Here is a 60948-nt window from a genome sequence, read left to right as displayed (position 1 = left end):
TGGTGGAAGCAAATGTGATAGTGGCTTCTAGGAGGCTTTTAGACAGACATGTGGAAGTTCAGGAAATGGAGGGATATGGATCACGTGCCAGCAGGCCAGATTAGTTTAACTCGACATGTTCAACATGGATATTGTGGGCCGAAGGGCCTGTTTCTCTGTGTGTGACTAACCCGAGATGCAATGCAAGCAGGTGTGCCATGGATAGAAGACGAGTTTCAGTTTTTGAAGACTGCTCAAAGGGCAGAATTGGCAGCGGTGGCGAACAGGCAACAGGGCAAGAGCCTGGAGATGGGTGTCGACACCTGTCCATTCCCTCCACAGATGCTGCCTGACCCGCTGAGTCCCTCCAGCACTGTGTTTTGCTCAAGAGATCAGACTCATCCAATGCAAACCTTTCAGTCTGATAAACTCTTTTACTTCTTGCCTTTAAAATGGTATAAACGGGCCCAACGGGGTTTGGCAGGTCAACAGTGGTGCCCTGCAGATGACGGGAGGTCCTGTGTGATCTGTACCATCTGGCCGTCAGTCTTCTTTTCCGGACGATTCCTCTTCCGCCTCCTTTAACCACTTGATGAACCTCTGGACCTGAAGTACAGAAGGAGACGGTCAGAGACGTGATCACACAAATCCCGGGATCCGTCAATCCCCAGGACAGGTTGGGATCAACTCCATCCACGACCACAAGAAATTGCAGAGTTGTGCCCACAAACTAACATCCCTTCCATCGACTCCAACTACACTTCACCTCCCTCGGCAAGGCCACCAGGATAATCAACGACCAGTCTCACCCTGGACACTCCCTCTTCTCCCCTCTCCCATCAGGCCCCAGGTGCAGAAGTGTGAAAACGCACACCTCCAGATTCAGGGACAGTTTATTTCCAGCTGTTATCAGGCAACTGACAATCCTATCATCAACTAGAGAGCGGTCCTGAGCTACCATCTACCTCATTGGAGACATTTGGCCTCTCTTTGATCGGACTTTACTGGACTTTATTTTGCACTAAATGCTATTTCCTTTATCCTGTAACTGTACATTGTGGATAGCTTGACTGTAATCATGTCTAGTCTTTCCACTAACTGGGTAACACGCAACAAAAAGTTTTCACTGTACCTTGGCACATGTGACAATAAATTAAACTAAAGCATCTCTGGAGAATATTAATGTTCTTCTGAGATGCTGCCTGAGCCATTGATTACCCCAGCACTTTGTCTCTTTTTATCATTTCATTATTTCTAAAAAAAAATAGGTAGTGCCTGAAGAAAGGCCCCGACCCAAAATCTTGCCTATCCACGTACACACCACTGAGGATAAATGGGGATGCTGTGGATAGGGTGAGCTGTTTTAAATATCTGGGAGTCCACATCTCTGAGGATATGACATGGACATCACACGCCGCAGCACTTGTGAGTAAGGCAAGGCAGCGCCTTTACCACCTCAGGCAATTGAGGAAATTCAGAGTGTCTCCTAGGATCCTCCAGTGCTTCTACTCAGCGGCTGTGGAAAGCATCTTGTCCGGAAATATTACCATCTGGTTTGGGAATTGCTCTGCCCAGGACAAGAAGGCTCTGCAGAGAGTAGTGCGTTCGGCCGAACGCACTATGGGAACTTCACTCGCCCCCCTGCAGGAACTATACATCAGGAGGTGCAACTCCAGAGCCAATAAAATCATGGGAGACCCCTTCCACCCCTGCAACGGACTGTTCCAGCTGCTACGGTCAGGCAAACGCCTCCGTTGCCATGCTGTGAGAACGGAGAGGTTGAGAAGGAGTTTCTTCCCAGAGGCCATTCGGACTGTAAACTCCTATCTCACCAGGGACTGACTTTACTGAATGTTTTTCCTTCCGCCCACAATATTTAATATGTAAAAGAATATTGTGTGTTTATGATTGTGTTTATAGTTTGTTTGGTTGTTTGTTTGTCTTTTTGCACAAAGTCCGCGAGCATTGCCACTTTTCATTTCATTGCACATCTCGTATGTGTATGTGACGAATAAACTTGACTTGACTTCTCCTGACATGCTGCATGGCCTACAGAGTACCTTGGTACATGTGACAACAAACTAAACTAAATGTTTGCTGAGCATTACAGAAACAGCCTCCCTTGTTCCAGAGCAACTAAACCAACCCTCATGGTCACAGAATAAACATTAACTTTGCATATTATCAGTTTGGGGCTATTATCTGAGGTCACACTGTTAATCCTGGCTAAATTAGAGCTGCCAGAACATTAAAATTGAGGAAAGGCATCGGTGCTGCTAGGCCATTAGGTCAATTTAAATGTGCCTTTTGCAGAACTGGGACAAGCTGCTGAATGGAGTCAGTTTCTCTGTGGCCCAAATAAGAGTTGCAGGGAAAGAATGGGACATCTGCAGATTCTTACATTTGGGTGTAAATTGCATGAAACGGATTGGGTGAATGCAAGCCAGACATAGACATTGTAAATAATGTTGCAAAGCTTTACTTTACTAGATGTTGATTGGGTTAAGTGTTGAGCCTTGTCCGGGTTTCTTGAATATCCAGGCACATGTTGCATAATTAATCTCTGTTAACTTGCATCTAGAAACTTTGTCAGCTACATTGTTTTAGTCACGATGTTATTGGGTTAGGGAAATGTTTATCATGTTCTGTGTTAATCGATATCTGCTATTGGACTGTAAAGAGACCGTCCCCATATGGTTCGGCCCCTCAAAGTTCGGGGACCTATAAAAGGTAGCTCCCACGAGGTCCTGTGTCGATCTTCTGTAAGAACGCTTGGGACTGTGTGACCTTTTGGAGTGTCTCTGCGTGCATGAGACCAAGCAGATTCAAGGATCAAACCTGCGGTGGTTAGGTCAGTAGTGGAGAACTGTTATTGTGTTTTCCAAAATAGAGTTTAGATGCACAAGTGCTTGACTCAGTATCTTATTGACTGAAACTAGATTGGGGGGGGGAAGCTTAGAATGAGCTATTTACAACACTGAGCACATTTTCAGTCCAAGACCACAAAATTAGTTTAGTTTACTCTCAAGATACAGTGCAGAAACAGGCCCTTCGGCCCACCGAGTCTGCACCAACCAGCGATCCTCACACACTAACGTAGTCCTACTCACTAGGGACAATTTTCTTACATGTATACCAAGCCAATTAACCTACAAACCTGTACGACTTTGGAGTGTGGGAGGAAACTGGAGATCCCGGAGAAAACCCACGTGGTCACATGGAGAATGTACAAACTCCGTAAAGACAGCCCTCGTAGTCAGGATCGACCGTGGGTCTCTGGTGCTGTAAGGCAGCAAATCTACCGCCGTGCCACCAATCCGTCTATTTAAGATGGATGGGAAAGGTTTAGAGGGATCTGGACCAAATGCGGGTAGGTTGGACAAGCGTAGATGGGGCACCTAGGTCGGCATGAATGAGTTGGTCTGACGGGCCTGCTACCATGCTGTATGACTCTATGACACGAATCACAGAGGCATTGAGGGCTGGAGGCGTGGGTGCTGGAAGGTGGAATTAATATGGACAATTGCCAATGGTCAGTGCAGAAGTGGAGGATCGAATGACTGTACAACTCTGTGAGCGTACGGGTCGCCAAGATGGAGACCACGGAGTGGTGAGATATGACAAGAGTGTACTTACCCCTTGGTGCTTGCGAAGCCGCTTCGCCTTGTCTGTCGATGTGGTCTGAGAGAACCAGTGGAGGAAAGCCTCTTCTGCCAGCACTTCCAGCTGATACAGGGTCATTAGTACCTGAGCCACAAACACAATGACCTTAGACTATGTCTTCCAGCTCTCCTACAGCCTTTTCTCTGTTCTCACTCTAACTGCTCTCATTCACTCAATGACCACCTAACTTTGCTTGCAATTTATCCCCATGGTCACCCCTGGGTTTTATTGATCAGAGACAACATCATTCCCCCCACTGTCCCTGCAGCTTAATAATTCATCATCATCATCATTGTTGAAAACATTAGCGACACAGTGGTGCTGGTTTCAAACGGGAATGGTGACGGACGCACCACACCTCTGTCCTCCAGTTCCTGCGGACTTCCGCCGCTGGAAGTATAGGACTGGTGTGTGTACTTTATCATCATTCCTTACAATGCTATGTACGACAGTGATCGCAACTGCTACTGAAGTGTGGATGGCCGTTAGCTCCCTAGAAGCTCATCCGCCCTTTGACAGGTCTTGTTTTTGGTCCTGCTGGGGGTCCACAGCCCCCTCCTCATCTGGAAAACCTGGTGGGAGGGACAGTTCAGTCGCCAACTATCTGACCATGGAGCAGGTAACACGGGATTATAAGGTACCCGTGGCGAGGGTCACTCCCCCCGACCTGACCTGAGCTTAATAAGTGAAAGGGCAAACCTGGTCCATATCTAAGGCGGCAAGGTGGTGCAACTGTAGCGTTGCTGCCTTACAGTGCCAGAGACCTGGGTTTGAGCCTGACCACATGTGCTGTCTGTACAGAGATTTTACATTCTCCATGACTGTGTGGGGTTTCCCCCGGTGCTCTGGTTCCCTCCCACACTTCAAAAACATATTGGTTTGTAGGTTAATTGTCTTTGGTATGTGTAGGATAGTGCCAGTGTATAGGGATCGCTGGTTGGCGTGCTGTTTAGAGTAGACAATCAGATTGTTTGATAAGATACGATAATGCCAATTAAGAGGCTTTTAGACAGGCATAGAACATAAAGTGCTGCAGTAACTCAGCGGGTCAGGTAGCATTTCCGGAGGATATGGATAGATGATATTATGGGTCAGGGCCCATCTTCAGACTTTTAGATAGGCACATGGATATGCAGGGAATGGAGGGATATGGATCATGTGGAGGCTGAGGAGATTAGTTTATCTTGGCATCATGTTCAGCATGAGCATTCTGGGGTCAAAGGGCCTGTTCCTGTGCGTTAGATTTTAGAGATAGTGTGTGGAAACAGGCCCCTCGGCCCACGGAGTCCATGCCAACCAGCGATCATCCCATACACTAGTTCTATCATATTCTAGGGCCAATTTCACAATTTTGAGAAGTCAATTAACCTACAAACTTGTACATTTTTGGAGTGTGGGAGGAAACAGGTCACAGGGAGAACATCCAGACAGCACTCGTAGTCAGGTTCAAACCTGGGTCTCTGACACTGTAAGGCATCAATTCTACCGCTGCGCCCCTCTGCTGTTCGGTTCCATGCTTCCCACCCTGTTGCAAATTAGTTTAAACACTCCAGTATCAATATACCTTGGAGAAATAACACTAATGCGGTGTGAAAGTTGCTACCACCAGCCATGAGGGATACTAGACCCAGTATTTACGACCGGTACAACCCATGTATGAAAGGGTGGGGTCTGGAACGGTGCAGCTGAGAATGTCGGTGTTGGTGGACACAACATTGGCCTTTCAAGCACTCCCAGTTAATTTGTTTTCATGTTTACTTTTCCTGCTTTAACGACTTCCTCTCCTCCCTCCCGAGGCTGCACAGATGGCTTTACTGGGCAGCGGCTCGACACACGCCTACACATCCCGGACTCCACACCCACGCTCAATGATGCGAGGCGGCTGGGAAAGACCAGATTCCAGGCCAGGCCTTAGGAAGAGGTCACAGGAGAGGGCTGGGTGTGATGTTTTGATGTCACGTCTAGAGTCCAGTCCACCAGTGCGCTCGGTCTACTGGAGTGTTCCTGATCCAGGTAAGCCCCAGGCTCCTGTAGGACCTTCTTCTGTCGCCTTCGACCGAATCGGCCCACGAACCCGACATACCACTCCTCACCCGACCATCTTTATGTCCCGGGGGCACCACCTGCAGCCATCCTTGAAGGCGCTGGAGGCATTATCCCAGTTCACCCACCTATCGGCCAACTCCTCGCATCTGACGTCTCCAGCAGTTCCCTCCGGTACTGCCGTCCGACGAGCCTTTGGGCGTAGCACCTCGGGAAGGCCTCCACTGAGAGATATGAGCCAAAAAGGTTCACCAGAGAGCTGCCTGGATTAGACGGTATTAGCTACAAGGAAACGTTGGATACGTTTGGATTGTTTTCTCTGGAATGCCAGAGTTTGAGGGGAGACCTGACAGAAGTATATAACATTATAATAGGTATAGATAGGGTCGAGAGTTACAACTTTTTTCCCCATAGTGGATATGTCAAAGACTAGAGGGCACAGCTTTTAGGTGCGAGGGCCAAATTTTAAAGGAGAAGTGTGGGGCCGAGAGGGTGGTGGGGGCCTGGAATGCACTGCTGGGGTGGTGGCGGAGGCAGATACAATAGTGGTGTTTAAGAGGTTTTTAGATATGTACATGGATATGCAGGGGATGGAGGGATATGGATCACGTGTAGGTAGACGAGGTTAGTTTATCTTGGCATTATGTTTGGCACAGAGATTGTGGACTGAAGGACCTTTTTCTGTGCTGTACTTATCAATGTTTATTGAAACGTTAATTGTACCTCCCTCCAAAGATGCTTCTTGACAGGATGAAGTAGAGCCTGATTATGTGCAGGGGTAACTCAGTGTCAGGCAGCGTCTCTGAAGAACATGGATAGGTGATATTTCAGATCAGGACATTTCTTCAGATTTAGTGGATAAAGGCTTGAGGTAAAATGGCGTCTCCTCTAATCTATTGATATAGGACTTGCAGGTTGCTCCAATGGAGAGACAAATGAAAGCGGATCAGTTATTAGACAAAGAACAATTCTAAAGTGAGCCATACCTTGACCAGGGAAGGCCACAAGGCCTCGTGTTCGGTGAAAAACTCCTCAACAACAGCCAGGCAATTCTGATGATCGATGGCCCGCTTGATGTAATTCTTAAACACTTGTGACCACTTCTTCAAAAGCTGAAATGAGGGAAATAAACCAAAGTGACACCTGCCCTGTTTGCCTTGTGCATGCAGTCTGTAGCCTGTAGTTTAACTCTGATGATACCCAGTACACCCTCCTGAGACCTTCTGTCTGGATGGCTGGGTTTGAAAGGTAGTCTCCCGTGAATGCAAACGTTTTAAAGACATTCCGATTCAGATAAACATAATTTAACATTTCGTCACTTGATCCCAAACTAGCTGAAGTCAGTTCATAATTGATCAATTTAAAGATACTGCATGGAAACAGGCCTTTTAGCCCCCACTGAGTCCGCACTGACCATCGATCACCCATTCACACTAGTTCCATGTTATCTCATTTTTGCATCCACTCCCTACACATTTGGTGCAATTTGCGGAGGGCCAATCAACCTACAAATGTGCACTTCTTCGGGATGTGGGAGTAAACCGGAGCACCATGTGGAAGCCCACATGGTCACAGGGAGAACGTGCAAACTCCAGATAGACTGCACTGGAGGTCAAGACAAAATCTGGATTTCTGGCACTGTGAGAGTTGGTCATCAGCTGCGACACTGTGCGGCCTACAATCAGACATCTTTGTAACGATGGTCTGACATTTTGCTGGGCACCAACAAAGTTTCCCTTTCGAAAAGTCAGCAGAACGACCCGAGGAATGAAACCATCCTTAATATCTACTGGCACGCTTCAGAAACAGCCTCAAAGACATCATCTCCTACTCTACAGATAGAAAATTAAAAATCCCCCATCATATATATTGAAATCACCAAATGGGATACTGTAGATCAAACACGCCCTTTGTTGAAACAATGCAGATAGACTATAAGCCCATACCAGGAAAACAAACCTGGATATTTGACTTGAACTTTAGTATTCATGTAGTTCTACTATCATCAAACAAAGGAAATTGCAGCTAATTGAGTTTTCAGCCAGTAGGTGCTTGTCTGTATGGAGTTTAAATGTTCTCCCTGTGACCTCCATTGGTTTTCTCCGTGATCTCCAGCATCCTCCCCACTCTCCAAAAACGTCTAGGTTTGTAGGTTAATTGACTTGGTATCATTGTAAATTGTCCTTATTGTACGTAGGAAAGTGTTAGTGTGCGGGGATCGCTGGTCGGCGCGGACTTCATGGGCCGAAGGGCCTGTTTTTTGCGCAGTATCTCTAAACCAAACGAAAAATTAGCACCCTGTTATCTTATTAAAACCCTGTGCAATGAGAAGAGCTTAAGTATTTATATGGCCATTCACATGTTCTAGTTGTCAGTGCGTCTAAATCCTAGAACCGCTCGATACAACAAGGGCAAGAGAGGAGTCCCTAAGGTTAGCTTCTAGTTCAGGCAATCACATGCCTATCTTTTGGTATCGTTTTGGTATCTGCAAACCACATTTTGGTATCTGCAAATCTTATCTTTTCATCTGTTGTTCTCCAACAGACGGTACAAAACAGCAACTTTACACATTTTACAGAGTTTGGTAGTTTAGCCAGGCTGCTGCCAGTCAAGTTAAACTCAGGCACCTGGTGGTGTGATAACTGGAACCTCCCTTTGTTTCCCCCAAAGAATTATTCAGGCAGCACAGTCGTGCAACGGTAGAGTTGCTGCCGTTCAGCGCCGGAGACCTGGGTTCGATCCTGGGTTCTGTCTGTACGGACTTTGTACGTTCTCCCTGTGACCGCCTGGGATTTCTCCGGGTGCTCCAGTTTCCTCCCACATTCCAAAGATGTAGAAATTTGTAGGTTAATTGGATTCTGTAAGATTGTGAATTGTCCATAATGTGTAGGGTAGTGTTAGTGCATGGGGTGATCGCCAGTCGGCACAGTCTTGGTGGGCTGAAGGACCTATTTCCGTCCTGTATCTCCAAAGTCTAAAGTTGATATTCTTGCACCTTCCAAGAGATTTTCTATTTATAATTCAAATTTCCAAAAGCTGTGCAGATGTAAACAGCAACTTCCAATGTGTGATTATTGCTTAGGGTTTGAGAAAATTGTCTTAACTTTGAGAGCCAAGGCGTACAAGGTATTTAGATGTATATGAATAAAGAAAAAAAGACACATTAAAAAGTGGAATCAAAAAGGCAGATAGGGCGCTGGAATACAAAGCTTAATAGAATAATTTCTTCCCGAGGTCAGATCACATGTCAAGTCCAGCATTCTATTCTGGGCACTGCATGTCAGGAATCTATGTAATGCAAACAATGCACACTTAGCTAGACCCACGTAACAAAAAACGTTATGTTATCTTGCTTTTTGCATTCCCTTATGCTTCGAAGCACATTTTGATCAAGGTTCAGTGTGGTAGAGACAGAAACAAATTCTCCTCATGAGAAATTAAAGAGAAATCTTAAAACAAGAACTAGCTTCATGCGGCCTCAGAAAATCAGCAAAATTAACCAAAGACTTGTCCCACCCTAGTCATTCCTTCTTCTCCCTCCTCCTGTCCGGCAGCTTGGAAGTGCGCATCACCAGAAACAGCTTCTTCCCTACTGTTATCAGGCTTCTGAATGGTCTTTCCATAAGCTAGGGTAATGTCCGATTCACTTCTACCCCATTGTGGACATTGGATTTTGTCTCTGGAAATGATGCGCAACAATGCCGAGAACTATATTCTTCACTCTGTATCTTCCTCTTTGCTCTACCTATTGTACTAGACTTTGACGGTACATATTTACCTATATGGTTATCTGAGTTTGATTTGATTGTATTAATGTGTTGTGGTATCTGATCAGATCGCATGCAAAACCATCTGGTGGGCCAAGCAGCTGGCCTGAGTACTCACCGAGACTAGGCTGTTGCCGTAATGTGTGGAAGAGATGTCAGGTCCGTGCTGTTGCAGGGGCATTTCCAGGACCACCTTAAAGGTGAGCTGTGTCACGTCTTTCATGGTGATGTTATAGGCGTACCTGAGGAGGGAAGCGTCCATTTATGCATGGAGAGAAGCAAAAAGAAAAAGAATGGATATGAAAATAAAAGTGCTGGAAATACTTGGAATAATAAAAGTCAGAGTGCTGGAGTAATTTAGTGGGCCAGGCAACATCTCTGGAGAACGTGGGTAGATGGCGTTTCGGGTTGGAACCCTTCGTCAGACTGATTGTAGTAAAGAGAAAGCTGGAAAAGAGAGGTGGGGGTGAGTCAAAGCTGGCAAGTAATAGGGTAGATATAGGTGGGGGGGGCAAAGGCTAGCGATGAAAAGGAGACAAAAGGGCATCAGATAGAGAAGGAGGAGTGAAATGTAAAGCCAGAAGCATGGAACATCTGTGGCAGGGGAAAGGGGGGCAGGGGGTGGAAGAAGGGGGAAAGGGAGGTGGGATAGTGAGACATGGGTGCGCACTAGGGTGGGGCACAGGGAAGAGAGAAGAGGGGGTATTACCTAAAAATGGAGAAATCAATGATCATACCAAAATACTTTATTATAGTCGTGGAGTGATACAGTGTGGTAACAGGCTCTTCGGCCCAACTTGCCAACAATGTCCCAGCTACACTAGTCCCACTGGCCTGAGCTTGCTCCATATCCCTCCAAACCCGTCCTATCCATGTACCTGTCTGTTTCTTAAACGATGGGATAGTCCCAGCCTTAACTACCTCCTCTGGTAGCTTGTTCCATACACCCACCACCCTTTGTGTGAAAAAGTTACCCCTCGGATTCCTATTAAATTTTTCCCCCCTTCACCTTGAACCTACAGTATGTCCTCTGGTCCTCTATTCCCCTGCTCTGGGCAAGAGACTCTCTGCATCTACCCGATCTATTCCTCTCATGATTTTGTACACCTCTATAAGATCCCTCCTCATCCTCCTGCTCTCCATGGAATAGAGCTCACACCCTCTAGTCCTGGCACCATCCTCGTAAATCTTTTCTGAACCCTTTCAAGCTTGATAATATCTTTTCTATAACATGGTGCCCGGAACTGAACACAATATTCTAAATGCGGTCTAACCGAAGTCTTATACAACTGCAACATGACCTCCCAACTTCTATACTCAATACTGTGACTGATGAAATCCAATGTGCCAAAAGCTTTTTTGACCACCTTATCTACCTGCGACTCGACCTTCAAGGATCCATGCACCTGTACTCCTCGATCCCTCTGCTCTACAACACTACCCAGCAGCAGACCATTCAATGTGTAGGTCCTGCCCTTGTACGACGTCCAAAAATGCAACACCTCACACTTCTCTGTATTAAATTCCATCAACCATTCTTCCGCCCACCTGGCCAATCGATCCAGATCCTGCTGCAATCTTTCACAAATATCTTCATTATCTGCAAAACCACTCACATTTGTATCATCAGCATCCGTGGAGACAGGCAGTTAACCTTTCAGATTAATCATGTTTTTTTGTAATTTGAGCACAGGATGTGACATTACCGGCATGATTTGAATTCTCGTTCATCTCTGTCTCCTCCAAGCAGCTAACCAAGTGTAAACACAGTTAATTATAAAACTAACATTGAAGAGACTATTCAGCCTTTCGAGTCCAAGCTAGCTCCATGCAAGGACAAGGTTGTTTAGTCAAGTTGATCACGTTCATAGGCTTGGGAGTCAGAAACAGCCAGGCCAGATGAGGTTGACAGATTTCCCCTCCTGAACGATGTTCGCGAACCAGATGGATTTTAAGACAATTGGCAGTTTTGTGGTCACCATTAATGGCACCATGTTTTTGTTTTGCAGAATTGGTTACTTATTTGTAAGGTTCTACCGCAGATTACGAATGCCTGACTCATGGATACCATATGCTGCAAATGGTATGCTTCTGTTTGGGATAGTGATGGGATGGATGGGTGGGAGCAGGGCATGCCGCGTGCCTGCTCTCACCACCACCCCCGAGTCAGTGTGGCCGGCTGACAGTCGCTCTCCTCGCACTGCTTGTTCTCGCCTCACAGATGGTTTTGCGATAATCTCCCACACTGGTTTTGTTCATTTCTGACTTACGAACCGTTCGGGTTATGGACAGTTTTAGTGAAGTGCATCCTGTTGTAAGCGCAGTACTGCCTGTCTTTAAACTTTAGACACACAACACAGAAACGGGCCCTTCGGCCCACCGAGTTCGTGCCAACCAGCGATCATCCCATACAATATCCCATGCAGTGCGCTCCGCTTGTAGGTGATGCCGCCATGACAGAAGCCGGGTTACGGGAATGTCGCTGAAGTTTACCCATCAGTTACTACGGCTTTTTCGCGGAGTGAACCATCTTGCTCCACTCTAAGATCTTTGGTGCAGGCTTAAGGTGAGAGGGGAAAGATTTAAGAGCACCTCAGAGTAATCTGCGCCTGGTACATCCTGCCAGAGGAAGCTATAGAAGCGGATGCTTTTATGAGTTTTAACTAGGTTTTACACCGTACAACCATTAATATAAGAGTTATTTTGGGATGCTTTCAAACAAAGAAACGATCTTTAAATATACAAGGGTTCATGCCGGGAGGTCGACGGTTACTCACTTGAGAGAGTTGATCTCCAGCACAAGGTGATCACAGGAAATGTTTTCCTCCAATCCTCGCTGCAGCGTGCCGAGAACTTCATTCTGGAATACTGTAGCAGGGTAAAAATGTGGACAGATGCGACAAGTGCCGAATAATGCCTGGATAGAGTGGATGTGGAGAGGATGTTTTCACTCGTGGGAGAGTCTAGGACCAGAAGGCGCAGCCTCAGAATAAAAGGACGCACTTTTAGAAAGGAGATGAGGAGGAATTTCTTTAACCAGATGGCGGTGAATCTGTGGAATTCATTGACAGAGATAGCTGTGGAGGTCAAGTCATTGAGTATTTTTAAAGTGGAGATTGATGGGTTCTTGTGCAGGAAAGAACTGCAGATGCCGTTTTAAATCGAAGGTGGACACAAAATGCTGGAGTAACTCAGCGGGACAGGCAGCATCTCTGGAGAGAAGGAATGGGTGACGTTTCAGGTTGAGACCCTTCTTCAGACCGATGTCAGGGGAGTGGGCGATACAGAGACCGGTGGGAGCACGAGGAAGGGGGAAGGGATGAAGAGAGGGAAAGCAAGGGCTACTTGAAGTTAGAGAAGTCAATGTTCATACCGTTGGGGTGTACGCTACCCAAGCGAAATACGAGGTGCTGTTCCTCCAATTTGCAACGGGCCTCACTCTGACAATGGAGGAGGCCCAGGACAGAAAGGTCAGATTGGGAATGGAAGGGGGAGTTAAAGTGCTGAGCAACCGGGAGATCAGATAGGATGGGTTCTTGATTAGCAAGGGCATTAAAGGTTACGGAGAGACGTCAGGAGAATGGGAAAATAGATCAGTCATGATTGAATGGCAGAGTACACTCAATGGGCCAAATGGTCTAATTCTGCTCTCATGTCTCACAGGTCTTCTGTTATCATTATAGATAGTCAATAAAAACAAAACAAGCTACTGAATCAGACTGATTTAGCTTTTCTCTCCTCCTTCTGCAGCAGTCTAGACCATAGGACATAGGAATAGAACTAGGCCATTCTGGTCTATTTTTCCCTCTCAACCCCATTCAAACATCCACCCGGATAAAGTTCTGCAGATGCTGGGCGGATGGTGCTAACACTCTCCTGCCAGTGTTCCCCTGTCCTTCACTCAGGCTAACGATGGAATCCGGACAACAGTGTCACAGCGTGGAAACACGCCCTTCAGCCCAACTTGCCCACGCCGACCAACATGCCCCATCTACACTGGTCCTACCTTCCTGCTTTAGGCCCACATACAGTGCATTCAGAAAGTATTCAGACCCCTTCACTTATTCCATATTTTGTTACATTACAGCCTTATTCTAAAATGGATTAAATTCTTCTTTTTTTTTGATCATCAATCGAAACAATACCTCATAATAAAAAAGCGAAAACATGTGTTTAGAATTTTTTGCAAAGTAATTAGCAAGATTAAAAAGATATAACTGAAATATCACATTTACATAAAAATTCAGACTCTTTACTCTTTACTTGTTGAGGCACCTTTGGCAATTATTACAGCCTCAAGTATTCTTGGGTGTATCGCTACTAGCTTGGCACACCTATATTTGGGTAATTTCTTCCATTCTTCTCTGCAGATCCTGTCAGATTGGATGGGGAGCGTCGATGCACAGCTATTTTCAGGTCCCTCCAGAGATGTTCAATTGGGTTCAAGTCCGGGCTCTGGCTGGGCCACTCAAGGATATTCAGACTTGTCACAAAGCCACTCCTGCGTTGTCTTGGCTGTGTGCTTAGGGTCGTTGTCCTATTGGAAGGTGAACCTCTGCCCCAGTCTGAGGTCCAGAACGCTCTGGAGCGGGTTTTCATCAAGGATCTCTCTGTACTTTGCTCCACTCATCTTTCCCTCAATCCTGATTAGTCCCCACAGCATGATGCTGCCACCACCATACTTCACCGTAGGTATGATATTGGCCAGGTGATGAGCGGTGCCTGGTTTCCTCCAGACATGACTCTCGGCATTCAGGCCAAAGAGTTCAATCTTGGTTTCATCAGACCAGAGAATCTTGTTTCTCATGGTCTGAGCGTCTTTTAGATGCCTTTTGGCAAACTCCAAGCGGGCTGTCATGTGTCTTTTACTGAGGAGTGGCTTCCGTCTGGCCACTCTATCATAAAGGCCTGATTGGTGGAGTGCTGCAGATATAGTTGTCCTTCTGGAAAGTTCTACCATCTCTACAGAGGAACTCTGGAGCTTCTTGGTCACCTCCGTGACCAAGGCCCATCTCCCCCGATTGCTCAGTTTGGCCGGGCGGCCAACTCTATGAAGAGTCCTGGTAGTTCCAAAGTTCTTCCATTTAAGAATGACTGAGGCCACTGTGCTCTTCGGGACCTGCAATGCTGCAGAAATTGATTTATACCCTTCCCCAGATCTGTGTCTCAACAATCCTGTCTTGGAGGTCTATGGACAATTCCTTCGTCTTCATGGCTTGGTTTTTGCTCTGACATGCACTGTCAACTGTGGGACCTTCTAAAGACAGGTGTGTGCTTTTCCAAATCATGTCCCATCAATTACATTTACCACTGGTGGACTCCAATCAAGTTGTCGAAACATCTTAAGGATAATCAATGGAAACAGGATGAACCAAAGCTCAATTTTGAGAGTCACAGCAAAGGGTCTGAATGTAAAGGTGATATTTAGGTTATTTACTTTTAATTACTTTGCAAAATTTTTCGCTTCTTCATCCTGGGGTATTGTGTGTAGATTGATGATCTACATGCCTGCAAGGAATTAAGTCCTATAGCCTGCTCAACTTCTCCCAAAAGCTCAGGCCCTCTTGTGATTAGTCAGATAGGATCTAACCTGTCTGTGGTATGATGAAAACCAAAGCCAAATCCCATGTTGACACCAGTGTGGGGTTAGCTTAGTGACCTCACCTTTTGCATCATCCAGTTGGGGAGAGATGCTTCTGTTCTCTTCCTCTTGTGAGCAAAGACTCATTTCGCTTTCACTCTCGCTCCTTGACTGAGGCTTCAGAGACAGACCTGCACGGGGATTGAAAAGATGTAATGAGGTGGCAGGAAATTGGGTGCGCAAAACTCGCACAAAGCTAAAACAGTGCACAGTAATCTGCCTGAAAGAAAGGGGCACCAAGCAGCAAGCAAGGGACAGTCAGGACCAACAAAGCCCCAGCATGGTTCAGGAGAGGCCAGAGTTTATGGGGGGGGGGAAAGGAGAATAGGGTCCAACTTGCCCATGCCGACCAACATGTCCCATCTGCATGAGTCCAACATGGTTCCATCTGCCTGCATTTGGCCCCTCTAAACCTATCCTATCCATGTACCTGTTCAAATGTTTTTCTTAAATACTATGATTGTGGAGTTCCAGTTATGTTGAAAACACATCTAACTGGAGGATGTGGAGGTTAGCTAATCAATGCAGATGTCTGACAAAATTCTCAACAGCCTCACAAATACTATCTCAAGTACAGAGGATGTCATTTCCAGACGCTGTCGGAGCAACAGCAAATCTATCCTTCTGCTGTATCTCTAGCACTTAAATATCATCCCTCTACTGTTTAAATGATGTAATTCACTCAGCTTCAATAATAAAATCTACTGTGCTGTTGTTGCAAGTACGAATTTCATTGCTCCAATCTGAGACAGTTACACAGTGTGGAAACAGGCCCTTGAGCCCATCACCCACACCGACCAACATGTCCCATCTGCACGAGTCCCAACTGCCTGCATTTGGCCCATTTTCTTCTAATCTCTTCCTATTCATGACATATGACAATAAAACATTCTTAAAACGACTCTTAAGATAGCCAAGAGTCATATAGTTTAGAAACAGGCCCATCAGTTCGTCGAATTTGATCCAACCGTCAATGCCTATTTACTCTAATCCTACATAAATCCCATCTTTTAATCTTCCCTTATTCCCCATCAATGCCGCAAATATTTTTGTTGTGTGCTTGCAAATGTTATACTATACTAACTTCCTGAAATAAAATCTCTTCCTGAAGCTTATGTTCTATTCATAAATTCATATCTTCCCTTGCTGCTGATTTCATTGACTAGTGAAAATAATCTCTCATTATTTACTCTCGTAAATCCTTTGATAATTTTAAATCGTTTAATAGTCTCTGCTCGAGTGAACACAGTACAAGCTTTTCCAGTTTCTCGTTATAACTCCATAATCCTCTTAACCCTAAAGACATCACAGTGAAGTGAGGACATTGGACACAGCCATGGGTTAGAGTAAGTTTTTTTTCTTTCATTTTGTTTCAAGATCATAAACTCATGAGACACAAGAGCAGAATTAGGCCATTCAGCCCATCAAGTCTGCTCTGCCATTCGATCAAGGCGGATCTATTTTTTCCATCTGTAGCACCTCTGGTGGATAGAGATAGGTGACGTTTCGAGTTGGGACCCTTCTTCAGTCTCTACAATTTTATGTAACACCATCCCTTATCATCCCTTCTTTTCCCTACGCACATCCATTTCTCCCATTATCTCCCCCGTCTCCTTCCACTGATATCGCTCCCTGTCTTCACATTGTAATCTTCATCTAACACACTTGTCTCCTTTTTATCTCTGGCTGTTATCCACCCATCTGCCCATCATCACCCCCCCCTTGCCATTATCCACCAGTCACTTGCAAGGCTTGAGCCTTCTCCACCTCTCTTTTCCAGCTTTCTCCCTCCTATTACAATCAGTCTGAAGAAGGGTCCAAACCCGAAATGTCGCCTATCCATGTCCTCCATAGATGCTGCCTGACCGTCAGACCCATAAGCTGGAGTACTGTCCGATTCACCTCTACCCTATTGAAGCCTATGATTTTGGAACTGGTGCACTAAAATACTGAGAACTATGTATCTCCCCCTTTTGCCCCACCTTTTGTACTTGAGTTTGAGTTGAATGAATTTAGGCAGAGTGTTATCAGATTGGATAGCATGCAAAACAAAGTTGTTCACTGTACCTCAGTTCACGTGACAATAATAAACCTCAACCAGAGTTACTCCAGCACTTTGTGATCTCCGGATTTATTGACCTGCAAACTCTGACGCTGTGCACGAGACTCCTTACCCCACATGTCATGTGTTATATCGTCCTCTTCATCCTCTTGCATAGCTCGGCCTTTCCATATATATCCCACGCCTTCCGAACCCACCTCTGTCGGATTGTAGCCTGTGTAACAAAGGCAGTTAGTCCCATCCGATTTATTGTGACACCCTTACAGCAGGCATTTAACGCAACTTAGGGTGGCGCAGTAGCTCAGCGGTAAAGTTGCTGCCTTACAATGTCAGACACCCGGGTTCAATCCAACCTATGGGTGCCGCCTGTACGGAGTTTGCACTTTCTCCCTATGACCTCGTGGGTTTCTCCGGGTGCTCTGGTTTCCTCCCACATCCCAAAGACATTCAGGTTTGTTGGTTAATTGACTTCAGTAAAATTGTAAATTGTCCCTCGTGTGTTGGGTAGTATTGGTGTAAGGGGTGATCTGGTCAGCGTGGACTTAAGAGTTGAGGGGGAAAAAAAAGATGAGCAATAATTGAATAACAGAGTAGACTCAATGAGCTGAATGGTCTAATTATGCTCCTATATCTTATATTGTTCCTTCAGGAATAAAATGGAGACACGTGAGATTTCCATCAGCAGTTTACTTTTTGCTCCAGATTCCAGACCCTGAAATCTTAGTTTAGAGTTTTTGTTCAGAGACGCAGCATGGATACAGACCCTTCAGCCCACCGAGTCCAGCCGACCATCGGTCACCCGTTCACACTAGTTATTCACTATCCCACTTTCTCATCCACTCCCTACACACTCGGGGCACTTGTGTACTGCCAAGGTGAAGCCTGATGCACCCACGTACATGTAACAATAACGTTTCACTGAATCATTGAAACAGGAGCACTTGGAGGAGACCTACGCAGTCCCGCAAAAACATGCAAACTCCAGCACAATAGGTCGGGATTTAATCCAGGTCCCTGGAGCTGTGAAGCAGCAAACTGCACCATTGTACCGTCCTTGTGCATCTCCAGCTCAGTATTTCTGGCTGGGGCTTTCTAATACGGGATAAAGTAAGTCCTGTACATCCATAACCTGAACACAGGGCTGGGAGTATTATCAGGAAAAACAGGACTTGGGAAAATACCATCTGAAGAAATAAACTTCAAAAACAAAGCTTGTCAACTTTGGTTTTCATTTTACATCCAGTATCTGTTTTCCTCCAATTGGACATATTTACTTATAGGTGTCAAAAATCTCACCGTTTCCCAGCTATTCATTAATCTTCTGACCAGTCATTAGCACTTCCATATCCTCCCACTCACACGCTTATTTTCCACAACATTCCCGCTCCGTTTCACTTAGCTTGTTCCCCACCTGAAAACAAACTCAACTAATACACTAATGCCAGCAGTTGTCTGTCTTTTCACCGTTTTATTTTTATTTTTAGTTAGTTAAAGTGTTTTGTTTGGAGGTCTTGACTTTTTGTGTGTGTGGGGGGGGGGGGCGGGAGGGGGAGGGGAAAACGGCCTTTCAGGGTCCCTACCTGGTCGGAGAGGCAGCTTTTCTCCGGGCTGCAGCTTCGACCCGTCCTCGCGGCCTAGCAGCGGGCTTGGAGCGACGTTTCCTGTCGGGGACCGCCCAGAACTCGGCTTCGGCGGCGGCACAGCGCTGGAGCGCTATCGCGGAGCGGGCGATGCCTTGCCCGGGTCTCCGTGCTGGAGCTCCGGTGAGCTGAGACCGGCGAAAAAACATCGCGGAGCTGCGGGTCTGTGGAGCGACCAGCTGCGGCGCTGAACTGTACATCGGGAGCCTGGGATCTCTAGATGAGATTGCCAGTTGTGGAGCTCGAACCGGCGCGGCCTTGTCGGCTTCGGAAGCCGCGGCCTCCAGTGCGGAAGCGGCCGTTCCAGGGATCCCAAGCCGCTGAGAGGACTCTCCCGACGCCAGACTAACATCACCCGGTGAGAACGGCCTGGAACATCGGGCCTCCGTAGAGGCAACTGTGGAGGCCTCAATGGGCCCGACTATGGGTGAACTGGGGTTGGGACTGGAATCTGTGCCTTCCCTCATAATGGGAACCATTGTGGGGGGATGTTTTTATGTTTAAATGTCTTTATTACTGTTATGTCTGTATTCTTTCTTTATGTGCTGCATGGCAAGAAGCATTTCACTACACCTAGGTGTATGTGACAATAAAATAACCATTGAACCATTGAACACGACACGGCCACAAAATGCTGGAGTAACTCAACGGGTCTGGTGGCATCTCTAGAGAAAATGGGCAACGTTTCGGGTCGGGACCCTTTTTCATACTTGAAGAATCAGACTCTGAAGAAGGGTCCCGACCCAAAACGTCCTACCCATCCATTTTTTCCAGGTATGCTGCCTGACCTGTTACTCCAGCACTTTGTGTCTATCTTCGGTATAAACCAGCGTCTGCAGTTCATTTTTATTCTACCTAATACAAATCTGCTTGGAGCCATTAGCACTCACCTTTCACCTTGGCTTTCAACGGTTCATGGTTCACATCTGCATCGTCACTGAACTCGTCGTCATCTTCCTCTTCATCTGGCAAGTGCATCGAGACCACACTGCCTTCAGGAAGGGATAAATTAGGCCCTACGGTCACCTTAAAGGAAGAGATTGCATCGGCTATTGATCAATCACCGAAGTTTCCTTGATGCATGGTGGAGATTGGCGGCAAGATGTTTAGTTTATTATTGTACAAAAGTGAAAAGCTTTTTGTTGCTGCAATGCAGTCAGCGGAAAGACTATACATTATTATCATCAATCCATTCACTGTGACCAGATACAGGATAAAGAAAAATAACATTTTAGTGCAAGATAAAGTCCGAGGGTCTCCAATGAGTTAGATGGGAGGTCAGGACCTCTCTCAAGCTGGTGAGAGGACAGCTCAGTTGCCTGATAACAGCTGGGCAGAAACTTTCCCTGAATCTGGAGGTGTGCGTTTCCAAACATCTGTACCCCTTTCTTGTCTGATGGGAAAGGGAGAAGAAGCAGTGACCGGGGCGAGACTGGTCCTTAGTTACGCTGGGGACGTTGCCGTGAGGCAGCGTGAAGTGTAAACAGAGTCAATGGAAGGAAGGTGGGATGGTCTGGGTTATGTCCACAACTCCCTGTAATTTCTTGCGGTCCAGGATAGAGCTGTTCCTAAACCATGCTGTGGTGCATTCCGATAAAATGCTTTCTATGGCGCATCTCCAGAGGTCGGTGGGGACATGCTGAACCTCCTAAGCCTTCTAAGGAAATAGAAGCGATGGTGTTATTTCTTGGCCAGTGCTTGGGAACTGTTTGGTGAAAACACAAGGATAACCTCATCCCTTTTCCTCAAGCAATCACTTCAGCAGGGAACTTGATGGAAGTTTTTTTGACTGTCCCTTCATAAAAGGTGTGAATGGAGAAAACTTTAGACATGTTTTTCCATACACAGAAGGTGCTGGCAATGTGGAATGAGCTGTCAGAAGGAGTGGCAGTGGTCAGTGCTATTACTTTCCTCTACCATAGGAAGGCACCTTAGTTGACATAGGCAAGTTGGGCCAAAGGTCCCATTTCCATGCTGTACAACTCTAAATGAAGCTCCTTTAACAGTCAGTTGTACTCACATTAAATGCTAAAACACAGTGTGGATTGAGTTTGACTCCGGGCTTAACTTCCACGTTGCTGCACACAACGGATCGGCAGATCTCCACTCCAACCCCGACAGTGACGTCATTCCAGATATGGGCTTGGTCAAGTTTCACTTTATCTCCTATGAAGTGCAAAAGCAAATGCTGTTCATTTGCACCCAAGTCCATGCATTTTCTTTGTCCCCATTTCCCTCCTACTCCCAACCTCTGAAATAGTCCGGTAGCTCAACTCGGCAGACCTGACCCAAAACATTAACAGGTATTATGTCCACAGATGACTCAAAGGTCTGAGCTATAGGGAGATGTTGAGTGGGGTGGCACTCTATTCCCTGGAGCGCAGTAGGTTGAGGGGTGATCTTATAGAAGTGTATAAAATCATGAGAGGAATAGATTGGGGAGACGAACAGAGTCTTTTGCCCAGGGTAGGGCAATCGAGAATCGGAGGGCACAGGTTTAAGGTGAAGGGAGGAAAGATTTATAGGAACTTGGACAGTGACTTTTTCACACAAAGGGTGGTGGATGCATGGAACGAGCTGCCGGAGGAGGTAGTTGAGGCAGAGACTGTTGCAACGTTTAAGAAGCAATTAGACAGGTACATGGATAGGATAGGTTTGGGATATGGTCCAAATGCGGGTAAGTGGGATTAGTGTAGATGAGACATATTATGTCAGTGTGGGCAAGTTGGGCTAAAGGCCGTGTGACTCTGTGCCCTGTTTCCAGCATTTCTCTGTTTTTATTTAAAATTGCCCTATATTTGGCTCCCTGCCAGTAGTTTGGACAAGAGTCTGCTCCTGACGAGTGCCAGACCAGCGGGAGTGAGTGCAATGAGGGCAAGGGTTCATGCCCGCGACGGATCCAGAACTGCAACCTGTCACTGCAGAAGGTGCGACTGGCTATATAGAGTACAGCAGACGCTTTGCTCTTTGGCCAGGGCCCTCAGGAGGTCTCAAAGCATTTCACAGCCAATTAACAATTAAGTCACCATTGCTACTCAAGGAAAGATTATTCCATACATGCGCATTCTCATTCTTGAAAGTTCTCATTCATTGCAACGTGACATTCTGGTTTTAATAAAAATAGAGGTTAGAACATACAACAGGAACAGGCCCTTTGGCCCACGGTGTCTGTACCAAATATGATGACAAGACCAACTCTCATCTGCCTGCACATAATCCATATCCATTCTCTGAATACCCATGGGTCTATCCAAAGGCCTCTTAAAAGCCACTATTGCATCTGCCTGCACCACCATCATCAGCAGTACATTCCAGGCACTCACCACCCTCTGCGTTAAAAAAAAACCTGTCCCACACATCTTTAAACGTTGTCGCTCTCACCTTAAAGCTATGCCTTCTAGGATTTGATTATTACATTCTGGGAAAAAGGTTTGGACTGTTTACCCTATCTATACCTCTCAGAATTGTATATACTTCTATCAGGTCTCCCCTCAATGGCTGGTGTTCTAGAAAGAACAATGCAAGTCTACCCAACCTCTCCCTGTAGTTAATACCCTCCCCTACTCCAAAGAAGTCCAGGTTTGTAGATTAATTGGCTTCAGTAAAATTATAAATTGTCCTCAGTATGTAGGAGAGTGCTAGTGTACACGGTTGGTGTGGACTCAGTGGGCCGAAGGGCCTGTTTCTGCACTGTATTTCTGAAGTCATGGTCATGGTGGCGCAGCGGTAGTCGCTGCTTTACAGCGAATGCTGCGCCGGAGACCCGGGTTCGATCCCGACTACGGGTGCTGTCTGTACGGAGTTTGTACGTTCTCCCCGTGACCTGCGTGGGTTTTCTATGAGATCTTCAGTTTCCCCCTAACACTCCAAAGATGTAAAGGTATGTAGGTTAATTGGCTTGGTAAATGTAAAAATTGTTCCTAGTGGGTATAGGATAGTGTTCATGTGCGGGGATCGCTGGTCGGCATGCACCCGGTGGGCCGAAGGGCCTGTTTCCGTGGTGTATCTCTAAACTAAGTCTGAAAGTAAATCTCAAATTGTGAAATGCAGAGTGACCTACCTATGAAACAGTTGTGGCCAATGGTGGTGTTTGAGATGAAGCAGTTCTTTCCTATGATGGTGCCTCTGCCAATGACAACGTTTTCTTCCAGTACGCTGCCCTGACCCAGGCTGACCTCAGATCCCCGGTACACGTTGTGCCGCAGGTGGACGCAGAAACCCTTGTCGTCATCCGGGAAGTTCATCTCCGGCGTCAGGGGGTACACCCAGCGGCGGACCACATCTGAGCACACCGCCTCGTACGTGAGGAGATTGGTGACCCTTGCGCCATATTCGTCCGTTGCCACGTGCATGTGAATCTGATTGCCCAGTATCTAAAATACAGAGACACGTGAAACTGCAGATGCTGGGATCTGGAGCAAAACTCTGTGTTGAAGTAACTCAGCAGGTTAGGCAACATCTGTGGAGGGAATGGTTAGGCAACATTTCGACCCAAAATGTCTGAAGGGTTTCGACCTGAAATGTTCCCTGTCCATTCCTTCCTCGAATGCTGCCTGACTTGTGGGTTACTTCAGCACTTTCTACTTTGATGTAAAATACAGGGCTTGTCAATGTCTTCCAGCTTACAGAAAATGACACAAAGTGCAGGAGTCAGGCTGCTCATCGGGAGAATTTGAGAATATAGGTGACGTTTCTGGTCAGGACCTTTCTTCAGACTGATTGTAGGGGGGGTGGCGGGGGGGGGGGAAGAAAGCTGGAAGAGAGGGGATTGCAGGACAAAGCCTGGCAGGTAATTAGGTGAGGAGGGTATTTTGATAGGCAGATGGTAGGACAAAGGAAAGAGGTGAACGGACAGAAGATGTGAGACAAAAAGGATTGAAATGTTACGAATGATTAAGCCAGAGGAAGGAATATAGGTGGAACGGGAGAAATAGGGGCAAAACCAGTGGGGCATAGGGGAGGGGGTGGAGGCGTGTGTTGATGGAGAGGGGAAGGGTTATATAGTTACCTATAGTTACCTAAAATTGGAGAATTCACTATTCATGTTGTTGGGTTGTATGCGACCCAAAAATCAGATCAGACAAAAGCAATGATTAACAGATAGATAACTTATTCATTCATTCATAGACGCAGAGCCTACTTTCATCTACATGTGTGGCAATAGGTGAAGCAGCCATTGAGTGTCATGATCACATCCTGGCCAGGCGTGGAATTAAATTCAATACCTCTAACTATTTGGAGGGATACCATCAGGAACAAAAAGTTGATGAACAGAAAATTAGATATTTTCTAACATGGTGAGCTGTTGGAATGCAAAGGCGAGGACGGCACAATGGCGCAGTGGTAGAGTTGCTACCTTACAACACCAGAGACCCAGGTTTAATCCTGACCACGGGTGCTGTCTGTACGGAGTTTATACGTTCTCCATTTGACCGCGTGGGTTTTCTCCAGGTGCACTGGTTTCCTCTCACATTCGAAAGACATAGTGTTGTAGACTAATTGATTGTAAATTGTCCCTAGTGTGTGGGATAGTGCTAGTGTATGGGTAATCGCTGGTGGGCGCAGACTCGGTCGGCCGAAGGGCCTGTTTCCACGCTGCATCTCTAAAGTAGTTAGACCAAAGAGAACAAAGAAGCTTCAGATACTTGAAGTGTAAACATTTGCCTGGGCTGTGGTGGGGGGGGGGGGGGGGGGGGGGGGGGGGGGGGGGGGGGGAAGGAGCCCTGGATATATTCAAGTGCTCTCACTAAAAGCAAACATGGACACTATGAGATGATAAAACTCAGTGATGCGGGCTTCCATGATATGTAACGGCGTGAACAATAATGACCTGAGCCAGGCATGCTTGGAGAAAGATCACAGCCTGAATTGGCATCTGTACATTCCCTCCACAGGTGCCTGACCTGCCGAGTTCGCCCAGCACTTTGCGTCCTGCTGATGCCAGTAAATCAATTGACAACAACACCCCTGCCACTCACAGCCAGGTAACCTGTGTTGACAGAGAGCTCTCCCACAAAAGTTGCTGCATTGAAGGAGACAAGGGAGGCAAAAGAACCACAAAGGTTCAGGCCAGGTGTCTAAAACTACTGTCCACCGAAGGGGCGGAGGTACTGGAGTTGGGTTCCCACACAGGGTTATAGAAAACGAAAAGCTGAAAACCCACCTCTTCGTTTACAAGGATTCCCCGCACAAAGTCATCCCTGGTTTGGTAATCGAAGTTATCCGTGAACAGTTCTGCTACCTGGAAATTACAGAAAACGGAGCTGTAAATCCATGCAAGAGTAAGAAAACTGGTCAGGTTAACCATCCAAACACAGACTAGTTTGGAAGAGTCGAGTTGAAACGTAAAATTATATTTCCCTTTCCTGACAAGGACAAACCAACTGAGGAGTTCCAATATACCAATGATCAGATAACCAATAAACTGCGGATACGGGAATCTTGTGGAACTCACAAAGTGCTGGAATAACTTAGCAGGTCAGGCAGCATCTCTGGAGTCTGAAGAAGTGTTCCGGTCCAAAATGCCACATATCCATGTACTACTCCACAGATGCTGCCTGGCTTGTTGAGTTACTCTAGCATTTTGTGTTTTATTCCAATGATCAGATTTGCCTGCATTTTCTTTATTGTCTGTATTTTCTCATTCAGGTTCTCAATTACAATACCACCATTACATGAAAATTTAAAAAAAATGTTCAGTTTCGTTTAGAGATGCAGCATGGAACCAGGCCCTTCAGCCCACGCCGACCATCGATCACCCATAAACACTAGATTTATGTTATCCCACTTTCTCATCCACTCCCTCCACACTAGGTGCAATTTACAGAGGGCCAATTGACCTACAAATCTGCACGTCTTTAGGATGTGGGAAGAAACCGAAGCATCCGGAGAGAACCCACGTGGTCACAGGGAGAACGTGCAAACTACACACACTCAGACAGCACCAGGGTCAAGATCGAGCCCGGGTCTCTGACGCTGTGAAGCAGCGGCTCTACATGCTATGCCACTGTGCCACCTACTGCAGATGCTGGAAGTCTGAAAGAAAAACAGAAATTGGTGGAAAAGATTTAGCAGGTTAGGACACATTTGCAGAAAGAGAAACAATTAGCTTTTCAAGTTGAAAGCAAACATTCTCTTTCCACAGATGCTGCCTGACCTGCAGAGTATTTCCAGTAATTTATTTGTCATCCTGAATACATATATCCTAAGCCTTCAATTTAATTAGTCATAATTCCAGGATGTGGTGCTAGAGAACATCTTCCTCTTGTGAAATAATCTTACTGACGTGCTGGGAACAGGTGCTGGTATGTCAAAATCAAGCAGATTGTGTCAAATTTCAATCTTATGGGGTGGCACAGTGGTGCAGGTTCAGTCAGGTCGGGGGGACCCCTCCACCACGAGTACCATGTAATCCCGTGCTACCTGCTCCATGGTCGGATAGTCGGCGACTAAACCGTCTCCCCCACCTGGTTTACCAGGTGAGGAGGGAGCTGTGGACCCCTAGCAGGACCAAAACCAAGACCTGTCAAAGGGCGGATGAGCACATAGCGAGCCAACGGCCATCCACACTTCAGTGGATGTTGCCATCACTGTCATATATAGCATTGTAAGGTATGCCTGTCGGAAACCAGCACCACTGCATCGCTAATGTTTTCAACGATTTAATAATCTATAACTAACTAAAACTCTGATCTTGTTATCTTCCGGTTTGCGGAGTCTTTCTATTTGTGCAAAAACGGTTCGCGATAGCGCTACGATTTTTGCCAGTTCACTCACCGTTCTCCTGTGCTGCGAGTTCACCAAGTTTCATACCGATCGGTTGAATGTTGTAAAAGTTATCGAGGTTTAAAAATCTTTAAAAACCAGCGTGCGCAGACGATCTCTTCTCCTGCCAGTCAGCGCTGCACTTCCCTGGACGGTCCGCCCCTCCTTCCCCATTGCGTCTTTACTGGAGCTGGGGATGGCCGGCGGAGGTTTCCAACCGGACACCATTTTCAGAGGGAGCCAAATGACCCCAAGCAGCCCAGCCCCGCCCCAAGTTGGAGACCCAGCCCGGAGTCGGAAATGTCACCAAATGGAAAGCAGAGACTCTCATCCCGGCGGAGGAGAACGACCAGTGATTGCTGTGAGTCCCCCATCGCACAGCCAATTCCAGCCACTACCCCTCTGGTCCCCAACACACCCTACAAGCCCTCCTGCCCACACCCCCCCCCCCCCGCCCACACAACTCCCCCCCCCACACCCTTTTCTCCTGCAACCCCCCCACTGGCACACCCCCCCACCACAAACCCCCCCACCACAAACACCCCCCTCCCACATCCCTCCTCCCCCCCCACATCCACACCAACCCCCTCCCCCGTAGTCGGTACATATGATTACACACTCTTGACTGTAAATACTAGTGTATTTACTTTCAGTACCAATTAGCTAATAATGCACAATATGAGCTTCATTGGAAGCACAGTAGTGACACTGAATGTCACCAGATCTTCCTCTTGTGACATTGTTTTACTGACCTGTGGGGAACAGATGCTGATGTGACAGTCAAGCAGATCGTGTCGAATCTCAATCTCGTCGTTGCTTCCGTTGAACACGTGCTGGGGGAAAACAATGAGGAGCATTTAGGAAAATGTTATTACATTAAAAGCCATAGAGAGTTGCTGGTTCAGCTGCCTCATTAGTGGATGAATCAGACCACTGGGAAGGTCAGCAGCCAAAGATGAAAAGAATTGAAACCTACAGCACAGGAACAGGCCCTTCGGTCAACAATGTCCATGCCAAAGAGATTGCAAGTGGTCAGAGCTGCAGAAGTGCAGAGATCTCAGGAGGTCTTAGGGCAGCATGGTGGTGCAGTGGTAGAGTTGCTGCCTTGCGCCATAGACCCCAGTTCTATCCTGACTATGGGTGCTATCTGTAGAGATTGTACGTTTTCTCCGTGACCATGCGGGTTTTCTCCGGGTGCTCCGGTTTCCTATCACACTCCAAGTACGTAGATCGTAGGTTAATTGGCTTCGGGAAAAATTGTAAAATGTCCACAATGTGTAGGATAGTGCTAGTGAACGAGGATCACTGGCAGGCATGAACTCAGTGGGCCGAAGGGCCTGTTTCCCACTGTATCTCCAAGCTAAACTAAAAGGTGTGTCAGGGGTTAGAGGACTGGAATAAGTCAAAGCGATGACCTGCAAGATAGAACATAGAACAGTACAGCACAGGAACAGATCCTTCGGCCCACAATGTCCGTGATGAACATGATGTTGGGTTAAACTAATCTCCTCCTCCTGCACGTGATCCATATCACCTCCATTTCCTGCGTATCATGTGTCTATCTAAAAACCTCGTACATGCCACTATCATATCTGCCTTCACCACCACCATTGGCTGCGCATTCCAGGCCCCCACCATGCTGAGTAAAGAATGACATCATTATTGTGGGGAACCCGCATCTCTGGCAGTGTTAGTAACTGTGCCGCCTGCCCCACTGTAGCATAACATCCCAAGTTCTAGACTCGATATTATGGTATCAATGGTCCTACCATGGGAAATCGGAATTTCTTCAGCCTGTTGGCCTTCTGATAGTGGAGCAAGCGGCTGGTTTTGCTGTTCACGGCGGTGATAACGTCATCTTCCTGACACCTCGTCCTGTGGCCGGGTGGTGCCTGCTTGAAAATCATTGTCATTACCGAGACGTTCTTCTCCAACTTCCGCCGTGCCCTGTGAAAGGCAAGGATAGAGGGTCACACCATGAGCAGCAGTGGGCGAAAACTGGTAGTCTGGTGCCCAGAGCACAGTGGGCTCCACTGCCCAGTGGTTTCTACGCTCCAAGGTTGGAAACTCAGTTCAGACCACAGGGACGGCAGAGGTATGGGCAGAATTGCAAGTTAAACCTTGTTTGACATCGAGAGATGGCATTAAGAGCTGACATCATTTATAACCAAATCCCATGAAAGTATGAATAATCAATACACGATGGTGGGTGTACAGAACTATTTATCAGAGGCGGTAGCCGAGGCAGGTGCTATAACAACATTTAAAAGATACTTGGACAGGTGCATGAATAGGAAAGAGGGGTATGGGTCAAACACAGGAAAATGGGACTAGTGAAGATGGAGCATCTCAGTCGGCCTGGTCCTCCTTGGTCTAGTCTCCTTTAAATTTTCCCCTTCTCATCTTAAAACACTGCCTTCTAGTATTTTTCACTTCCACCCCGGGGATAAAGCTTCTATCCATGCCTCTCATATTTCTATCAGGTTGCCTCTCAGCCTGATGCTCCAGAGAAAATATTAAAGCGGTTTATTTTTCCCCTTGCACTAGCTATTGCACTGCGTGGCATGATCCGTCAAGATAGTACGCAAAACACAGCTTTTCAATGTATCTCGACAGATAGGGACGACATACTCAGCATAGGAGAGCAAATTAGAGCATCAATAATGAAATGGATTGTGCACATTGATGACAGCCTTTTATACAGCAAAATTCAATACACGGATACCAGTGTCACTGAAATATACTGGTCAGAAAGGATTTATGCAGAGGTAAATCAATGAGCAACAGTACTGAATGAGTAAGATTGACACCAAAAACCCACACTACCCTGGCCATGTTCTCTTCTCGATCCAACCTTCTTGGAGAATGCGCTAGAGTCAGAGAACCATTATCTCCAGGTTCAAGAACAGCTTTGTGCCACTAACTATCTGGTTCTTGAACAACCCTAACCACAATCCTACCTCAGCACCGAGCCACTATGTAGCAATGTTACAAAATTTTGAGATTTAAAAAATCAAGTCTGTAATTTATCCCATCAGATAAAGCATAAAAAGAAGTTTAATTTGACACCTAATTCACTTTCATATCTCATGTATTTAAAAAGTTATGGCCATTTTCATACTCGGAAATTAGCATCTTGTTCCCTATTGATTTTCTATGGACGTAACAAAAAAGCTGTGATCGTGGACAGTCAAAAGCCCATAACTTTCTTAAAAATTAAGAGAACTGAATGAAATTTTCAGTTATCATAGATTGAACCATTCTGAAACAAATATAAAATAATCTTACTTGGATGACCTGAAATTAAAGCATATAATTAGTTAGTTACCCAAGTGTAGCTAATTTCAAACTTCAATTACTAGATCTAAACATCTATCCATTTCTTAATAAATGATTAACATTTTTAAATAGCCTAAGTGTGCAAATAATATTCATAAATAATTCACAATAAAACATGATTTTTAAATCTCATTTACATTAATTTATAGGCCAAATGGAAGGAATTTAGTGTTCAATTGCTGTAAATTAAAGTCCATTTTAAATCAGCTTTCTAGTGGGATCCTGTGAACGCGCTGGTTTAGAACGTTCACATTGCGGTAGATTTGTGCCCCCAAATGCCCAGAAAAATACTGCGGGATATAATGGGGCCAAAATGAGCTACTCGCAATATTAAACTTTGTATAAAGGGATATTAAGAAGCCCTTTTTAATGTAAAAATAAGCTACATACCTTCTGTGGTTTGCTCTATGAGACCCTGACGGCTGTCGGTGGTCACGGGTTTAGAGATTGATTTTTAAACTACTATAACTATTATCCAAGGCCTTTAAAACTAATAATAGCTTTTGCGACGGGGTCTTCCAGCGATTTTTCGTTAATAATTAACAAGGCTGAACATCTTCGATTTGAACAGCCTAGAGAAAATCGCGCTTTAAACCCGCCCCCCTCTAAACGGCGCCAAAATCGCGCACACCCGCGGCGACAGATTTTCAGCGACGCTTCAGGTAGGCTTTGCAACATACCTACACTATGGACTTTGCATTGCTGTGGTTACTCTACGGTATTGCACTATTATGATTTTGCACTATTATGGTTTGGTTTACTTAGAATAACTGGTAACTTATTGTTGTATCTAATAATTCTGTAAAACTGCAATAGGCAAGAATTTCATTGATAGACACAGAATGCTGGAGTGACTCAATGGGTCAGGTAGCATCCTTGGAGAAAAATAGGTGACATTTCAGATCGGGACCCTTCTTCAGACTGATTGGGGTAGGTAACAGAACTAGAACAGAACATAACTGTACACTGCAAGGGCCAGGAAGCAAGCGGGTAAGATAATTTCTGATCACATGTTTAATCGATAATATTTTATTATTAATGTTAAATGTTTTATGTGTCATTCCTAACTGTCACTGTATGTCATGTTGTCACTTGTGGGCGGAGCACCAAGGCAAATTCCTTGAAGGTGAATACTTGGACAATAAACGTATTCATTCATTCATTCATTCATTCACAGAACCGAGAAAAAACCAGGACAAATCAGCACCGGCGGCAGATTATCTCAAGCAAGGAGGTTCCCCGATAGGCCAAGTAGTTATGGTGCACATCAGCCCTTACCTCGACAAGAACCTCAACCCACTACAGTTCGCATACCGCCATAACAGGTCAACGGAGGATGCAATTTCACTGGCTCTCCATTCCGCATTGGACCACTTGGACAATAAAAACACTTACGCCAGGGCTGTTGTTTATAGACTACAGCTCGGCGTTTAATACCATCATCCCTTCCAAGCTGGTTTCCAAGCTCACGGAACTGGGCCTCCGCGCACCCCTCTGCAATTGGATCCTCGACTTCCTCATCTACAAACCACAGTCTGTTCGAATTGGAGGAACCACTTCATCCTCAGTAACAATTAGTACGGGAGCACCTCAAGGCTGCGTGCTCAGCCCCCTGCTTTACTCACTCTATACCCATGACTGCGTAGCCGGACATAATGCGAACTCCATCATCAAGTTTGCCGACGGCGCCATTGTGGTTGGCCGAATCACAGATGGGGACGAGTCAGAGTATAGAAATGAGATTGACCGACCGACCAAATGGTGCCAGCACAACAACCTGGCTCTCAACATCGGTAAGACCAAGGAACTGATTGTGGAATTTGGTAGAAGTATGAGGACCCACAATCCTGTTCATATCAATGGGACGATGGTGGAGAGGGTCAATAACTTCAAATTCCTGGGCATGCATATTTACGAAGATCTTTCCTGGACCCAGCACACCGATACATTTATAAAGAAGGCACATCAGCGACTCTACTTCGTGAGAAGATTATGGAGATTCGACATGTCGAAGAGGATTCTCCTAAACCTCTACAGGTGCACGGTAGAGAGCATCCTGACTGGTTGCATCGTGGCCTGGTTCGGAAACTTGAACGTCAAGGACCCACACCATCCTGGCCACACACTCATCTCACCATTGCCATCAGGAAGAAGGTATAAGAGCCTGAAAACTGTAACGTCCAGGTTCAGGAACAACTTCTTCCCTACAGCCATCAGACTATTAAACACAACAACGAATTAGCTCTGAGCTCTGAACTGCAAAAGACTATATTATTATTGCACTATATTTGTTATTTCTTGAACTTTTTCTTTTTTATTTTCTCTTCCCCCGTTATGTACAATGTTTACATATTCACATATTCTGTTGTGCTGCAGCAAGCAAGAATTTCATTGTCCCATCCGGAACATATGACAATAAAATACTCTTGACTCTTGGCTAGAGACGGTATGAATTTTATAGTTTGTGTTCACATCTGGTGCATATGACAACTAACCTCTCTGGAAAATACCAGGCACAACTCACTTGTGTTCCTCCAGTGCTTTTGTCACGTTAATATTGGATACAACATCTCCGTAAATTAATATGAAATCTGAGCGGACAAGCGACTTTGCATCGACATCCCTTAAGACATCCCCCAAAGACCGATAGGACTCGGAACTCATGATGTGGATGGTGTTTGGTGAGGTGGGGCGATTCCACTTTGATTTCCTGGAGAAAAAAGAAACAGGAGATCGTGAATGACTTGCATTTGCATAGAACTTTGCAGTAGCTCCAAAGCTCCCTTACGAGCACTTCGCACAGCAGGCAGGAGTTTGATTTATGGAGACACGAGAACTGCTAATGCTGGAATGCAGAAATAAGGAACTGCAGATGCTGGTTTATACAAAAGGGCACAAATTATCGGATAAACTCAGCAGGTCAGCTAGCATCTCTGAAGAACTTGGATAGGTGACGTATCAGGTTGGGACCCTTCTTCAGACTCTATGCTGGAATCTTAAGCAAAACAAAAAGTGCCAGAGGAATTCAGCGAGTCTGACAACATCTGTGGAGTGAATGGAAAGATGTTTTGGATCAGGACCCTTCCTCAGATCTTGGTTTGACATCTCATTTACAAAGCTGCACCTCTAACACTGCAGCACTGCCTCACTGCACTGGTGTTCCAGATATATGTTGCACAAGTCTCGGAAGTATGGCTTGAACCCACAACTATCTGACTCAGTGGCAACAACCCCTCCTATTAAACATGAACAGGAGCTGGGTCAGAATTCATTTTATAAGGTCCAAGGAGTCATTTGATGTAAACATTATTTTTCAGGACGATACCATCATCTCACATTACAATTTTCATTATTCACAATAATAGTTTTCTAGATCAACACTTGCTATACACGTGCATCATTCAAGAAATTAATGTAGAAGTATGGACATTATGTTACAAGTTACTCAGGCTGCAGTTGGAGTATAAATCACCTTGCTGGAGGAAAGATGCCATTAAACTAGGATGGATGCAGAGAAGTTTTACGAGGCTGTTGAAAGGATTTGACTATAGTGAGAGGTTGGGCAGGCTAGGACTTTATTCCTTGGAGCGCAGGGTGATCTAAAAGAGGTGTATTAAATCATGAGGGGAATAGATAGGGTGAACGCACAGAGTATTTTGCCCAGAGTAGGGGAACCAAGAACCAGAGGACATATGTCTAAGGTGAGAGGGGAAAGAATTAATATAAACTTGTGTGAAGTGGTTCCAAATTAAAGAAAAAATATATGAACCCTAGGAGCAACTTCTTGCACACAGAGGAAGGGAGGGGGGAGGGAGTGGTGGTGTATGGAATGAGCTGCCAGAGGAGGCTGTTGAGGCAGGTACTGTGACAACATTTAAAAGACACTTGGACAGGTACATGGATAAGAAAGGCTTAGAGGGATATGGATCAAATGCAGGTGAATGGGACTAACTTTGATGGTGCACGTCGGTCTGCATGGATGTTGTGCCGAAGAGCCTGATTCTGTGCTGTATGACTCTTTGTCCTTATTTTAGATATCATCTTTGCTGGCAGGAAGGTGCAATTAAAGTATTGCAAGAATATGCAAGCATATGGTGTAAACGTAAGATAGACTCAAAAGGCTGGAGTAACAGGGGAACAGGCAGCATCTCTGGAGATAAGGAATGGGTGACATTTCGGGTCGAGACCCTTCTTTGGACACTGTAATCCACTATTCTGTACTCTTTTATTTATCTCTTTGCACTACCTGTTGTACTTGTACTAAACTAAAACTATTTTTTCAAAACTAAATCCTAATAAATTTAACTCGGTATACTCATCCTTACTGAATATGGTCCTTGATTTTCTGGGCCATCCAGCAGCAGAAAACAAAGGTCTCCTGGACACCTGTGCTTGTGAGGAACTCCAAGCTGTAATCGATGAGCGCTACGTTAGCAAGGGGAAGCAGAGCCTGTGGCAGAACAAGATTAAGAGCGTTTTATTGTCATATGTCCCAGAAAGAACAATGAAATTCTTACTTGCAGCAGCACAACAGAAAATGTAAACATGGTTCTCTGTAAACAATATAATAAAGGAGAAAACACACACACACACACAAACAAGCAAACAATAATAGTGGGCACAATGCAAAAGTCACTGCCAATCCCACCACAGGCTAATGCAACATTACCAAGTCAAAGACACAAAGTGCTTGAGTAACTCATCGTGTCAGGTAGCATCTCTGGAGAACAAAGATATACGATGTTACGAGCCTGGACCCAAAACACCTATCAATGTCAAGTCTGAAGAAGGGTTCCAGCCCAAATGGTTGCCTATCCATGTCCTCCAGAAATGCTGCCTGTCCCAGAGTTACTCCAGGACTTTGTACTCTATGAAATGTTTCAGCATCTACTGTTCCCTGGGTCTACATTAACAAGCCCATAAAGACACTCCTGAGATTCTATTCCGAGATTGTAAAAATATTTCCCGTCAGAAGAACATGGTTTTTGTTGCTTGAATTTCCTTTTTGCCACAGAATCCTATTGGCACCAATCTTGGATTCGAGGGAATTTACAAGTTCATTTGATGAAATCCCACTTTATCTCAATTCTAAATTGCTGGTCCCATATTTTGTGAGTAAGCCAGATGGTTTGAGAATAGGATGTAAACTATAGCAAAAGAACAGGCACTTCAGCCCACAATGTCAGTGCTGAACACAATGTCAAGTTAAACTAATCTCACCTGTCTACATGTGATCTGTACCCCTTCATTCCCTGCATATCCATGTGCCTATCTAAAAGTCTCTAAAATACCACTATCATATCTGCTTCCAACACCACCTTAGGCAGTGTGTTCCAGACACCCATCACGCTGTGAAAAAAAAATGACCTCCACATCTCCTGTAAATTTTCCCCTCTCACCTTAAAGTTATGCCTTCTAGGTTTTGACATTTCCGCCCTAGAATGTGGTGGCAAGACAAACACTTGACATTGCTAAGCCTTCCGATATTAGAACAAAAACACCAACCAGACCTATTGTTGGAAGCCTGGTTGCAGGAAGTTTGGATAGGGAATTAAATTTCACATTACTGCTGCCAAATACAATGCCAATGCCGGTTGCTAGGCTCACAAACAAATTGCCACGGCTAAGGGGTAACTAGCCTCCAACAAGGAGAGGGGACGAGGGGCGACAGAAGGGAGGGGACAACGGAGGAGGCTAGGGAGTGGGTGGGGGAGCAGGCGAGGTGCGATGGAGGGAGATAGGGGCAATGGAGGGGGCTAGAGGCAAGGGTGTGAATGAGGCAGTGGATGGAGCATGAGGGGTGTGAGTGTCATGAGGGGTAAGGGACATGTGGGGGGATGAGGAGGGAGAGGGGATGATGAGGGGGAGAGGGGATGATGAGGGGGAGAGGGGATGATGAGGGGGAGAGGGGATGATGAGGGGAGAGAGGGATGAGGAGGGAGATAGGGGATCAGGAGGGAGATAGGGGATGAGGAGGGAGATAGGGGATGAGGAGGGAGATAGGGGATGAGGAGGGAGATAGGGATGAGGGGGGAGATAGGGGATGAGGAGGGAGATAGGGGATGAGGAGGGAGATAGGGGATGAGGAGGGAGATAGGGGATGAGGAGGGAGATAGGGGATGAGGAGGGAGAGAAGGGATGGGGAGAGGGATAAGGCGAGAGGGATGAGGGGGATGAGGAGGGAGAGGGGATGACGAGGGAGAGGGATGAGAGGAGAGAGGAGAGAGGGTGCACGAGGGCCGGTCCTCACCCGCGGCTGGTCCTTAGTGATGGGGAAGAACCTCCTGTTGAAGCTGTCCGCCACCAGCACGGCCTGCAGCGGCGCCGACGAGTCGACTTCCTCGCCGCCGGTCCGAGCCGGCGCCGCCGCCGCCGCCGCCCGCCTGCTGCCCTTCTGCTTCGCCGCCATCTTCGTGATGACGAGAGTGACGGGAACGGCTCCGGCCCGGGCCCCGCCCCCGCCCCCGCCCCCTCCGACCTTCGCGTAACTGCGCGCCGCCATCTTGGTGAGGGCAACCGCAGCGTTGATTCCGCCTCAAGCGCCGCTTTGCCCAAGTGGGGACTGCCATCTTTGTGAGGACACGCGTGATGCGCGGTTTGTTGGTCCCGCCCATCTGGCTCATGTTATGGTGCCATCTTGGTAAAGGCAGGTGGATGGTGCCTCGCGAGGTGTAATGCGACCGGTCTACCACTTCAAAACGTGTCATTTCAGGGAAACATAATGCCCAAGACAAACACAAAAAGCTGGAGTAACTCAGCGGGACAGGCATCATTTCTAGAGAGATGGAATAGGTGAAGTTTCGGGTCAAGACCCTTTTCATGTTTACTTTCCCTGCTTTAACAACTTTCTCTCCTCCCTCCCGAGGCTGCACCGACGGCTTTACTTTGCTTCAGCTTGACACACTCCTACACTCCTCGGACTCCACACCCACGCTCAATGATGCGAGGCGGCTGGGGACAACCTGGAGATTCCATGCCTTGCGGGCCGCACAACCTGGCTCAGCAGGTCAGGCAGCATCTCTGGAGAAAAGGAATAAGTGATGTTTCGGATCGAGACCCTTGTTCCGTTTCACCTGTACCTTTTCTCCAGAGATGCTGCCTACTCCAACATTTTGTGTCCATCTTCAGTTTAAACCAGCATCTGCAGTTCCTTCCTAAACATAATGCCCAGATCCCTTTGTGGTCCTACTCAAGTCAAGCAATAACTATATACATTAACTACAAATGCATGAATAATAACAACAAATAATAAGTATCCAGAATAATTTAAATTAATCTTTCCTCACATTCTTCACATCAGCTGTCATTTTCTTGCCCACACACTTAATCTGTCCATATCCCCCATGTCACCCCTTTCATAACCAAACCAATTCATGGGGACTGCTCTTCTGTAGAAGGACACAAGGTGCTGGAGTAAATCAGCAGGTCATGCAGCATCTGGTGAGGGAGAGGGAAGAACAATTAACAATGGAGGACCTGGCATGGGGGGACTGCCGTGAGGAGGGAGATGGGGGGAGAACAAAGGGGAACCGGTGTGGGGTATTTTGTAAATTTGTCAGTGCCATATGTGGCGACTATTTGCATACCTTGGGTATGCAAACAAAGAATTTCACTGTGCCTTGTCACATGTGTCAATAAAGTATTCCATTCCATTGTATCTCTGGAGAAAAAGGATGGGTGACATTTCAGGTCGAAACCCTTCTTCAGACAAACATTCTTCCTGACCCGAAACGCCACCCATTATTTTTATCCAGAGATGCTGTCTGACCCGCTGTGATATTCAGCACTTTGTGTCTATCTTTGGTATAACCAGCAAGACTCTACAAGTACCTCAGAACCCAGAGAACTGGAGTATCTGTACACTGTGGGCAGCTTGATTGTAATCGTGTATAGTCTTTTCACTGATTGGATAGCACACAACAAAAATGTAGAAACAAGGAACTGCAGATGCTGGTTTATACCAAAGATAGACACAAAGTGCTGGAGTAACTCAATGGCTCAGGCAGCATCTCTGGAGAAAAAGGTTGGGTGATGTTTCGGGTCGGAACCCTTCTTCAGACTGACTGTATAGCTTTTTACTGTACTTCGGCACACGTGACATTAATAAACTAAACTAAACTAGATCCTGGCTACGGGTGCTTGTCTGTATGGAGTTTGTACATTCTACCTGTGACCTGCGTGGGTTTTCTCCAAGAACTTCCTCCCACACATACAGGTTTGTAGGTTAATTGACTTGGTATCAATGAAAAAATTGTCCCTAGTGTAGGATAGTGTTAATGTGCAGGGATTGCTGGTCAGTGCAGACTCGGAGGGCCGAAGGACCCGTTTCCGCACTGTTTCTCTAAACTGTTTTTTTTAAATTAATATTTTTATTAGAAGCACATACATATCATAATCAAAACACAATTTGTTTATTAATTACATATTGTTAATAGCTGGGATCCTAGCTATCAAAATAGATTGGGTCCTCGTTTATCAATTACATATTAACACAGCTTCTATGTGTTTAGTTTTTTTATAAATAGAAAGAAAGAGAGGAAAAAAAGATGAAAAAATAGGATAAATTACCAATAATACAGTTTTGGAGATAGGTCCGTGGATTATAAAATGTAACTATTCATCTAATCCTGGATTCAAGTTTCAGTCAAGCTTCCATGCTGGACCAATTTATCCTTTCAGAAAATCAATAAATGGCGACCACATTCTAGCAAATAATTCTGGTTTGTCAATTAAGACAAGTCTAATTTTTTCCAATTAATAAACTAAACTAAACTAGATCCTGGCTACGGGTGCTTGTCTGTATGGTGTTTGTACGTTCTACCTGTGACCGGCGTGGGTTTTCTCCGTTTCCGCACTTTCTCTAAACTAATCTAAAACTAGATCAAACTAAAATGTCACCTGCCCATTATCTCCACAGTTGCTGCCTGACCCACTGAGTTCTCCCAGTTCTTTGTGTTTTCCTCAAGATTCTAGCATCTGTAGTTCCTTGAGCCTCTGAAGTAAAATCAGTCATTCTCGAACCTGGTGGACCTGTTTGAGAAGAAACAGAGGACTTTGTTTCGTTTAGTTCAGAGATACAACACGGAAACAGGCCCTTCAGCCCACTGAGTCCATGCCGACCATCAATCACATGTTCACATTAGTTCTATGTTATCCCTCATTTGCATCACACCTGACACACCAGGGGCAATTTACAGAGGGCCAATTAACCTAGAAACACGTACGTTTTTGGGGATGTCGGTGGAAACTCTCTGTCTCAGGAATTCTCTGCCTCAGAGGGCGGTGGAGGCAGGTTCTCTGGATGCTTTCAAGAGAGAGCTGGATAGGGCTCTTAAAAATAGCGGAGTCAGGGGATATGGGGAGAAGGCAGGAACGGGGTACTGATTGGGGATGATCAGCCATGATCACATTGAATGGCGGTGCTGGCTCGAAGGGCCAAATGGCCTACTCCTGCACCTATTGTCTATTGTCTTTTGAAACTGGAGCACCCAAATGAGACCCACGTGGTCACAGGGAGTACGTGCAAACTCCACACCGACATCTCTTGAGGTCAGGATCAAACGAGTTTCTTGCGCTGTGAGGCAGTAGCTCTACTGCCCGGTCCAAAATCACTTCTAACCAAGCTGGAATTTAGCGCCACTGAAGGACGCGGTTAAACCAGCGAGGGTGCGGAAAAGATTCACAGGAATGTTACCGGGACTGGTGGGCTTGAGTTACAAGCAGAAATTTAGGACAGGCTAGGACCTGGAGCAAAGGACGCTGAGGGGTGACCTTATAGAGGTTAACAAAAATGAGGAGGATACATAAGATAGATAGCTACATTCTTCTTTTGGGGGTAGGAGAGTCTAAAACTAGAGGGCATAGGTGTAAAATCAGAGGGGGAAATTTAAGGAGCAAATTTTCCCACACAGTACATGAAATGTGCATTTGAATGTTTAAAATACATTGGGACGGGTACATGGACGGGGAATGTTTAGAGGGATTTAGGCCAAAAACAAGGTTATGGGATTAGTGCAGATAGACATTTTGGTCGGCTTGTAGATAATTTCATCTGCATGAAATGATTCTCATCAGGCACAGTTCATGTTTGAAAGGGCGGGACCTAGAACAGTGCAGTGAGAATGTTGGTGTTGGTGGACACAACACGGTTTTAACAACTTCCTCTCCTCCCTCCCGAGGCTACACCGACGGCTTTACTGGGCAGTGGCTTGACACACTCCTACACTTCTCGGCTCCACACCCACGCTCAATGGTGCGAGGTGGCTGCGGAAGACCGGGTGATACCAGGCCCTGTGGGCAGCACAACCTGTCTCAGGCAGCATCGCTGCAGAAAATGAATAAGTGCCGTTTCGGGTTGAGACCCTTCCATCCCAGAGTACTTAAGGAAGTAGCTCCAGAAATAGTGGATGCATTAGTAATAATCTTTCAAAACTCTTTAGATTCTGGAGTAGTTCCTGAGGATTGGCGGGTAGCAAACGTAACCCCACTTTTTAAGAAGGGAGGGAAAAGAAAACGGGGAATTACAGACCAGTTAGTCTAACATCGGTAGTGGGGAAACTGCTAGAGTCAGTTATTAAAGATGGGATAGCAGCACATTTGGAAAGTGGTGAAATCATTGGACAAAGTCAGCATGGATTTACAAAAGGTAAATCATGTCTGACGAATCTTATAGAATTTTTCGAGGATGTAACTAGTAGCGTGGATAGGGGAGAACCAGTGGATGTGGTGTATCTGGACTTCCAGAAGGCTTTCGACAAGGTCCCACATAAGAGATTAGTATACAAACTTAAAGCACACGGCATTGGGGGTTCAGTATTGATGTGGATAGAGAACTGGCTGGCAAACAGGAAGCAAAGAGTAGGAGTAAACGGGTCCTTTTCACAATGGCAGGCAGTGACTGGTGGGGTACCGCAAGGCTCAGTGCTGGGACCCCAGCTATTTACAATATATATTAATGATCTGGATGAGGTAATTGAAGGCAATATCTCCAAGTTTGCGGATGACACTAAGCTGGGGGGCAGTGTTAGCTGTGAGGAGGATGCTAGGAGACTGCAAGGTGACTTGGATAGGCTGGGTGAGTGGGCAAATGTTTGGCAGATGCAGTATAATGTGGATAAATGTGAGGTTATCCATTTTGGTGGCAAAAACAGGAAAGCAGACTATTATCTAAATGGTGGCCGACTAGGAAAAGGGGAGATGCAGCGAGACCTGGGTGTCATGGTACACCAGTCATTGAAAGTGGGCATGCAGATGCAGCAGGCAGTGAAGAAAGCGAATGGTATGTTAGCTTTCATAGCAAAATGATTTGAGTATAGGAGCAGGGAGGTTCTACTGCAGTTGTACAGGGTCTTGGTGAGACCACACCTGGAGTATTGCGTACAGTTTTGGTCTCCAAATCTGAGGAAGGACATTATTGCCATAGAGGGAGTGCAGAGAAGGTTCACCAGACTGATTCCTGGGATGTCAGGACTGTCTTATGAAGAAAGACTGGATAGACTTGGTTTATACTCTCTAGAATTTAGGAGATTGAGAGGGGATCTTATAGAAACTTACAAAATTCTTAAGGGGTTGGACAGGCTAGATGCAGGAAGATTGCTCCCGATGTTGGGGAAGTCCAGGACAAGGGGTCACAGCTTAAGGATAAGGGGGAAATCCTTTAAAACCGAGATGAGAAGAACTTTTTTCACACAGAGAGTGGTGAATCTCTGGAACTCTCTGCCACAGAGGGTAGTCGAGGCCAGTTCATTGGCTATATTTAAGAGGGAGTTAGATGTGGCCCTTGTGGCTAAGGGGATCAGAGGGTATGGAGAGAAGGCAGGTACGGGATACTGAGTTGGATGATCAGCCATGATCATATTGAATGGCGGTGCAGGCTCGAATGGCCGAATGGCCTACTCCTGCACCTAATTTCTATGTTTCTATGTTTCTATGTTTCAGTTACCGTCTCGACCCAAAACATCATCTGTTCCTTTTCTCCAGAGATGCTGCCTGACCCGCTGAGTTACTCCAGCTTTTTGTGGCTATCTTCAGTTTACACAGATGGTCTGAGTGGGCTGTTTCTACATACTTTGTACTTAATCTGGGATTGTGTTTATGTATAATAATAATTTACTAAACTGTATGCAGAGAGAATTACACTGTACCTCGGTACATGTGATAATAAAGAGCCGTTGACCATTGAACCCATCTGCCAACAAAACTCTTCTCATCTGTATCTGCCTATCACTTACCAGGCTTTGTCCTACCCCCACTTCTTTCCTAGGTTTACCCCTAATACATTATACCATGTGTACAAATCTGTCGTGCTGCTCCATTTCAGGACATATGGCAATAAAACACTTGATTCTTGACTCTCAAGAGTGTTTTATTGTCATATGTCCCAGATAGAACAATGAAATTCTTACTTGCAGCCACACAACAGAATATGAAACATAGTACACTGTAAACAATATAATAAATGAGAGAAAAAAAGTTCAATGTGTGTCTATACACATGCATGCATACATACACATAAAAAACAAACATTAATACTGCAATAATAACAATGATAGTCTATGTAGTTCAGAACTTATTTGAGGTTGTAGTGTTTAATAGCCTAATGACTGTGGGGAAGAAGTTGTTCCTTACACTGGACATTACAATTTTCAGGCTCCTGTACCTTCTTCCCGATGGCAGGGGTGAAATGAGTGTATGGTGGGGTGGGAGATTGCAACCTTCACATGGTCCGCCCTGTTTCCACGAATGCAATCAACCTGGCGTGCACAATCAAATAAGATCAAATAGAATACAACTAGTCCTTTCCTCCTTTTCAAATAGTCCTCCTACTTCAGGCTGTGCATGCCATTCACAATAAGAAGTGTGTGGTCTCTGTGATTCTGTGATTGCTCTTGTAGAAACAAAGAACTGCAAATGCTGGTTTATACCAAAGATAAACATAAAGTGCTGGAGTAACTCAGCAGATCAGGCAGCATCTCTGGAGGTAGAGGATGGTCGACATTTAGTGTCAGGACCCATCACCCGACCCAAAACGCCACCCATCCTTTTTCTCCCATCGGGCAAAAGGTATAGAAGTGTGAAAGCGCACACCTCCAGATTCAGGGACAGTTTCCTCCCAGCCTTTATCAGGCAACTGAACCATCCAAGGTGAATGATCCTGAACACAACCAGAGAACAGTCCTGAACTACTATCCACCTCATTGGAGAACCTTGGACTATCTTTGATCGGACTTTACTGGCTTTATTTTGCACTAAGCATTAATCACATTATTCCCTTATCATGTATCTGTACACTGTGGATGGCTTGATTGTAATAATGTGTTGTCTTTCTGCTGACTGATTAGCACGCAACAAAAGTTTTTCACTGTAGTTTATAGCCTCGATGTGGCAATAAACTAAATGCAAATTCAAACTCAGAGATGTTGCTTGACCCGTTGAGTTACTCCAGCATTTTGTTCGATATGTGTTTGGTCTTGTTGGTTATCAGCCTAGGATGTGGCCACAAGGTGGTGATGTTGGTCCACAAATGTTACCCACCACACTTGCCCCAAAAAGGTGCAGAAATAGGACATTGAATCACGAGAACATTTAAAAAAAGTTATTATTTCGTTTCCCTGCCATGTGTCACGTGCGTTTATTCAAGATGCGTACCTGCACCTTTTAGTCTGCAAAAAAAGCACCGTGTTAGTTTTTTTAGTTTTAGTTTTAGAGATGCAGCATGAAAAAAGGCCCTTTAACCCACCGAGTCCGCGTCGAACAATGATCACCCCGTATACTAGTTTCATGTTATGCTGCATCCTACACACTAGGGGCAATTTACAGAAGCCAATTTACCTACAAACCTGCACGTCTTTGGAATGTTGGAGGAAACCAGAGCACTTGGTGAAAACCCAGGCATTCACAGGGAGAACATACAAACTCCGTATAGACAACACTCGTAGTCAGGATCGAACCCTGGTCTCTGCAGCTCTATTGCTGCGCCACTGTGCTGCCCCACTATATTCTGCACTCTGGTATTTTTCTCTTTGCTCTACCTGTTGTTTTTGTGTATTTCTTGATTGTACTCATGTATGGAGACACAAAGAACTTATGATGCTGGTTTATAAAAAAAGAAATAAAGTACTGGGGTAACTCAGCGGGTCAAGCAGCATCTCTGGAGAACATGAATAGACGATGTTCCGGGTTGGGACCCTCCTCCAGAACTCATGCATGGGGCAGCCTAACTGGATAGCATGCAAACAAAATCTCTTACTATCTCGGTACACATGACAATCATAAACTAATACCAATCATTCTCAAACACTTTTTTTCCCTTAACTAGGAGCTTTTACCCCATACTCGCAATTAACATAGTATTATATTAATTTATGTGATTAATCAATCAATCAATTAATTAATTAATCAATGTGATTAACTCTACAACAAAACAGTGGTGCAGCGGTAGAGTTGCTGCCTTACAGCACCAGTGACCTCAGGTTCGATCCTGGCTATAGGAGCTGTCTGTACGGACAGCTCGTACGTTCTCCTGGGTTTCCTCCGAGTACGCCGGTTTCCTTCCACATATAAAAGAGGTAAAGGTTTATAAGTTAATTGGCTTCTATAAAATTGTCCATCGCGTGTAAGATAGAACTTGTGTACGAGTGAGCATTAGTTGGCATGGACTCGGCGGCCCGAAGGGCCTGTTTCCATGCCATAAGTCTAAACTAAACTATAGGATGTGTTGGCTCAAAAACACTGCCAGCACCAAAGACTAACGATACCCTAGTTCTAGTTTCCGCGTTGTATTTTTCAATCAATCCATCAGATCAATCAATTGACCAAAGATTATGTTAATGAATGGAAGGAGGTTGTGAATGTCATCAACAATGTCTGCCTTCACTGGTACATTGACATATGTGGAGTAGACTCAATGGGCCGAATGGCCTACCTCTGTTCCTGTGGCTTATAAACTTATGAACAGACGACATACAGTAGAACACAAAGTGCTTACGTAACTCAGTGGGTCTGGCAACATCTCTGGAGGACATGGATATGCGATGTTTTGGTCACACGTTCTTCAGTTGAGTTTGAAGAAGGGTCTCGATCTGAAACGTCACCTGTCCATGTCCTCCAGAAATGCTACCTGACCGGCTGAGTTAATCCAGCACTTGGTTCCAGTGTTCACCGTACCCTCTATCTTCATCAACTCACACAGTAGCTTCACAAGGGATATGTCTGGCTGATACACTAATTGGCTCCCAGCTTCACTTCACTATTGCAACATTGACAACACTTTAGTAACGTCAGTTCTACATTGGCCGGGGTGAGCTTTGGGAAGTCCTGGAGTTGTGAAACTTGCCAAATAAATGGTAGTTCTTTTCCTCAATGGAGACCGTGACATTTGTTATTGAGGGTCAGTGACTGTGACAGAGATATTCAGTCGGACGGTTTGCAGGAGATTAATGTTCTTGGGCTAAGACAATGTTGTGAGCGATCGGCACTCTATGGCCAGCGGAGCTAGTAATTAGGATTGGGATCTTGTCATTAAACCCGTTATTAATGCCGAGTGACTCCTCTCGAACAGAGAGAATCGTATTCAACGCCAATTACATGGGTATTACGTTAGGTAAGCTCCCAGCCATCACACATTCCTTCCTTTATTAAGGAGGCACCCATACTGTTTCCACGAGACATCAGGGGGGAGGGGAGGTTCGGGGAGGAGGGGTGGGGGGAAGCAGAGACTGTTCTTGCTGCCACAAGATTGATATAGATAGAACATTGAACAGTACAGCAGAGGAACAGGCCTTTCGGTCCACAACATCCATGCCGACCATCATGGACCCATCTGTACTAATCCCATTACCAGCCTTCTGCACCTTGGCGATTCAAGTGTTTGTCCAGATCCTTCTTAAATATTGTGAATATACCTCGGTTTAGGTTAAGGCTGTGGTTTGTTATTGTTATGTACAGAGAGAAGGTTTGTTTTGCATGCTGTCTGATCTAATACTATACATAGATACAATCAAGCCAAACTCAAGTATAAAGAGTGTAGAATATAGTTCTCAGCATTGTAGCAGTTCCAGAGACAAAGTCCAATGTCCGCAATGGGGAAGAGGTGAATCGGACAGTACCCTGGCTTATGGAAGGATTGTTTAGAAGCCTGATATCAGAGGGGAAGAAGCTGTTCCTGAGTCTGGTGGTGCGTGCTTTCAAGTTCCTGTAACTTCTGCCCAATGGGAGCGGGAAGAAGAAGGAATGGGTGGACTAATGTGGGTAAATGTGTACGAGGGTAGATGGGGAATCTTGGTCGGCATGGATGGGTTGGCTGAAGGGCCTGTTTCGATGGTGTATGACTATGACTTACTTGACTTTGCTCCTCTCCCTTCATCTCATACTGAGGAAAAGACAGGGAAACAGGGATGAAAATGTTGCCCCTCAGTCCCACGGTGTTTTGGCAAAGTACCACTTCGGGGAAGGAGCAAGCATCCAGAACAGATCTCCCTTTGGTTCCCTTCCTCTGACATAAACCTCTCTCTTTAACAACCCTCCCTCTCCCCTCCATATGCCTCCTTCCCTCCTTCTCACTGCTCACTGCTTGTTGTTGAACGCTGGGTACTAGCGATATGTTACGATAGAACTTTATTTATCCTGGGAGGGAAATTGATCTGCCAACAGTCATAAAACACAAGATAGATGGAACATGAAATTAAAGTGACGGGTGGAAAGGATTGGGGATGTGCAAAGATTGGGGAGTGCGGGGGAGTCAGTCTACACCTCTGTATTCAGCTTCCCTCCCCTCACCCTCACTGATGCAGTGCACAATTGCAGGTACTTCCACAATAATGACACTAACACACTCCCAGGCTGTAGCTATGGCCTAAAGCCAGCCTTTGGCTGAGGTAGCCTCTCATTAAAGCAGCAGCCTCTGTGATGAATGAAACATGGATGGCCCGCTGTGAACCTCACCAGCTGCTAAACCTATGCAAGGAAAATGGGACCGCTTCCTTTTCTACAACATCTCAGAACAACCCAATGCACTTCAAAGACCAGTCTTATCCTGGTAACTCCCTCTCCTGCCCTGGCCCATCAGGCAAGAGGTATAGAAGTTTGAAAACACATACCTCCAGATTCCAGCTCTTCATCTTTCTCCCACCACCCCATACTTTCAGGCTGAAGATAGTACCAACCCGAAACGTCATCCATCCTTTTTCTCCAGAGATGCTGTCTGACCTGCTGAGTTACTTCAGCACTTTGCATCTACCTGTTTACCTTCAAATTTAGGGACAAATTCTTCCCAGCTGTTATCGGGCAACTAAACCTCCTCTCAACAGCTCGAAAGCGGTTTTGACCTCCCATCTACTGCATTGGTAACCTTCAAACTATCTTTAATCAGACTTTATTAGACTTTATCTTGCATTAAACATTGTACCCTTTATCCTGTATCTGTACACTGTGGGCGGCTTGATTATGATCATGTATAGTCTTTCCGCTGACTGGATAGCACGCAACAAAAACGCTATTCACTGTTTCTCGGTACATGTGACAATAATAAACTAAACTAAATCTGAACAATTAGTCAGAGAATCATAGTCATACAGCAAGGAAACAGACCCTTCAACCACTGACCAACTTGCCCCATCTACACTAGTTTCACCTCCTGCATTTGGTCCATATCCCCCTAAAAACTTCCTCTCCGTGTACCTGTCCAAATGTCTTTTAAATGTTGTGACAATCCCTGCGTCAACTACCTCCTCCAGCAGCTCGTTCCATATACCCACCACTCTCTATGTGAAAAAGTTGCCCCTCAGGTTCCTATTAAATCTTTCCTTAAATTGCACTTGATCACTAGCCTCTCTGATAGCACGCAACAATGTTTTTTCACTGTATCTTGGTACACTAATAAACTAAATTCCAAACGAGGATCAGATCAATACCCAAATATAAAACATATTACAAGACTAAAGGGAATGAACGTACTGTGAAACATTTCAGGAGTTAGGCAGCCTGTAACTCGTTCTATTGTTGTTCGACTGGTGTGGGGAGAGGAGTGGTCCCTCTGTGTTCTGCATACTGATGACCATATTTGAATGCACGCACTACCAGACTTAGGAACAGCTCTGTTATCAGGCTTCTGACATAAACCTCTCTCTTTAACAACCATTGCCCTAGCTTCCATAAGCTAGGGCAATGTCCGATTCACCTCGGCCCCATTGCAGACAGTGGACTTTGTCTCTGGAACTGATGCGCTACAATGCTTTTTGAGCATTGACCTATCCAGACTTGACCTATCCCAGAAATAAAAGCAGGATTGTATTTATGTATAGTATTACCTGATCTCATTGGACTAAACAAAACTTTTCACTGTACCTCGGTACACATGACAATAATAAACGTAAACTCCCTTTCCACTACTCTCCTTTTTTGTTCATCTGCCCTCTCTTGCTGTTACTCGTTGGATGTGAAGGAAGTAGATGAAAGTTATGTATAGCATTATCTGATAAGATTGCATAGCTTGCAAAACAAAACTCGGTACACGTGACAATAATAAACCTAAACAGTAAAGGACGGCACGGTGACGCAGCATTAGGATTGCTGCCTTACAGCGCCAGAGACCCGGGTTCGATCCTGACTATGGGTGCTGTCTGTACAGAGTTTGTACATTCTCTCCTTGACCGCGTGGGTTTTCTCTGGGATTTCCGGTTTCCTTCAACACTCCAAAGAAGTACAGGTTTGTAGGTTAGAGAAGGGTCCCGAACCGAAACGTCACCCATCCTTTTTCTCCAGAGATGCAGCCTGACCTGCTGAGTTACTCCCGCACTATGTCTATCTGTAGTTTATAGGTTAATTGGTTTCTGTAAATTGTAAATAGTTTCTTGTGCATAGGCTGGAACTAGTGCACGGTTGGCGCGGACTCGGTGGGCCAAAGGGTCTCGTTCCATGCTGTATCTCTAAAGTCTAAACCTAAAGCTCGGTGTGTTCTGCATACTGATGACCGCATCTAGTCTGTATACACACAGCCGCAGAGCAATGAGCAAGATGCACTGCTCCCCCCTCACATATTTAAAGAGCTATTGAATGAGATGCATGCTAAGCAGGCAACTCCTCTGAAAGGCAAGCCTTAGTTCTCTTGCATCACTCTCTCCATTGAAGTGCCTCGCATTACTTCACTGTGTAAGGGGCGGGGGCAGAGGGGAGGGGGGAGGGGGGAGGGGGGAGAGGAGAGCGCGGTGCGGAGGCTCAGAGGGAGGGAAAACAAAATGAGATGGCCGGGAAAGCTGGTAGCTCGTCTTGTGCCGCGCGGCTCTAGGTTGCTCCTCTCCAGCGCAAGGTGGCCTTGGTTCAACGAGATGAAAGAGGCTTTTGTCGGCCTCCGGACAAAAGGCGTGAGACAAAACTGCCCAAATATCTCAGGGCGGCAATCCAGAGTCGGGGCACAGAGTGCATTTGCACCTCGTTTAACCTACTCCTGCTTATCAAGTCAAGTCAAGTCAAGTTTATTCGTCACATACACATACGAGATGTACAGTGAAATGAAAAGTGGCAATGCTCGCGGACTTTGTGCAAAAAGACAAACAAACAAACAACCAAACAAACTATAAACACAATCACATATTCTTTTACATATTGGGTCTGTGATGCTACATGTTAAAACATGTAGCATCACATTAACTTTTTTATTTGGATCAATTGCAACTAAAGAAGTCGAAGGCAAATGACTTAATCCTTGTGTCCAGAATGTTCCATGACTTCACTGTAGTCGACGATGCACAGAGGTGCAGTGGAAACACCTCGAGGGTGTGGTCCCCATCTTCCAACCTACTTTGCTGCAGGGCAGGCAATTTTGTAATCTGCACTTTCTCTGTAACACTATATCGGCTGTAACACTATACCCTGCACTCTGGTATGTTTCTCTTCGCACTACTTGTTGAACTTGTGTATGGCTTGATTGTACTCATGTACAGCATGAGTTAACCGGATAGCACTCAAAACAAAGCTTTTCACTGTGTCTTGTTACACGTCACACTAATACATCAATCACAATACCAACATTAGTCACTCTAATACTGCCTTCAGCTCCTCGAACTCTGTAGCAAGTCAAGTCAAGTTTATTGTCATAGGTTTAGGTTTAGGTTTATTGTTGTCACGTGTACCAAGGTTCAGTGAAAAGCTTTGTTTTGCATGCTAAGTACAATCAATTCAAACTCAAGTACAATCCGTAGAAGAAAAGGGAAGATACAGAGTGCAGAATATAGTTCTCAGCATTGCGGCGCTCCAGTTCCAGAGACAAAGTCCAATGTCCGCAATGGGGTAGAGGTGAATCGGACAGTCCCCCAGCTTATGGAAGGACCGTTCAGAAGCCTGATAACGTAGGAAGAAGATGTTAATGCACAAGTGCAACGAGGTGCAGGTACAATGAAATTCTTACTTGCAGCAGCACACAGGTACACAGACACACACACAACGCACAAGACCACAAATGACACAACACAGAGGAAAGTAAAAGGCGGTGCAAAACACTATTAGCAAAACAAAACCATGGTAGTGCATGACCTGGGTCCAAGACCACTCCCCTGGGTAAAAGATTCTGTGCATTCACCCTATCCATTCCCCTCATGATTATATACACCTCTGTAAGATCACCCCTCAGCCTCCACCTTTATAAGATCACCCACCTGACCTCTGGTTCTTGATGCCCCTACCCTGGGTAACAGACACTGTGCATTCACCCTATTTATGATAGGACACAATAGAACTTTATTTATCCCAGGAGGAAAATTGATCTGCCATCAGTCATAAAACACAAGATACATGAAACATGAAATGAAAGTGACGAGTGGAAAGGATTGGGATGTGCATAGATTGTGGATTGGAGTCGGTGGGGGGGTTGGAGGAAGTCAGTCTACTCCATGACAGTCTACCCCACGACAGTTTATTCCCCATCACGATGTTATACATGTCTATAAGATCACTCCTCCATCCTCCAGTTCCTGATTTCCCCTACCCTGGGTAACAGACACTGTGCATTCACGCTATCTATTAGACATAAAAACATAGAAAATAGGTGCAGGAGTAGGCCATTCAGCCCTTCAAACCTGCATCGCCATTCAATATGATCATGGCTGATCATCCAACTCAGTATCCTGTACCTGCCTTCTCCCCTGATCCCTTTAGCCACAAGGGCCACATCTAACTCCCTCTTAAATATAGCCAATGAACTGGCCTCAACTACCTTCTGTGGCAGAGAATTTCAGAGATTCACCACTCTCTGTGTGAAAAATGTTATTCCCCCTGATGATGTTATATATCTCTGTAAGATCACCACTCTGGTTCCTGATTCCCCACCCTGGGTAAAGGTCTCTATGCATTCACCCTGTCTATTCCCCTGATCTTCTCCCCCTCTATGAGGTGTGACGGTGCCTAGGCCGATGCTGTGGTGTGTTCTCGCTGCGTGGTGCTTCGGTGTGAAAGGCCGCCACTGTCTCTGCTTGTTTGTATACAAGAGAGTTTTCTGTTTCCCGCGCTGGTGTCCCCTGCAGACTGTGGAAACGAGAGCAGGGGAGGGAGGGCGGGCTGTTGCAAACACAGAGCCCGCCACCACCAAGCCACATTCTCCCTTGACTTGTTTGCTGGCGGCTCCCTTGCGCTCTTTGGCATAGGCCCCGCCAGCCCTTAGTAATCATTAGCAAACAGCTGAAAAGTCTCACGGACAAATGAGCTCCAGGTTCCTGGAACCATTCAGGGCGATTAAAGGAAAGTGTTTGTGTTCTGTGTAAAACCTTTCGGGCTGGAGGCATCTCGGAATGCGGGGCAAGCTCAGCGTTGCCACGGTGACGGTGGGGTCCGGCCAATCCACAGAGGGACTGGTGCCGTCATAGAGACTTAACGGGGGAGATCTCAGCTAAATAAGGAACGGGCTTCACACAGTGTATGGGTATGATGGCATAGTCACACACTGCACCATCTCCAGTGACACTCACACAATGGGTGGGTCTTGAATCAGGATTGTAAAACACAGCGCTGTGTGCAATGTCGAAAGAATTCTGTGACTCGTTCACACTTTGGGCTATCGCTCGCTGGTCATCTATCTTACCCCCCGCCCACTCCCTGCATCTGCCCCGTGCATCAGGTAGATCCCGTGAACAGATCATCCACAATCGCTTGTCCGCACGCTGGGAACAGCAGTCCCTGCCAAGTGGCGAGTAATTGTCTCCATTTCCCCGCAGATGGGCTGCGTTGCCTACCACAGTCCCCTGCTTTCTCTGGTGAAGAAAAGGAGCACTAGAATAGGGCAGGCAGACCAAAACGAACAATTTTTATCAACTGCGCAGAAAGACGGAGAGAAATAAAATATAACCTCATACTTGTTGACACTGTATTTTTAAGGTGTAGATTGACAGGTTCTTGGTTAGTAAGAGCGTCAAAGGTTATGGGGGAGAAAGCAGGAGAATGGGGTTGAGAGGGTAAGATAGATCAGCCATGATTGATCAATTTGCTAATTGGGATCGTGCTTAGGTATGGCAATACTCCACTGGGCTGTATGTAAGAAAATAATTTCACTGTGCGTTTACACAGGTGACATTAAAAGTACAATTGAACCATTGTGGAGTAGACTTGATAGGCTAAACGGCCTAATTCTGCGCCTATGATTTATCAATTTACGGATTTGTGAAATTGGCAAAGAGATTTAATATACTTTCATTTGGGACACAGTTTTATATGTTTCGATAATGAAAATACATTATTTTGTGAACCTTCCAACACTATTTCGAGGGTGGAAATGTCAAAGACATTTGACATCCTAGGAAGGATGTCGTTAAGCTAAAAAGAGCGCGGAGAAGATTTACAAAGATATTACCGGGGGCCTGAGCTGTAGGGCACGGTTGAGCAGGCTAGGACTTTATCCTTTGGAGTACAGGAGGATGAGGGGTGATTGTACAGAGGCGTATAAGATCATGAGGGGATCTTATACCCAGTGTAGGGGAATCAGGAACCAGAGGACACACTGTAGGTTTAAGATGAGATAGGACAGATTTAATAAGAACTTGAGATGCAACTTTTTCACACAGAGAATGGTGGGTATATGGGACGAGCTGCCAGAGGAGGTATTTGAGGCAGGGTCTATAACAGCTTTTGAAAGACATTTAGACAGGTACATGTGTAAGAAGGAACTGCAGATGCTGGTTTAAACCGAAGATAGACAAAAAAAAGCTGGAGTAACTCAGCGGGACAGGAGCATCTCTGGAGAGAAGGAATGGCTGACGTTTCGGGTCGAGACCCTTCTTCAGGCTGGTTGGGGGTTAAGGGAAACGAGAGATATAGACAGTGATGTGGAGAGATAAAGAACAATGAATGAAAGATACGTAAAAAGTGACGATGATAAAGGAAACAGGCCATTGTAAGCTGTTTGTAGGGTGAAAATGAGAAGCTAGTGCAACTTGAGTAGGGGATGAATAGAGAGGGAATGCCGGGGCTACCTGAAGTGAGAGAAATTAATATTCATACCACTGAGCTGTAAGGTGCCCAAGCGAAATATGAAATGGTGTTCCTCCAATTTGTGTCTGGCAACTGGGAGATCAGGTTGGTTCACGCGGGCTAAACGAAGGTGTTCCGCAAAACGATCGCCCAGTCTGCGTTTGGTCTCGCCGATGTAGAAGAGTCCACATCTTGAACAACGGATACAGTAGATGAGGTTGGAGGAGGTACAAGTGAACCTCTGCCTAACCTGAAAGGACTGTCGGGGCTCCTGGACAGAGTCGAGGGAGGAGGTGTATGGACAGGTGTTGCTTCTAGACAGGTACATGGATAGAAAGGATTTATGGGCCAATCGCAGGCAAGTGGGACAGTGTAGATGGGACATGTTGGTCGGCAGGAACGAGTTGGACCGAAGGGCCTTTTTTGGTGCTGTATGACTATGATATCCCTGCCACCCTTCCACCAGTAATGGGCACAAGCTGCTTTGGTTGCTGCCAATCTTCTCTGCTCTTCCCTCCTCTGCAGAGACCGAGCTTGTGAACAGCAATGGTGTGTATGTCACTGACTGTAAAGCAAAACTCATACTGCCGGGGGGAACTCAGCGGGTTAGGCAGCATCTCATTGAGTCAAGGGGTCATACAGCATGGAAACAGCCCCTTTGGCCCAACTCTTCCATGCCAACCTGGATGCCCCGTTTACGCTTGTCCCATTTGCCCCCATTTGGTCTATATCCCTGTAAACCTTTCCTATGTACTTGTCCAAGTGTCTGTGGAGGGAAAGGACAGACGACGTTTTGGGTCGGGTCCCTTCCACATTGATGTTAACGCAAGGTACGATTCGCAAAAAAAATCAAAGAAATTGGGGCAGGAGCAGGTCACCAGGGTGATGGGTGTATGGAATGAGCTGCCAGAGGAGGTGGTTGAGGCAGATACTGTAACAACATTTAAAAGACACTGGGCCAAGTACATGGATAGGAAAGGTTTAGAGGGATATGGGGCAAATGCAAATAAATGGGGCTGGTGTAGATGGGACAGCTTGCTCAGCATGGACAAGTTGGGCCGAAGGGCCTGTTTCCAAGCTGCATGACTCGATGACCTCTCACACCGTTCACTGTGTTCACTGCTAATCTGCCCCAGGTCTCAACTGCTCTTCGATGCCATTTTTCCATCACTGCTGATTCCCCGATCTTTCAAACATTTATCCCTTTCCTCTTTGAATACACAGAACAGAGAACAGTACAGCACCAGGACAGGCCCTTCGGCCCACAATGTCTGTGCCAAGATAAACTAATCTCCTCTGCCTGAGTTCCTGGCTGCCATCTCATTCCTTTATTTAGACTTTATGGATGTTTATGTTAAATTTTATTTTATGCGGCTGTGTGTCTTCTTGCTTTTCACTTAGTATGGCTGTATGGTAACTCAAGTTTCACTGTACCTTATTTGGTACGTGACAATAAACTGACCCTGAAACCTTGAAACCTTGAGATACAGCAGGGAAACAGGGCCTTTGGCCCACCGAGACCACGCCGACCTGCGATCACCCCGCACACTAGCACTATCCTACACACTGGTAACAATTTACAATTTTTACTGAAGCCAATGAACCTACAAACCTGCATCTATATGCAGTGTTGGAGGAAACCAGAGCACCCGGTGAAAACCCACGAGGTCACCGGGAGAACATACAAACACCGTACAGATAGCATCCATAGTCAGGATCAAACGTGGGTCTCTGGTGCTGTAAGGCAGCAGCTCTACTGCTGCCCCACCTTGCCACAGTTTCTATGTTATATTCCCAATTTCTGTGGGATCCTGCTGTGCAGGTGCTTGTTTGCTGCGTCTCTTGTGTTACTGCAGCGTCTAGGTTTAAAACTAATTCGCCGGGGACGTCCTGGAGCAGAAAAAGGCAGCGGAGAGGCACAAATCCTTCCTATTGGGATGTGGCTGTCAATCAAGCCAATTAGCCTGAGAGCGGACGGGGTGAGCTGGGTGAATGGGAAGGATTGGCCGGCCCGATACCAAACAGGGACACAATGAGTCTACAGGCAGTCTCCCGCGCGGGAAAGCTCCTCCGTCCCCAGTCCCCGCAACACAGACAGGAAGGTCTGCCCCTGGACAATGGCAGCGGTCGGCCCAGACACACCCAGGGCTAGTGTGGGGATGAGCCCTCGACTCCATTCCCAGCGCCCTGGGATTAACCCTTCCCTCACCACCGAGGTCACCTTACTTAAGCCTATGCTAGCCAGGGGTAAGCTGGTACTCAAGAAGGAACTGCAGATGCTGGAAAATCGAAGGTACACAAAAAAGCTGGAGAAACTCAGCGGGTGCAGCAGCATCTATGGAGCGGAGGAAATAGGCAACGTTTCGGGCCGAAACTTTGCCTATTTCCTCTGCTCCATAGATGTTGCTGCACCCGCTGAGTTTCTCCAGCTTTTTTTGTGTACCTCCGTAAGCTGGTACTTGTTGTATGAGGGAATTGTACAGCACAAGGAGGCCATTCAGCCCTTTATCCCTTTAGGGCGGCATGGTGGTGCAGTGGTAGAGTTGATGCCTCACAGCGCTAGAGACGCGGATTCGATCCGGACCCCAGGTGCTGCCTGTACGGAGATTGTACGTTCACCCCATGACCGTGTGGTTTCTGCCGGGTGCTCAGGTTTCCTCCACACTCCATAGATGGCAGGTTTGTAGGTGAATTGGCTTAGGTAAAATTGTAAATTGTTCCTAGTGTGTGTAGGTTAGTGTACAGGGTGATTGCTGGTTGGTGTGAACTCGATGGGCTGAAGGGCATGTTTCCGCACAGTATCTCAAGTCTAAAGTCTACTTACTCTCGTTGAAGGAGCGAGTCATGTACAACATGGAAACAGGCTCTTCAGCCCAACTTGTCCATGCTGACCAAGGTGCCATTCTGGGCTTTTCCTGATGGAGATTACTATTGAACAAAGCTTCTGCCACACCAATGCATCCCAGAGTCTGAAGAAGGGTCCCGACCCATAACGTCACCTATTCATGTTCTCCAAAGATGCTGCCTGACCTGCTGAGTTACTCCAGCACTTTGTGACCTTTTGTGTAATAACCAGCATCTGCAGTTCTTTGTTTCTACATTTACCTGTATTTGATCCATATCTCTCTAAACATTACCTATCAAATATATCTGTCCAAATGACTTTTGACATCCAAGTTCCCATGTTTGGAGCAATTAGTCCAACTCTTTCCCAAGTGCCCAGCAAATCTGATTTTGATTTATTTTACAGTATTGTCATAGTCACACTGCACAGAAATAGACCATTCAGCCCAACTCATCCATGCCGTCCAAAACGTCCCATCTATCTAGTCCCATTTACCTGCATTTGATCCATATCCTACTAAAGCTGGTGCAAAACCTTTCATTCTCGCAAGGATTAGGTAAAAGGAATTCAGGATTTGGGATTCGGAGTAAGTGGAAGTGATTTCCAGTTCACATTGATGGGGATGGGGGGGGGGGACGTGATTGGGTGGGGAGTTTTCGGAAGGGAATGGGCCGGGACTATCGTTTGATCTCAGCCTTCAGTCGAGCGTGGCACAGAGACCAGTCATGCCAGCCAGTGCCTCAGGGTGGTGCTGCTCCTCCTTGCTTGGGTCCGAGACTCTGCCAAGCCATCTCACGGCGAAATGGAAGGGTTGGGGGTGGGGGAGGGGGTGTGATGGGAGTTGGGGTCAGACCAGGGGGCTTGGGGAACTCAGTGACCCCTCGAGTGTGGAGCCAGAGGGGCAGTTTTGGTTAGACCTTCAACAACAGTGGCAGTACGGTGACGCAGAGGTAGAGTTGCTACCTTACAGCGCAAGAGACCCCGGTTCGATCCTGACTATGGGGGCTGCTTTTTCTGGGTTTGTACGTTCTCCCTGTGACTGCTTGGGTTTTCTCCAGGTGCTCCGGTTTCCTACCACATTCCAAAGATGTACAGGTTTGAGGGTTGATTGCTTTCTGTAAATTGTAAGTTGTCCCTTGTGTGTAGGATAGTGCTAGTATATGGTGTGATCGATGGGCGGTGCTGACTCAGTGGGATGAAGGGGCTGTTTCCACGCAACATCTTTAAAGTCTAAAGATTAAAGACTAACACTCTAAAATCGATCAGCCCAGACATTTTTCTGCTTTAGAAATAAATTTAGAAATTAGATTGAACAATCTCCCCCAGAATGTTTTAGTGATTACGTCAATGGATTATTTCTGAACTCAATCATACTTTATTGTCACATGCGCCCACGTACAATGAAATCCTTTGCTTTTGCATTCAATCCGGTAAAATCATACAACAGACTTCACCTAGGCAGTACACGTTTCTGGCACTGACAAAGTTTCAAAAGTTCTGAGAACAGTCATAATTTAGATTTTTTAGAGTGTGGAAATATAGTGTGGAAGATTGAGGGGGGATCTTATAGAAACTTACAAAATTCTTAAGGGGTTGGACAGGCTAGATGCAGGAAGATTGTTCCCGATGTTGGGGAAGTCCAGAACAAGGGGTCACAGTTTAAGGATAAGGGGGAAATCTTTTAGGACCGAGATGAGGAAAACACTTTTCACACAGAGAGTGGTGAATCTCTGGAATTCTCTGCCACAGAAGGTAGTTGAGGCCAGTTCATTGGCTATATTTAAGAGGGAGTTAGATGTGGCCCTTGTGGCTAAAGGGATCAGGGGGTATGGAGAGAAGGCAGGTACAGGATACTGAGTTGGATGATCAGCCATGATCATATTGAATGGCGGTGCAGGCTCGAAGGGCCGAATGGCCTACTCCTGCACCTATTTTCTATGTTTCTATGAAACAGCCCCCACGGCCCACTGAGTCTGCGCCGACCAGCGATCACCCCGTACACTAGCACCATCCCACACATCAGAGACAATTTTTTTCCAAAGCTAATCAACCTACCAACCCAGTCTCACTGCTTCTCCTCTGTGATTTCTATTGCTCCCTGGCTCTTTTCGTACCTCCAGTTCCCCTCCTCTCTGCTTTCAGGATCCTGCCCAGAAACGTCACCTGTCTGTTTTCTCCAGATATGCTGCCTTACCCGCTGAGTTACTCCAGCACTTTGTTTCTTTCTTAAGCGAAGGAATGTTTCTCACTGGGTTTGGAGCCATTTCGGGAAGAAAGGTCACACTGAGAATTCCGGTGAAGAGTAACACCATCCCCTGTGGGCCTGACATGCAAAACCTGTCACAGCTCTATTGGAAAACCAGTCATAGACTTATACAGCACAGAAACATGCCCTTCGGCCCAACTCCTCCATACCCACCTGAGCCATCTACAAAAGGCCCATTTGCCCACATTTGCCCCACATCCAACTAAACCTGTCCAGTCTCCGTTTCATCATTCAAAAAGAAATATCCACCTTGCTCCAAACTTTCAGGAGCATTTGCTGAACTTTGGAATTGGAAGTTGTGCGTATTTAACACAGTGGTCGTTCTATAGACCACCTCCTGTTCAGCTTTCCCCTTGTTTGCATTCCATTTAATTAAATTGGCCTTTTGCACCAATATTAAAACTGGCTCAAGTATTTGATGATTGGTGTGTTTAGCAGATTAATAGGTGCTCAGAACTAACGTGGTGACTCCGCTTTAAGTCTGTTATTAGTTAAGGCTTATAAAACTCTGCTTCGTTCCCCTGGTCTGAGACAGTCTCTGGTGCCAGGCCCATGTACGCTCTGCCCTCTGGTCCTCTCTAGCTCAGTATTAAAAATGGCTACATTGGAGATTTCTGGAATCAGCAAAGATCTGGTCATCAGAGTAGTACGGCACTGTGGTGCAGCGGGTAGAGCTGCTGCCTCACACGTCAGAGACCCGGGTCCAATCATCACCTCAGGTGCTGTCTGCGTGGAGGTTGCATGCTCTCCCTGATCTATCATCTACCTCATTGGAGGCCTTTGAACCATCTTGAATCAGACTTTATCAGACTTTATCTTACACTAAATGTTGTACCTTTATCCTGTATGTGTACACTATGAATGGCTTAATTTTTATCATGTATATTATTTCTGCTGACTGGATAGCATGTGACAAAAAAACTTTTCAGTGTACCTCGGTACACATGACAATAATAAGATAAACTAAACTAAACTAGACTAGAGTGATAAGGGCCAAATGCAGGCAAATGAGACTAACTCAGTGTGCCAATTTGGTTGGCATGGACAAGGTGGGACGAAGAGCTAGTTTCTGTGCTGTTTTCATGCAACTGAACCATCCTCTCATCAGCTAGAGCACAGTCATGACCTCCCATCGGCCTCATTAAAGACCTTAGAACATCAATCGGACTAAATGTTGCACTAAATGTTGTACCCTTTATCCTTTATTTGACCAGGATAGCATGCCAACAAAAGCTTTTTGCTGTACCTCAGTACACACAACTATGATAAACTAAACTAAATGGGAAAAATAGCTCAGTCATAATCAAACGGCAGAGCAGACACGATGGGCCGAATCGTGTAAATCTGCTCCTAGGTGTGATGAACAGGCCGGAGGGGCCGAATGGCCGACTCTTGCTCCTGCCGTTCGTGTTTTCAGGAACTGTAGCAACGGTCAGACGTTTGATGAGAAAATAAGAGCAATAGAGGTAGAGTTGCTGCCTCACAGCCCCTGAGACCCAGGTTCAATACTGACCTTAGGTGCTGTCTGTACAGAGTTTGTACGTTCTCCCTATGACTGTGTGGGTTTTCCATGAGCGCTCCGGTTTCCACCCACACTCCAAAGACATAGGGGAATCGGGAACCAGAGGACATGGGTTTAAGGTGATGGGGAAAGATTTAATAGGAACCTGAGGGGTAACTTCTTCACACTAAAGGTGGTGGGTGTATGCAACGAGCTGCCATTTGAGGTAGTTGAGGCAGGCAATGTTCAAGAAACATTTGTACAGCTACATGGATAGGATAAGTTTAGAGGGATATGGGCCAAATGCAGGCAGTGGGACTAGTGTAGATGGGACATGTTGGTCGGTGTGGGCAAGTTGGGCCGAAGGGCCTGTTTTTATGCTGTATGACTCTAAGGCTCTAAGACGTGCAGGTTTGTAGGTTAATTAGCTTCTGTAAGTTGGCCACAGTGTGTAGGATAAAGCTAGTGCACGGATTATCGTTGGTCAGCATGGACTAAGTGGGCTGAAGGGTCTGCTTCCATGCTGTATCTCTAAACTAAACTAAACGAAGAGAGCGGCTGGCTTACCATTGACATCGGGCTCAGAGGCAAGGCTGAGTGACATTGAGTGATGAAGAAGTAATATTGCAGCAACCTCCTGTTGGCATATGGAGATCTCGGTGGGAGCATGCAGGCAAGCTGTCTGACCTACAGTCCAACCGTCTGCCTCTGGCATTGAGTCCAGGCAGCATCGGAATTAACCCCTTCACAAACAGTTCCCCTCCCCTCATCCACTCCAATGTCCCAGTATCAATGATTAGAAGGTCTTTGTTATTAACATGCCCCCCTCCCAACCTTCACAACACCTCCCACCCAAAGGTGAATTCATCTAAAATGAATTAGTGCAGCCCATTCAATGAGACGGCTGGCTGCTTTTTCTCTCCTGGGCTAATCTGGTTTAATGACTTTTATGATTCCGAACACGCGGCACGTAGAACATGAACGCTCTCG

At 46.0% G+C, this 60948-nt stretch overlaps 1 protein-coding gene across 1 annotated transcript; it reads right to left on the bottom strand.

The window, feature by feature from the left end:
* Positions 1-393: 393 nt before the first annotated feature.
* On the bottom strand, positions 394-36343 carry eif2b5 (eukaryotic translation initiation factor 2B subunit epsilon). The gene is made up of 16 exons (XM_033031761.1): positions 36149-36343; positions 34224-34348; positions 32423-32608; positions 28329-28506; positions 27312-27392; positions 24959-25036; positions 22856-23168; positions 20816-20961; positions 19686-19821; positions 17268-17369; positions 15117-15224; positions 12230-12320; positions 9571-9694; positions 6672-6797; positions 3616-3726; positions 394-585 (listed from the first exon to the last, which is right to left on the bottom strand). Exons 1-16 carry the CDS (start codon positions 36305-36307, stop codon positions 523-525), a joined length of 2127 nt encoding a protein of 708 aa, XP_032887652.1. The 5' UTR covers positions 36308-36343; the 3' UTR covers positions 394-522.
* Positions 36344-60948: the final 24605 nt, after the last annotated feature.

This window comes from Amblyraja radiata, chromosome 13 (genome assembly GCF_010909765.2).
Source record: "Amblyraja radiata isolate CabotCenter1 chromosome 13, sAmbRad1.1.pri, whole genome shotgun sequence".
Lineage (NCBI taxonomy): Eukaryota > Metazoa > Chordata > Chondrichthyes > Rajiformes > Rajidae > Amblyraja > Amblyraja radiata.
Note: the sequence above shows the minus strand (reverse complement) of the source record. Positions and strands in the feature narration are given on the sequence as shown.

Bases quoted from the DNA above. Each gene is read 5' to 3' on its own strand.
- eif2b5 (XM_033031761.1), bottom strand. From the start codon at position 36,307: ATGGCGGCGAAGCAGAAGGGCAGCAGGCGGGCGGCGGCGGCGGCGGCG. The intron at 34,349-36,148 runs GTGAGGACCGGC...GTTCTGCCACAG, and splicing joins TCACTAAGGACCAGCCGCGG to GCTCTGCTTCCCCTTGCTAA. The intron at 3,727-6,671 runs GTATGGCTCACT...TTTGTGGCTCAG, and splicing joins TGTGGCCTTCCCTGGTCAAG to GTACTAATGACCCTGTATCA.